General features: G+C 54.6%; 5 protein-coding genes across 6 annotated transcripts; 3 read left to right on the forward strand and 2 right to left on the reverse strand.

The window, feature by feature from the left end:
- The first annotated feature begins 8,947 nt into the window (after positions 1-8,947).
- On the forward strand, positions 8,948-15,935 carry UPK2 (uroplakin 2). Its single transcript, XM_075581485.1, has 5 exons — positions 8,948-9,076; positions 10,384-10,509; positions 10,978-11,110; positions 12,400-12,467; positions 15,230-15,935. The coding sequence occupies exons 1-5, from the start codon at positions 9,022-9,024 to the stop codon at positions 15,361-15,363; spliced, it is 516 nt and encodes a 171-aa protein (XP_075437600.1). The 5' UTR covers positions 8,948-9,021; the 3' UTR covers positions 15,364-15,935.
- A 4,794-nt stretch (positions 15,936-20,729) lies between these two features.
- CENATAC (centrosomal AT-AC splicing factor) lies at positions 20,730-36,918 on the forward strand. The gene is made up of 11 exons (XM_075581486.1): positions 20,730-20,895; positions 22,531-22,697; positions 22,839-22,937; positions 23,268-23,334; positions 25,529-25,591; positions 29,756-29,817; positions 30,662-30,770; positions 31,167-31,197; positions 31,460-31,549; positions 33,807-33,939; positions 35,974-36,918. Exons 1-11 carry the CDS (start codon positions 20,776-20,778, stop codon positions 36,038-36,040), a joined length of 1,008 nt encoding a protein of 335 aa, XP_075437601.1. The 5' UTR covers positions 20,730-20,775; the 3' UTR covers positions 36,041-36,918.
- Positions 36,919-37,755: 837 nt separating this feature from the next.
- On the reverse strand, positions 37,756-40,649 carry RPS25 (ribosomal protein S25). Its single transcript, XM_075581488.1, has 5 exons — positions 40,494-40,649; positions 39,606-39,701; positions 39,138-39,321; positions 38,451-38,549; positions 37,756-37,826 (listed from the first exon to the last, which is right to left on the reverse strand). Exons 1-4 carry the CDS (start codon positions 40,494-40,496, stop codon positions 38,455-38,457), a joined length of 378 nt encoding a protein of 125 aa, XP_075437603.1. The 5' UTR covers positions 40,497-40,649; the 3' UTR covers positions 37,756-37,826; positions 38,451-38,454.
- Positions 40,650-45,417: 4,768 nt separating this feature from the next.
- TRAPPC4 (trafficking protein particle complex subunit 4) lies at positions 45,418-54,384 on the forward strand. Its single transcript, XM_075581489.1, is given in 6 exon segments — positions 45,418-45,660; positions 50,276-50,400; positions 50,402-50,451; positions 52,080-52,183; positions 52,737-52,863; positions 53,498-54,384. Coding segments are annotated over 6 exon segments (660 nt in total). The 5' UTR covers positions 45,418-45,485; the 3' UTR covers positions 53,577-54,384.
- Positions 54,385-55,351: 967 nt separating this feature from the next.
- SLC37A4 (solute carrier family 37 member 4) lies at positions 55,352-67,041 on the reverse strand. Of its 2 annotated transcripts, XM_075581490.1 has the most exons (8): positions 66,793-67,041; positions 61,802-62,045; positions 61,391-61,549; positions 58,939-59,024; positions 58,534-58,647; positions 58,226-58,291; positions 56,280-56,418; positions 55,352-55,919 (listed from the first exon to the last, which is right to left on the reverse strand). In XM_075581490.1, exons 1-8 carry the CDS (start codon positions 66,952-66,954, stop codon positions 55,753-55,755), a joined length of 1,137 nt encoding a protein of 378 aa, XP_075437605.1. In that variant the 5' UTR covers positions 66,955-67,041; the 3' UTR covers positions 55,352-55,752. The 2 variants fall into 2 exon arrangements, with proteins under 2 accessions (XP_075437605.1, XP_075437606.1); XM_075581491.1 differs by lacking the exon at positions 58,226-58,291.
- Between the last annotated feature and the right edge of the window lie 2,829 nt (positions 67,042-69,870).

The raw sequence follows: 69,870 nt of genomic DNA on the forward strand, positions 1-69,870 counted from the left end.
TACTTACAGAACAGCATCCAGAGAATCACAGAAACATTACATTTATCTTACAGAGATTCCCTTCCAAAGAGATTTAAACACATTTCTCTCCAACCTCTCAGATTCCCCCTGCTGAACGCTCCTTATATCTGACACAATGTGACTCAGAATTATTTCTGCCGACATCACACACTTTTTTAGCGATACCACACATCGGGCGTTCCATAAATGGTATATAGATATCACATTAACCAGCACAGGGTTCTATTGTGATGCTGCTTCTGGAAAGAGTCCGTATGCTACTTGGGGGTAGCTCTGTTTGGACAAAATAGGGATTTTTAGATGACTTGCAATTTTTTTCATAAAAATATAGAAAATGGACATTGTAATTAAAAGTGCTCCATGATTTCTAAAACATTACAGTTTTCCCGCAGACAATTCCTATCATCAACATTTCTGTATTTTAAATTCTGCCTGACATACATTTTACTGTGAAATAATAACCACGAGACATCGCTCATTTTCTGCGGTAATCTGGGATCAACAAGTTGCTTTAATACCACATCATGGCTGGTCTCAGGACATTGTCTCAGATCCAGGCTTATTGGGGGAGTTCTTTCTAGAATACTTTTATAGAGCTGCTTCCTTGACAGCTGCTCAATTTCAGTCCTAGTTATATGTAACTTTCTAATAACCTTAACCATCCGAATAATATATGGTGGTAAATATCCCATATTTTGAGTCATTCTTTTGATATTTCCCCCCTCAAACCATTTGTTAAACAGCAGTGACAACCATTCCTTAAAAGAATTTCTCCATATACTTTTTTGTGAGAAAATCCCCTGAAAATTAAAACATAGGAATACTAAATTAAAAAATAACTCCGGATTCACCATATTAAGACCTCCCTTATTTCTAGGCCTGCAAGTGATGTGTCTGCTCACTAAATTGGGTCTGTTTCCCCACAGCATCTGAAAGAAAAAAAAATTATTTAAAGAAACCACAACTTTCTCAGGCGGGGGAAATATGAAACTTAAATAGATGAAAATAGACAGTAAAAAAGTTTTAACAATCCTGATTTTGCTCTCAAAATTTTTTTCCAATGTTTCCACCTGGTAACTTTGGCTTTGCATATGCTAAGTTTTTCTTCCCAGTTTTGTTCACCAGAATCCTGACTATTAAATTTGATCCCCAAAATGTGAATATTTTCAGGCTCGTACTTAAATCCAGATGGGAGCTCAAATTTATTTTCTTTTTTTCCTATCCACAGTGCAATGGACTTACTTTTATTTATCTGGGAATCTGAGATGTCAGAGTATTTTTTAAATTCAGAAAGTACACTTTCATAACATTTTCTTGATGTTATTTGAATAGATACATCATCTGCATACGCAATAAATTTTATACAAATATTTGGTATTTGCAGGATGTCTCTATTACCTTCTATCATACTTAAAAAAGGGTCTATAGCAAACACACATAGTAAGGGGCTGAGTGGACATCCTTGACGAGCTCCTGATCTAATACGAAAGCAGCATCCAATCCAGCCATTTACTATTGGTTTCCCCTCAGCTTTGTCTTATAGAGTTTTCAACCACGATATGAACTGAGTTGGCAAACCATAAGGCTGAGTCCATGGTGACTGCAGTCGTGCGGAGGCGCGCTGAGGCTGAGGGAAAGCGGGTGCTTTCCCTGGCCTTAGTTCCCGCGCCGTCCGGGGGCGTGTCGGGGGGGCGGGCCAGTGACATCACGGAGCTGGTTCGCCCTCATTGGGTGAACCGCTCACGTGACCGGTCCTGCGCTCCCATGAGCGCTCAACCGAAAAAAAAATTAACAGCTACGCCTCCGCACGCCTGCGGACGCGTGCGCGAGCCCCTGCTAAAGCCGCTCTCATTGCGGCTGCAGGGGCTCACTGACAAGCGTCAGAACAGCCTAAGTCTCTAAGACTTTAAAAAGATACAAATGATTGACTATCAAAGGCCTTCTCCTGATCTAAATTAACAATGTAACCTTCTAAGGCCCCACTTTTTGCCTGTTCAAATATCTCTCTGACACTAATAAGAGAGTTGGCAATTCTCCTTCCTTGGAATCCCACAGGACTGGCTCGTACTTATGAGCGTTTCTGCCACAGACCCCAACCTGGTACACAAAATCTTTGCTAGAATTTTATAATCCGTATTCAATAACGCTATTGGGTGCAAGTTTTTTATATCTCTACTGTCACCTTTTTTATACAGTAAAGTTAATATGGACAGACTGCGAGGATGATAATCCGGTCTCATTCAAAGCCTCATTGTACCGATCGCTCAGTACTGGGCTCAGAACCTCACAGAAAAACTGATAAAACTCAGAAGTTAAGCATCAGAACCAGGAGTTTTATTTTTCCCCAAGGATCTGATAGCTGTTTCTACCTCCGTTACAGAGATGGGGGAAACTATGGCCGCACAATCCTCTGGTTCTAATTTAGGTGTATTACATTGTTTTAATATTTTGTCAATGCTGCTTTTTGCTATCTTTTTCCCATTAAATAACTTCTCATAGAAAGACGTCACCAAGCCAAGTAATTTCGCCGGATCTGTGACAGATTCCTGCTTTTCATCCCATAACTTGTATAAATCTCTCTTCTGTTTCCTTTCTTTACACTGCTCAAAAATATCAGGTGTGAAACGTGCAAAATCCCCACATTCCCCCTCGTGGATCAGGGAGGAGAGGCGATTATACTGTAACTCCTTCATTTGTCCTTTTATCTGACGGATATATTCTGCCTTTATCTCTTCCCCGCTTTGTATTACAGAAAAAGCGCGATATAATTTCAGTCTGAGTGACAAATATTTTTTATACTTCAAACTATGATAATTACGTGCTTCCTTCTTGGAAAAAAGCTTAATTTCGTGCTTTGTTTCCTCCCACCATGCACCAGAGTTTTCATACAAGCTTTTTAATGTTAACCTGGCTTCCAGGAGATCTTTACACCTAGCTACGGTCTTATCACACTTTAGGATATTGGCATTAAATAAGCCCTGGTTCCAACTCCTCTCCCTCCTCCAGGGCCTGCAGAAATCTTGGCTCACAGCACCTCCCCTTCCTGTGTGTGAGTGGTAGGTTGGCACTGCCGCTGCCCGCGCTGTACCTGCGCTGTGTATACATGTCATGGTGTAGTAGTGTGTGTGAGGGGGAGGCTGGCACTGCTGCCGCTGCCCGCGCTGTACGTGTGCTGTGTATACATGTCATGGTGTAGTAGTGTGTGTGAGGGGGAGGCTGGCACTGCTGCTGCCCGCGCTGTACCTGTGCTGTGTGTACATGGTGTAGTAGTGTGTGTGAGGGGAGGCTGGCACTGCCGCTGCCCGCGCTGTACCTGTGCTGTGTATACATGTCATGGTGTAGTAGTGTGTGTGAGGGGGAGGCTGGCACTGCTGCCGCTGCCCGCGGTGTACCTGTGCTGTGTATACATGTCATGGTGTAGTAGTGTGTGTGAGGGGGAGGCTGGCACTGCCGCTGCCCACACTACCTGTTCTGTGTATACATGGTGTAGTAGTGTGTGTGAGGGGAGGCTGGCACTGCCGCTGCCCACACTGTACCTGTTCTGTGTATACATGGTGTAGTAGTGTGTGTGAGGGGGAGGCTGGCACTGCCGCTGCCCGCGCTGTACCTCCTACTGTCTCTGTACGTTCCTCCTACATACCAATTAGATTGTAAGCTCCTCGGAGCAGGGACTCCTCTTCCTAAATGTTACGTTTGTCTGAAGACCTTATTCCATGACCTGTTATTTATATTATTTGTTATTTATATGATTACCACATGTATTACTAATGTGAAGGCTATGTACATTAATGGCGCTATACAAATAAAGACATACAATACAATACCTGTGCTGTGTATACATGTCATGGTGTAGCAGTAGTGTGTGTGAGGGGGAGGTTGGCACTGCCGCTGCCTGCTCTGTGTATACATGTCATGGTGTAGTAGTAGTGTGTGTGAGGGGGAGGTTGGCACTGCCGCTGCCTGCTCTGTGTATACATGTCATGTTGTAGTAGCAGTAGTAGTAGTGTGTGTGAGGGGGAGGTTGGCACTGCCGCTGCCTGCTCTGTGTATACATGTCATGTTGTAGTAGTAGTAGTAGTAGTGTGTGTGTGAGGGGGAGGTTGGCACTGCCGCTGCCTGCTCTGTGTATACATTTCATGGTGTAGTAGTGGTGTGTGTGAGGGGGAGGTTGGCACTGCCGCTGCCTGCTCTGTGTATACATGTAATGGTGTAGTAGTGGTGTGTGTGAGGGGGAGGTTGGCACTGCCTGCTCTGTGTATACATGTCATGGTGTAGTAGTAATGTGTGTGAGGGGGAGGTTGGCACTGCCGCTGCCTGCTCTGTGTATACATTTCATGGTGTAGTAGTAATGTGTGTGAGGGGGAGGTTGGCACTGCCGCTGCCTGCGCTGTGTATACATGTCATGGTGTAGTAGTGGTGTGTGTGAGGGGGAGGTTGGCACTGCCGCTGCCTGCTCTGTGTATACATGTCATGTTGTAGTAGTAGTAGTGTGTGTGTGAGGGGGAGGTTGGCACTGCCGCTGCCTGCTCTGTGTATACATTTCATGGTGTAGTAGTAATGTGTGTGAGGGGGAGGTTGGCACTGCCGCTGCCTGCTCTGTGTATACATTTCATGGTGTAGTAGTAATGTGTGTGAGGGGGAGATTGGCACTGCCGCTGCCTGCTCTGTGTATACATTTCATGGTGTAGTAGTAATGTGTGTGAGGGGGAGGTTGGCACTGCCGCTGCGTGTGCGGTGTATACATGTCATGGTGTAGTAGTGGTGTGTGTGAGGGGGAGGTTGGCACTGCCGCTGCCTGCTCTGTGTATACATGTCATGGTGTAGTAGTGGTGTGTGTGAGGGGGAGATTGGCACTGCCGCTGCCTGCTCTGTGTATACATGTCATGGTGTAGTAGTAATGTGTGTGAGGGGGAGGTTGGCACTGCCGCTGCCCGCACTGTGTATACATGGTGTAGTAGTAGTGTGTGTGAGGGGGAGGTTGGCACTGCCGCTGCCTGCTCTGCGTATACATGTCATGGTGTAGTAGTGGTGTGTGTGAGGGGGAGGTTGGCACTGCCGCTGCCTGCTCTGTGTATACATGTCATGGTGTAGTAGTAATGTGTGTGAGGGGGAGGTTGGCACTGCCGCTGCCTGCTCTGTGTATACATGTCATGGTGTAGTAGTGGTGTGTGTGAGGGGGAGGTTGGCACTGCCGCTGCCTGCTCTGTGTATACATGTCATGGTGTAGTAGTGGTGTGTGTGAGGGGGAGGTTGGCACTGCCGCTGCCTGCCCTGTGTATACATGTCATGGTGTAGTAGTAGTGTGTGTGAGGGGGAGGTTGGCACTGCCGCTGCCTGCTCTGTGTATACATGTCATGTTGTAGTAGCAGTAGTAGTAGTGTGTGTGAGGGGGAGGTTAGCACTGCCGCTGCCTGCTCTGTGTATACATGTCATGTTGTAGTAGTAGTAGTAGTAGTGTGTGTGTGTGAGGGGGAGGTTGGCACTGCCGCTGCCTGCTCTGTGTATACATTTCATGGTGTAGTAGTGGTGTGTGTGAGGGGGAGGTTGGCACTGCCGCTGCCTGCTCTGTGTATACATGTAATGGTGTAGTAGTGGTGTGTGTGAGGGGGAGGTTGGCACTGCCTGCTCTGTGTATACATGTCATGGTGTAGTAGTGGTGTGTGAGGGGGAGGTTGGCACTGCCGCTGCCTGCTCTGTGTATACATGTCATGTTGTAGTAGCAGTAGTGTGTGTGTGAGGGGGAGGTTGGCACTGCCGCTGCCTGCTCTGTGTATACATTTCATGGTGTAGTAGTAATGTGTGTGAGGGGGAGATTGGCACTGCCGCTGCCTGCTCTGTGTATACATTTCATGGTGTAGTAGTAATGTGTGTGAGGGGGAGGTTGGCACTGCCGCTGCGTGTGCGGTGTATACATGTCATGGTGTAGTAGTAATGTGTGTGAGGGGGAGGTTGGCACTGCCGCTGCGTGTGCGGTGTATACATGTCATGGTGTAGTAGTGGTGTGTGTGAGGGGGAGGTTGGCACTGCCGCTGCCTGCTCTGTGTATACATGTCATGGTGTAGTAGTAATGTGTGTGAGGGGGAGGTTGGCACTGCCGCTGCCCGCACTGTGTATACATGGTGTAGTAGTAGTGTGTGTGAGGGGGAGGTTGGCACTGCCGCTGCCTGCTCTGCGTATACATGTCATGGTGTAGTAGTGGTGTGTGTGAGGGGGAGGTTGGCACTGCCGCTGCCTGCGCTGTGTATACATGTCATGGTGTAGTAGTAATGTGTGTGAGGGGGAGGTTGGCACTGCCGCTGCGTGTGCGGTGTATACATGTCATGGTGTAGTAGTAATGTGTGTGAGGGGGAGGTTGGCACTGCCACTGCCTGCTCTGTGTATACATGTCATGGTGTAGTAGTAATGTGTGTGAGGGGGAGGTTGGCACTGCCGCTGCCTGCTCTGTGTATACATGTCATGGTGTAGTAGTGTGTGTGTGAGGGGGAGGTTGGCACTGCCGCTGCCTGCTCTGCGTATACATGTCATGGTGTAGTAGTGTGTGTGTGAGGGGGAGGTTGGCACTGCCGCTGCCTGCTCTGTGTATACATGTCATGGTGTAGTAGTGGTGTGTGTGAGGGGGAGGTTGGCACTGCCGCTGCCCGCACTGTGTATACATGTCATGTTGTAGTAGTAGTGTGTGTGAGGGGGAGGTTGGCACTGCCGCTGCCCGCTCTGTGTATACATGTCATGGTGTAGTAGTAGTGTGTGTGAGGGGGAGGTTGGCACTGCCGCTGCCTGCTCTGTGTATACATGTCATGGTGTAGTAGTAGTAGTGTGTGAGGGGGAGGTTGGCACTGCCGCTGCCTGCTCTGTGTATACATGTCATGGTGTAGTAGTAGTAGTAGTGTGTGAGGGGGAGATTGGCACTGCCGCTGCCTGCGCTGTGTATACATGTCATGGTGTAGTAGTAATGTGTGTGAGGGGGAGGTTGGCACTGCCGCTGCCTGCTCTGTGTATACATGTCATGGTGTAGTAGTAGTAGTGTGTGAGGGGGAGATTGGCACTGCCGCTGCCTGCGCTGTTTATACATGTCATGGTGTAGTAGTAGTGTGTGTGAGGGGGAGGTTGGCACTGCCACTGCCCGCACTGTGTATACATGGTGTAGTAGTAGTGTGTGTGAGGGGGAGGTTGGCACTGCCGCTGCCTGCTCTGCGTATACATGTCATGGTGTAGTAGTAATGTGTGTGAGGGGGAGGTTGGCACTGCCGCTGCCTGCGCTGTGTATACATGTCATGGTGTAGTAGTAATGTGTGTGAGGGGGAGGTTGGCACTGCCGCTGCCTGCGCTGTGTATACATGTCATGGTGTAGTAGTAGTGTGTGTGAGGGGGAGGTTGGCACTGCCGCTGCCTGCGCTGTGTATACATGTCATGGTGTAGTAGTAGTGTGTGTGAGGGGGAGGTTGGCACTGCCGCTGCCTGCTCTGTGTATACATGTCATGGTGTAGTAGTAGTAGTGTGTGAGGGGGAGGTTGGCACTGCCGCTGCCTGCGCTGTGTATACATGTCATGGTGTAGTAGTAGTGTGTGTGAGGGGGAGGTTGGCACTGCCGCTGCCCGCACTGTGTATACATGGTGTAGTAGTAGTGTGTGTGAGGGGGAGGTTGGCACTGCCGCTGCCTGCTCTGCGTATACATGTCATGGTGTAGTAGTAATGTGTGTGAGGGGGAGGTTGGCACTGCCGCTGCCTGCTCTGTGTATACATGTCATGGTGTAGTAGTAGTAGTGTGTGAGGGGGAGGTTGGCACTGCCGCTGCCTGCGCTGTGTATACATGTCATGGTGTAGTAGTAGTGTGTGTGAGGGGGAGGTTGGCACTGCCGCTGCCCGCACTGTGTATACATGGTGTAGTAGTAGTGTGTGTGAGGGGGAGGTTGGCACTGCCGCTGCCCGCACTGTGTATACATGGTGTAGTAGTAGTGTGTGTGAGGGGGAGGTTGGCACTGCCGCTGCCTGCGCTGTGTATACATGTCATGGTGTAGTAGTAATGTGTGTGAGGGGGAGGTTGGCACTGCCGCTGCCTGCGCTGTGTATACATGTCATGGTGTAGTAGTAGTGTGTGTGAGGGGGAGGTTGGCACTGCCGCTGCCTGCGCTGTGTATACATGTCATGGTGTAGTAGTAGTGTGTGTGAGGGGGAGGTTGGCACTGCCGCTGCCTGCTCTGTGTATACATGTCATGGTGTAGTAGTAGTAGTGTGTGAGGGGGAGGTTGGCACTGCCGCTGCCTGCGCTGTGTATACATGTCATGGTGTAGTAGTAGTGTGTGTGAGGGGGAGGTTGGCACTGCCGCTGCCCGCACTGTGTATACATGGTGTAGTAGTAGTGTGTGTGAGGGGGAGGTTGGCACTGCCGCTGCCTGCTCTGCGTATACATGTCATGGTGTAGTAGTAATGTGTGTGAGGGGGAGGTTGGCACTGCCGCTGCCTGCTCTGCGTATACATGTCATGGTGTAGTAGTAATGTGTGTGAGGGGGAGGTTGGCACTGCCGCTGCCTGCTCTGTGTATACATGTCATGGTGTAGTAGTAGTAGTGTGTGAGGGGGAGGTTGGCACTGCCGCTGCCTGCGCTGTGTATACATGTCATGGTGTAGTAGTAGTGTGTGTGAGGGGGAGGTTGGCACTGCCGCTGCCCGCACTGTGTATACATGGTGTAGTAGTAGTGTGTGTGAGGGGGAGGTTGGCACTGCCGCTGCCCGCACTGTGTATACATGGTGTAGTAGTAGTGTGTGTGAGGGGGAGGTTGGCACTGCCGCTGCCAGCACTGTTTATATAAGTGCCTGTATACATGCAGGACCAGGTGGGGGGGGGGGGGGGAAGACGAATTTCCAGCATGTCCACATTCCTCCCCCCAAGCGCTCTGATTGGCCGGCCTGGGGCAGGTGAAACTCACCTGGGGGCAGGTAACTCTGAGTCTCTGGCATTGTGTGTGCAGACGGGTGAGAGGTGAAGTCACAGAGCGTTATCACCATGCAGGACCTGGGCATCGTCACCGCGCTCCTCCTTATCTCTGCCGCCGCTGCCCGTAAGTCTGGGGGACACAGGAGGGAGGGATACATAGTCAATATTACTGCCATGGCACCTGCACATTCTGGAGCGTTGTACAACGGACGCGCGAGGTCGAAAGCATCCATTATTTAACGGTGGGAACAAGAGCCGGACTGCTCAGTGCTCACAAGAGCTCGCAATCTGAAATGATGAGGCTAAACAGCGCATAGGTATATGGCGCCCGCATACGATGTAGAGCAGTACAACGGGATAGAGGTGAATGCAGTGTGATAATGACCTCCTTGCAGGCACACGAGCTGAGCAGTAAGTAATACAAGTTACCTCTCATTTCCACGCGTGTCCTGGGCACAGCGTTGGGATAACAAATACACGGTTACATTAAATGAATAGGGTTATACATTATATATAAAGACATTGCATGCACAGTCACAGGTAATATATGTTATGGGCGTATATGTAACAGTTAAGAGACTACCTATGTGACCTGCAGAACTTGCAATCTAAAAATCTATTGCTCATGTACAGTTGTATGGCTCCTGCATGTTCCGCGGTGTAGTACAAAGGTAGAGATAAGATAGATATAAAGAACAGTAACTGAATGTCACAGGGTCAAAGAGCTTACAATCTAAAACAACAATCTCCCGTTTTTTAAAGGGTTATTGCTAGTGACAAGGACGTGGTTAATGGGTTAAAGGGTCAGTCCTACATAGGGGTAAAGTGACCTAATGACAGGGACGTGTGAAATGGGTTAAAGGGTCAGTCCCACATAGGAGCAAAGTGACCTAATGACGAACATGTTTAATGGGTTAAAGGGTCAGTCCCACGTAGGAACAAAGTGACCAAATGACAGGGACGTGTTTAATGGGTTAAAGGGACAGTCCCACGTTGGAACAAAGTGACCAAATGACAGGGACGTGTTTAATGGGTTAAAGGGTCAGTCCCACGTAGGAGCAAAGTGACCTAATGACAGGGACGTGTTTAATGGGTTAATGAGTCAGTCCCACGTACAACACACCAAAAACCTATTCATGAAATTATTTCCCACTATAATAACGTCCCTATAACCCGCCCTCACGGCCCTCTCTGCTGTGCCCCAATATCTCCTTTGTATTGCACAGCAGGCCCCTCTTGCACTAAAGGGGTTAAACAGTACCACTACTGTATGGCTCAGTAACAATGCAGATTGGAGTATTAATAGGCATAGAGCAGCCCCCTCTACTGCTGAGTACTGAGTATTGCACGTTGTTGGGGAAGCTGCACGGATTCCAGCGATGCAGGGATCGAGGGTTGCATGAATAATTATTCTCCTGTCTTCTCTGACAGAGTTTCCCGTTTCCCTCTCCTCCGATCCGCTCTCGACGTCTGTGCTACTCTCCCTGCCGGGCTGTGAGTACACGGGGAAGGTCGCAGAACTCAACATCAAGAACAGCGCCAATGTTATAATACAAGGTATGAGTCACACCCACTACATGCAAAGCTTGAAACATACTGCTGTTAGTCACTGTGACACGCTGCTCTGCGTGTCACAGATACACGCTGCTCTGCGTGTCACAGATACACGCTGCTCTGCGTGTCACAGATACACGCTGCTCTGCGTGTCACAGATACACGCTGCTCTGCGTGTCACACATACACGCTGCTCTGCGTGTCACACATACACGCTGCTCTGCGTGTCACACATACACGCTGCTCTGCGTGTTACAGATACACGCTGCTCTGCGTGTCACAGATACACACTGCTCTGCGTGTTACAGATACACACTGCTCTGTGTGTTACAGATACACACTGCTCTGTGTGTTAGATACGCACTGCTCTGCATGTTAGATACGCACTGTTCTGCGTGTTACAGATATGCGCCGCTTTGCGTGTTAGACACACGCTGCACTGTCTTACTGCACGCTCCGTGTCCCCTGTAGCTCCCTCCTTCCAGGTCCCGCAGTGCCGCATGAAACGTGACGTGGTTGTGGTCGGGGACTCTCTGTCCGGTAATCTGCAGATGATGAATTTGGGCTACCAGGTCACCAACCTTATGCCCAACTCCAATTACACGTGAGTCTCACGCGTGTCTGCATGCCCACGCACGTGCCTTTGTGTCCGGCTCCAGGACGCTGCCTATTCCAGACCATAAAATATCCCTCGCTGCTAAATTATTCAGTGTCTCACTCCGATATGTGATGGGTGCTTTAAAAATGGCCGCCATTGTAGATATTCTGTGATCCCTGCTGGGTCAGATCATACAATAAAAGACCTGTTCAGAACACGCACACATAACATACATAGGATCATGTACAACTTGCTGCATATACTTTATGGTAGTTACATAGTAGATGAGGTTGAAAAAAGACGTAGGTCCATCAAGTTCAACCTATGCTAAATTTAGACAACAGATACTTTGTCCTATATCTATACTTACTCATTGATCCAGAGGAAGGCAAACAAAAAACCCCATTAAGGGGAAAAATGAATTCCTTCCTGACTCCAAGAATTGGCAATCGGATTAATCCCTGGATCAACATCCTTCCCATGTATACTTATTTGGTATATCCCTGAAAACCTTTCCCATCTAAAAGATGTCCAACCTTTTTTTGAACAAATCTATTGTATCTGCCATCACAGTCTCCATGGGTAATGAATTCCACATTTTAACTGCCCTTACTGTAAAGAACCTTTTCCTTTGTTGCTGGTGAAATCTCCTTTCCTCCAACCTTAAGGGATGCCCCGAGTCCTTTGTACTGCCCGTGGGATGAATAGTTCTTTTGAAAGCTCCTTGTATTGTCCCTGAATATATTTGTATATAGTTATCATATCCCCTCTTAGTCGCCTCTTTTCTAATGTAAATAATTCTAATTTAGCTAGCCTCTCCTTAGAAGTTAGATTGTCCATCCCCTTTATTAATTTGGTGGCTCTTCTCTGCACTCTCTCTAGTTCCATAATGTCTTTTCTTAGGATTGGTACCCAAAATTGCTTTGTAAAGGGGCATAATTATGTTTACTTCCCTTCCATCCATTGCCCGTTTGATGCAAGATAAGATCTTGTTTGCCTTTGCAGCTGCTGCCTGACATTGGGCACTATTGCTAAGCCTGCTGTCTACAAGCACTCCTAAATCCTTCTCCATCAAGGATTCCCCCAATATATCTCCATTTAATTTGTAAGTCGCCTTTTTATTCTTGCATCCCAAATGCATAACCTTACATTTATCTGTATTAAACCTCATCTGCCATTTACCTGCCCAAGTTTCCAGTCTCTCCAAGTCCTTCTGAAGAGAAATTACATATAATGGGACTAAGTATAACATATATGTAGGTGTGACCAAGCTAACATGTGACTGTGTCTTCCAGGGCCTATTATGTTGTTATAGACACATCTAATGTGACCAGCAAAAGCCTCAACTTCACCACAGAGAATGGTGAGTATACACACATGTGACATGTAAGCGTGTACATGTAACATGTATAACAATGTGCAACTGCATGGGTGTAAGAGAAACCAGTGTGCAACACAGTAACACGTGTGTAAAAACAAACATAAATGTAACGCAGTAAGATGTAAACAACACAGGAACATACAGGTGATCACATGTAACATACAGATACAAAGATTACAATTGATATACAGGTGCAAAGATAACATGTAAAGATACATGTAATATACAGATATGATAGAAAGGTGACATGTAACATGCATATATATTATATGGATAACATGTACCATACATATTTAACATGTAATATGACATGTTTCATAGCAGTAACATGAAATATCCCATTTACCATGCAGATATAACATGTAATATCCTATGTACCATACAGAGATAATATACAGATAACGTGTAATATACAGACATAATATAGATAACATGTACCATACATATAACATATATCACATGTACCATACAGATATAATGTATAGATAACATATACTGTTCAGATATAACATATAATATCACATGATCCAGAGATAATATACAGATGACATGTACCATACATATATCACATGTACCATACGTATATCACATGTAGCATACCTATAAAAAATGTAATATCACATGTGCCAGAGCTAATACACAGATGACATGTAGCATACATATATAACATGTACTATCACATGTGCCAGAGATAATACACAGATGACATGTAGCATACATATATAACATGTAATATCACATGTAGCATGCATACATACATACATATATATGTAATATCACATGTAGCATACATATATATGTAATATCACATGTACCACACATATAACATGTAGCATACATATATAACATGTAAAATGACATATTGTATACATATACAACGTGATATCACATGTACCAAACATATAACATGTCATATAACATGTAGCATACATATATAACATGTAAAATGGCATATTGTATACATATGACAAGTAGCATACATATAAAACATGTGATATCACATGTAGCATACATATATAACATGTAATATCACATGTACCAAACCTATAACATGTCATATAACATGTAGCATACATATATAACATGTAATATGACATGTCGTATACATATGACATGTAGCATACATACAAAACATGGGATATCACATATAGCATACATATATAACATGTAATATCACATTTACCACATATAACATGTAATATCACATGTACCACACATATAACATGTACTGTTGCTAGTAGCATACATATAACATGTAATATCACATGTACCAAACATATAACATGTAATATCGCAAGTAGCATACATATATAACATGTAATATCACATGTAGCATGCATACATACATACATATATATGTAATATCACATGTAGCATACATATATATGTAATATCACATGTACCACACATATAACATGTAGCATACATATATAACATGTAAAATGACATATTGTATACATATGACAAATAGCATACATATACAACATGTGATATCACATGTAGCATACATATATAACATGTAATATCACATGTACCAAACATATAACATGTCATATAACATGTAAAATGGCATGTTGTATACATATGACAAGTTGCATACATATAAAACATGTGATATCACATGTAGCATACATATATAACATGTAATATCACATGTACCAAACCTATAACATGTCATATAACATGTAGCATACATATATAACATGTAATATGACATGTCGTATACATATATGACATGTAGCATACATATAAAACATGGGATATCACATGTAGCATACATATATAACATGTAATATCACATTTACCACATATAACATGTAATATCGCATGTAGCATACATATATATATATAACATGTAATATGGCATGTAGCATACATAAATAACATGTAATATGGCATGTATCATACATATATAACATGTAATATGGCATGTAGCATACATGTATATAACATGTAATATGGCATGTAGCATACATAAATAACATGTAATATCGCATGTAGCATACATTTATAACATGTAATATCGCATGTTGCATACATATATATAATGTAATATCGCATGTTGCATACATATATGGCATGTAGCATACATAAATAACATGTAATATGGCATGTAGCATACATTTATAACATGTAATATCGCATGTAGCATATATATATATATATATATATATATATGTATAACATGTAATATGGCATGTAGCATACCTAAATAACATGTAATATCGCATGTAGCATACATATATATATATATATATATAACATGTAATATGGCATGTAGCATACATAAATAACATGTAATATGGCATGTAGCATACATTTATAACATGTAATATGGCATGTAGCATATATATATATATATATATATATATATATATATATATATATATATATATGTAACGTAATATGGCATGTAGCATACATAAATAACATGTAATATCGCATGTAGCATACATTTATAACATGTAATATAGCATGTAGCATACATATATATAACATGTAATATCGCATGTAGCATACATTTATAACATGTAATATAGCATGTAGCATACATATATATAACATGTAATATCGCATGTAGCATACATTTATAACATGTAATATAGCATGTAGCATACATATATATAACATGTAATATAGCATGTAGCATACATATATATAACATGTAATATCGCATGTAGCATACATATGTATATAACATGTACCACACACACACACACACGTGTCCCTCTCTGTCCCCGCAGTTCTCTCGGCGCCCCCGGAAGTGTTTGCGCGCAGCGGGGGGATGGTGGTAATCACGGTGCTTCTCTCCCTCGCCATGTTCATCCTCATCATTGGACTCATTTGCATCCTCGCCATGGGCGGCCGTAAGAAGTGAGCCCGGGACGGGCTCGGCCAGCACCAGTCGCCCGCCCTTTCCTGCTTCAGCACCCAGGGGGCGTCCTCATGCAAGCCCTGCCAGACTCCGGGGGACTTTTAATATGGCCGACCTTCGTTGCTACCTCACAATCCTATGCCCGTCACCGGGATTTCTTTTTATACATATACTGATTTACGAGTTGTATTTTTGCCGCACACGTCACAAACACGCCCCCTCTCTCTCCCCCCCCCCCCCCCCCCCGGGCCGTTCTACGGGGGTCTTGCTAATTATAAGCAGGTATATTCTGTGTATATAACGCGGACGTTACGGTTTCTCTGCATTTTCACCCCAAATAAAACTTTAAAGGGTTGGGGGCTTTTATGGGATGCTATGGGATTTAAGCTGACTAGTGCTGCAGATCGGGGCGAGCTTGTTATATGGGACAGACGTGGGCGGAGCGCAGAAACCGGACACCCCAATAATAAACCCCAAAGTTATATTGTTTATTAGACGAGGACTTTGTTTTTAGGCACGGGGTGGGGGTGTGGTGTGCGGATCTATTTATAATAAAGGTGTTTAGGATAAACATGGGTCGGCCTTGCTGTTAATGTATCAGTTACTCAGCGTTGGTGACAGTTTAAACAGTGACCCATAGACTGTCCGCTCTCCGGGTGAGTACCCTGCGGCCAGTGGGGTTACATTTCAGGGGCTGCATCTCCCAGTCAGGCTGATGCAAAGATGGCAAATCACACCAATAATACTGCCCCTCCAATGAGTGAGACTGCCCCTCCAATGAGTGAGACTGCCCTCCAATGAGTGAGACTGCCCCTCCAATGAGTGAGACTGCCCCTCCAATGAGTGAGACTGCCCCTCCAATGAGTGAGACTGCCCCTCCAATGAGTGAGACTGCCCCTCCAATGAGTGAGACTGCCCCTCCAATGAGTGAGACTGCCCTCCAATGAGTGAGACTGCCCTCCAATGAGTGAGACTGCCCTCCAATGAGTGAGACTGCCCTCCAATGAGTGAGACTGCCCTCCAATGAGTGAGACTGCCCTCCAATGAGTGAGACTGCTCTCCAATGAGTGAGACTGCCCTCCAATGAGGGAGACTGCCCTCCAATGAGCGAGACTGCCCTCCAATGAGCGAGACTGCCCTCCAATGAGCGAGACTGCGCTCCAATGAGCGAGACTGCCCTCCAATGAGCGAGACTGCCCCTCCAATGAGCGAGACTGCCCTCCAATGAGCGAGACTGCCCTCCAATGTGTGAGACTGCCCTCCAATGAGCGAGACTGCGCTCCAATGAGCGAGACTGCGCTCCAATGAGCGAGACTGCACTCCAATGAGCGAGACTGCCCTCCAATGAGCGAGACTGCCCTCCAATGAGACTGCTCTCCAATGAGCGAGACTGCCCTCCAATGAGACTGCCCTCCAATGAGCGAGACTGCCCTCCAATGAGTGAGACTGCCCCTCCAATGAGTGAGACTGCCCCTCCAATGAGTGAGACTGCCCCTCCAATGAGCGAGACTGCCCTCCAATGAGCGAGACTGCCCTCCAATGAGCGAGACTGCTCTCCAATGAGCGAGACTGCTCTCCCAATGAGTAAGACTGCCCTCCAATGAGTGAGACTGCCCTCCAATGAGACTGCACTGCCCTCCAATGAGCGAGACTGCTCTCCAATGAGTGAGACTGCCCCTCCAATGAGTGAGACTGCCCCTCCAATGAGTGAGACTGCCCCTCCAATGAGTGAGACTGCCCCTCTAATGAGTGAGACTGCCCTCCAATGAGTGAGGCTGCCCTCCAATGAGTGAGACTGCCCTCCAATGAGTGAGACTGCCCCTCCAATGAGTGAGACTGCCCCTCCAATGAGTGAGACTGCCCTCCAATGAGTGAGACTGCCCTCCAATGAGCGAGACTGCCCTCCAATGAGCGAGACTGCCCTCCAATGAGCGAGACTGCCCTCCAATGAGCGAGACTGCCCTCCAATGAGCGAGACTGCGCTCCAATGAGCGAGACAGCCCTCCAATGAGCGAGACTGCCCCTCCAATGAGCGAGACTGCCCCTCCAATGAGCGAGACTGCCCCTCCAATGAGCGAGACTGCCCTCCAATGAGCGAGACTGCGCTCCAATGAGCGAGACTGCGCTCCAATGAGCGAGACTGCCCTCCAATGAGCGAGACTGCCCTCCAATGAGCGAGACTGCCCTCCAATGAGACTGCTCTCCAATGAGCGAGACTGCCCTCCAATGAGACTGCCCTCCAATGAGCGAGACTGCCCTCCAATGAGTGAGACTGCCCTCCAATGAGACTGCTCTCCAATGAGCGAGACTGCCCTCCAATGAGACTGCCCTCCAATGAGCGAGACTGCCCTCCAATGAGTGAGACTGCCCTCCAATGAGTGAGACTGCCCCTCCAATGAGTGAGACTGCCCCTCCAATGAGTGAGACTGCCCCTCCAATGAGCGAGACTGCCCTCCAATGAGCGAGACTGCCCTCCAATGAGCGAGACTGCGCTCCAATGAGCGAGACTGCGCTCCAATGAGCGAGACTGCCCTCCAATGAGTGAGACTGCCCTCCAATGAGACTGCGCTCCAATGAGCGAGACTGCCCTCCAATGAGACTGCCCTCCAATGAGCGAGACTGCCCTCCAATGAGTGAGACTGCCCTCCAATGAGACTGCTCTCCAATGAGCGAGACTGCCCTCCAATGAGACTGCCCTCCAATGAGCGAGACTGCCCTCCAATGAGTGAGACTGCCCTCCAATGAGTGAGACTGCCCCTCCATTGAGTGAGACTGCCCCTCCAATGAGTGAGACTGCCCCTCCAATGAGTGAGACTGCCCCTCCAATGAGCGAGACTGCCCTCCAATGAGCGAGACTGCCCTCCAATGAGCGAGACTGCTCTCCCAATGAGTAAGACTGCCCTCCAATGAGTGAGACTGCCCTCCCAATGAGCGAGACTGCCCTCCAATGAGCGAGACTGCCCTCCAATGAGCGAGACTGCCCTCCAATGAGCGAGACTGCCCTCCAATGAGACTGCACTGCCCTCCAATGAGCGAGACTGCTCTCCAATGAGCGAGACTGCCCTCCAATGAGTGAGACTGCTCTCCCAATGAGTGAGACTGCCCTCCAATGAGTGAGACTGCTCTCCCAATGAGTGAGACTGCCCCTCCAATGAGTGAGACTGCCCCTCCAATGAGCGAGACTGCCATCCAGTGAGCGAGACTCCAATGAGACTGCCATCCAAAAGATTGACACCCTGGTAGTGAGTGAGACAGCGTTATACTGAGTGTGCTGGGCTCCCTGGCAGTGAGACAGCATTATACTGAGTGTGCTGGGCTCCCTGGCAGTGAGACAGCATTATACTGAGTGTGCTGGGCTCCCTGGCAGTGAGACAGCGTTATACTGAGTGTGCTGGGCTTCCTGGCAGTGAGTGAGGCAGCGTTATACTGAGTGTGCTGGGCTCCCTGGCAGTGAGTGAGACAGCGTTATACTGAGTGTGCTGGGTTCCCTGGCAGTGAGTGAGGCAGCGTTATACTGAGTGTGCTGGGCTCCCTGGCAGTGAGTGAGACAGCGTTATACTGAGTGTGCTGGGCTCCCTGGCAGTGAGACAGCATTATACTGAGTGTGCTGGGCTCCCTGGCAGTGAGACAGCGTTATACTGAGTGTGCTGGGCTCCCTGGTAGGGAGTGAGACAGCGTTATACTGAGTGTACTGGGCTCCCTGGCAGTGAGTGAGACAGCGTTATACTGAGTGTGCTGGGCTCCCTGGCAGTGAGTGAGGCAGCGTTATACTGAGTGTGCTGGGCTCCCTGGCAGTGAGTGAGACCGTGTTATACTGAGTGTGCTGAGCACCCTGGCAGTGAGTGAAACAGTGTTATACTGAGTGTGCGGGCTCCCTGGCAATGAGTGGGATAGCGTTATACTGAGTGTGCTGGTTTCCCTGTAGTGAGTGGGACAGCCTTATACTGAGTGTGCTGGTTTCCCTGTAGTGAGTGGGACAGCCTTATACTGAGTGTGCTGGTCTGCCTGGCAGTGAGTGAGACAGCCTTATACTGAGTGTGCTGGGCTCCCTGGCAGTGAGTGGGATAGCGTTATACTGAGTGTGCTGGTCTCCCTGTAGTGAGTGGGACAGCCTTATACTGAGTGTGCTGGTCTCCTTGGCAGTGAGTGAGACAGCCTTATACTGAGTGTGCTGTGCTCCCTGGCAGTGAGTGAGACAGCTTTATACTGAGTGTGCTGGGCTCCCTGGTAGTGCATGCGACAGCTTTATACTGAGTGTGCTGGGCTCCTTGGTAATGAGTGGGACAGCGTTATACTGCGTTTGCTGAGCTCCTTGGTAGTGAGTGAGACAGCGTTATACTGAGTGTGCTGGGCTCCCTGGCAGTGAGATAGCGTTATACTGAGTGTGCTGGCCTCCCTGTAGTGAGTGGGACAGCCTTATACTGAGTGTGCTGGGCTCTCTGGCAGTGAGTGGAATAGCGTTATACTGAGTGTGCTGGTCTCCCTGTAGTGAGTGAGACAGCCTTATACTGAGTATGCTGGTCTCCCTGGCAGTGAGTGAGACAGCCTTATACTGAGTGTGCTGTGCTCCCTGGCAGTGAGTGAGACAGCTTTATTCTGAGTGTGCTGGGCTCCCTGGTAGTGAGTGAGACAGCGTTATACGGAGTGTGCTGGGCTCCCTGGTAGTGATTGAGATAGCGTTATACTGAGTGTGCTGGCCTCCCTGTAGTGAGTGGGACAGCCTTATACTGAGTTTGCTGGTCTCCCTGGTAAAGAGTGGGACAGCGTTATACTGAGTTTGCTGGGCTCCATGGTAGTGAGTGAGACAGCGTTATACTGAGTGTGCTGGGCTCCCTGGTAGTGAGTGAGATAGCATTATACTGAGTGTGCTGGGCATCCTGGCACTGAGTGGGACAGCGTTATACTGAGTGTGCTGTGCTCCCTGGCAGTGAGTGAGACAGCGTTATTCTGAATGTGCTGTGCTCCCTGGCAGTGAGTGAGACAGCGTTATTCTGAATGTGCTGTGCTCCCTGGCAGTGAGTGAGACAGCGTTATTCTGAATGTGCTGTGCTCCCTGGCAGTGAGTGAGACAGCGTTATTCTGAATGTGCTGGGCTCCCTGGCAGTGAGTGAGGCAGCGTTATACTGAGTGTGCTGGCCTGCCTGGCAGTGAGTGGGACCGCGTTATACTGAGTGTGCTGCACTCCCTGGCAGTGAGTGAGACAGCGTCATACTGAGTGTGCTGGCATTGAGTGGCCGCTCAGTTAGTGTGAGTTCACACTCACTGCTGTTTCCTTCACACACGGATGTCTCGCACGTGGCAGGTCACGCCGTATGTGGGCGGAGCTACAGAAGCAGCGCTACGTCAGCACGCAGCCCCGGAAGTGCGTGATTTCCGTTAGTAAGATGGCGGCGCGCTGCTTCCCGTGATCTCCCAATGTCGGTGTATTACTGCGAGCTGTGCCGGCGGAGCGCGTTCACCGGCCGGAGGAAGCATGTGTACGAGAAGGGGCACCGGGACCGGCTAACGGAGGTGCTGGGGGGCTTCCTCAGCAAGGTGTGTGCCCTACAGGAGTGTATACAGGGAGATATATACATATACTGTACACACAATCACCCTCTCTCCCCCCTGTCGTGGCATCGCGCTGTGTGGGTGTGTGACGGTCCTGTCGTGGCGTCACGCTCGCTGTGTGGGCGCGTGACGGTCCTGTCGTGGCGTCACGCTCGCTGTGTGGGCGCGTGACGGTCCTGTCGTGGCTTTACGCTCGCTGTGTGGGCGCGTGACGGTCCTGTCGTGGCTTTACGCTCGCTGTGTGGGCGCGTGACGGTCCTGTCGTGGCGGTGCATGGTGGTCCTGTTGTGGAGTCACGCTCACTGTGGGTGTGTGACGTTCCTGTCGTAGTGTCGCTGTGTGTGCCCGTGACGGTCCTGTCGTGGCATCGTGCTGTGGGAGCGTGGCGGTCCTGTCGTGGCATTGCGCGCTGTATGGGTGCGTGGCGGTCCTGTCGTGGCGTCACGCTCGCTGTGGGTGCGTGGCTTCATGCTGTGTGGGTGCGTGGCGTCACGCTCGCTGTGTGCGTCCGTGACGGTCCTGTTGTGGCGTCGTGCGCTGTGTGGGTGCTTGACAGTCCTGTTGCTCTGTGTAAGCCCGTGACAGTCCTGTCGTGGCGTCGCTCGCCGTGTGGGTGCTTGACGGTCCTGTCGCTCCGTGTAAGCCGTGACAGTCCTGTCGTGGCGTCGCGCGCCGTGTGGGTGCTTGACGGTCCTGTCGCTCCGTGTAAGCCCGTGACAGTCCTGTCGTTGGCGTCGCGCGCCGTGTGGGTGCTTGACGGTCCTGTCGCTCCGTGTAAGCCCGTGACAGTCCTGTCGTGGCGTCGCGCGCTGTGTGGGTGCTTGACGGTCCTGTCGCTCCGTGTAAGCCCGTGACAGTCCTGTCGTGGCGTCGTGCGCTGTGTGGGTGCTTGACGGTCCTGTCGCTCCGTGTAAGCCCGTGGTGGTCCTGTCGTGGCGTCGCGCGCCGTGTGGGTGCTTGACGGTCCTGTCGCTCCGTGTAAGCCCGTGACAGTCCTGTCGTGGCGTCGCTCGCCGTGTGGGTGCTTGACGGTCCTGTCGCTCCGTGTAAGCCGTGACAGTCCTGTCGTGGCGTCGCGCGCCGTGTGGGTGCTTGACGGTCCTGTCGCTCCGTGTAAGCCCGTGACAGTCCTGTCGTTGGCGTCGCGCGCCGTGTGGGTGCTTGACGGTCCTGTCGCTCCGTGTAAGCCCGTGACAGTCCTGTCGTGGCGTCGCGCGCTGTGTGGGTGCTTGACGGTCCTGTCGCTCCGTGTAAGCCCGTGACAGTCCTGTCGTGGCGTCGTGCGCTGTTTGGGTGCTTGACGGTCCTGTCGCTCCGTGTAAGCCCGTGGTGGTCCTGTCGTGGCGTCGCGCGCCGTGTGGGTGCTTGACGGTCCTGTCGCTCCGTGTAAGCCGTGACAGTCCTGTCGTGGCGTCGTGCGCTGTGTGGGTGCTTTGTGGGTGCGTGACGGTTCTGTCGTGGCGCGCCCATGATGGTGCGCCTGAGACGGTGCGTGACGGTCCTGTCGTGGCGCACCCATGATGGTGCGCCTGAGACGGTGCGTGACGGTTCTGTCGTGGCGCACCCATGATGGTCCGGTCGTGGCGTCAATTGACCACTGCACCATCTGCCCCGGATCAGGTGGGATCGGCCCGGAAGATGATTAAAGCCGCGTCCATCCTGAAGTATGTCCCCTGGGAGCACGAGCTGAATTTCTGGTGTCACTGCTGTGAGGAGGAGGTCAAGAGACACACAAGTGACGGGCACCTAACCGTCCTGCACGGAGGGATGTTGGAGCATATGTTCAGGTACAGGGTGTGTGTGTGAATGTGTGTATATATATATATATATATCAGACCTGGCCAGGAATCGGTGTGTGTATAACACCTGTACACCTGCCCCCCGCGTGCGCTGTCACTCCTCAAGCCCCTCTTCCCTTTTTCTTTCAGTCCCGAGCACAGAAAAGCGGTGAACAAGTTCTGCTGGAAACATCAGGCTGGCGTGAAGCTGAAGGCCTCTCTTGTGCTCACCCCGGAGGAGTACGAGAGGTGAGAGAACGCGTTTCCGTAAAACAAAACGCAGCACATATCGAGCCTGCAAACAAATTGTAAGCGACGTGTGAAACTCTCTCTAAAATCTGCCCCAGGTTTAGAAAAGGAATGGGAAGGGTTTGGGAGCTCACATCGCATGTTCTTCCATAAACGTATGAAACTTTCATTAATGAGCCTCTTTGTTTGTGGATAAATCGCTTTTACCCCTCCCCCCAGATAGAATATCTGTAACCGTTTCACCGGGATGGTGGTTAACCGGGTGCTGTTTTGCGGGTTGCCGGGCGCTGCTTTGCGCGTTGTCATGATCTGCGGGTTCTTCTCTCTTAGGTTCAAGTCGTCCGTCACTAAAGCTCTGGAAAACTATGAGGAAACGGAAGATGTTCTGATTAAAGAGGTGAGAGTGGGGCTTGCAAGTCTGGAGGAAAGTGTGTGTAGGGAAGTGGGTGCGTGTGTGTAGGGAAGTGGGTGCGCGTGTGTGTAGGGAAGTGGGTGCGCGTGTGTGTAGGGAAGTGGGTGCGTGTGTGTAGGGAAGTGGGTGCGTGTGTGTGTAGGGAAGTGGGTGCGTGTGTGTGTAGGGAAGTGGGTGCGTGTGTGTGTAGGGAAGTGGGTGCGTGTGTGTGTAGGGAAGTGGGTGCGTGTGTGTGTAGGGAAGTGGGTGCGTGTGTGTGTAGGGAAGTGGGTGCGCGTGTGTGTAGGGAAGTGGGTGCGTGTGTGTGTAGGGAAGTGGGTGCGTGTGTGTGTAGGGAAGTGGGTGCGTGTGTGTAGAGAAGTGGGTGCGTGTGTGTGTAGGGAAGTGGGTGCGCGTGTGTGTAGGGAAGTGGGTGCGCGTGTGTGTAGGGAAGTGGGTGCGCGTGTGTGTAGGGAAGTGGGTGCGCGTGTGTGTAGGGAAGTGGGTGCGCGTGTGTGTAGGGAAGTGGGTGCGCGTGTGTGTAGGGAAGTGGGTGCGCGCGTGTGTAGGGAAGTGGGTGCGCGCGTGTGTAGGGAAGTGGGTGCGCGCGTGTGTAGGGAAGTGGGTGCGCGCGTGTGTAGGGAAGTGGGTGCGCGCGTGTGTAGGGAAGTGGGTGCGCGCGTGTGTAGGGAAGTGGGTGCGCGCGTGTGTAGGGAAGTGGGTGCGCGTGTGTGTAGGGAAGTGGGTGCGCGTGTGTGTAGGGAAGTGGGTGCGCGTGTGTGTAGGGAAGTGGGTGCGCGTGTGTGTAGGGAAGTGGGTGCGTGTGTGTGTAGGGAAGTGGGTGCGTGTGTGTGTAGGGAAGTGGGTGCGTGTGTGTAGGGAAGTGGATGCGTGTGTGTGTAGGGAAGTGGGTGCGTGTGTGTGTAGGGAAGTGGGTGCGTGTGTGTGTAGGGAAGTGGGTGCGTGTGTGTGTAGGGAAGTGGGTGGGTGCGTGTGTATGTGTAGGGAAGTGGGTGCGCGTGTGTGTAGGGAAGTGGGTGCGCGTGTGTGTAGGGAAGTGGGTGCGCGTGTGTGTAGGGAAGTGGGTGCGCGTGTGTGTAGGGAAGTGGGTGCGCGTGTGTGTAGGGAAGTGGGTGCGCGTGTGTGTAGGGAAGTGGGTGCGCGTGTGTGTAGGGAAGTGGGTGGGTGCGTGTGTATGTGTAGGGAAGTGGGTGCGCGTGTGTGTAGGGAAGTGGGTGGGTGCGTGTGTATGTGTAGGGAAGTGGGTGCGCGTGTGTGTAGGGAAGTGGGTGCGTGTGTGTGTAGGGAAGTGGGTGCGCGTGTGTGTAGGGAAGTGGGTGCGCGTGTGTGTAGGGAAGTGGGTGCGCGTGTGTGTAGGGAAGTGGGTGCGCGTGTGTGTAGGGAAGTGGGTGCGTGTGTGTGTAGGGAAGTGGGTGCGTGTGTGTGTAGGGAAGTGGGTGGGTGCGTGTGTATGTGTAGGGAAGTGGGTGCGCGTGTGTGTAGGGAAGTGGGTGCGCGTGTGTGTAGGGAAGTGGGTGCGCGTGTGTGTAGGGAAGTGGGTGCGCGTGTGTGTAGGGAAGTGGGTGCGCGTGTGTGTAGGGAAGTGGGTGCGCGTGTGTGTAGGGAAGTGGGTGCGTGTGTGTGTAGGGAAGTGGGTGGGTGCGTGTGTATGTGTAGGGAAGTGGGTGCGCGTGTGTGTAGGGAAGTGGGTGGGTGCGTGTGTATGTGTAGGGAAGTGGGTGCGCGTGTGTGTAGGGAAGTGGGTGCGCGTGTGTGTAGGGAAGTGGGTGCGCGTGTGTGTAGGGAAGTGGGTGCGCGTGTGTGTAGGGAAGTGGGTGCGCGTGTGTGTAGGGAAGTGGGTGCGCGTGTGTGTAGGGAAGTGGGTGCGTGTGTGTGTAGGGAAGTGGGTGCGTGTGTGTGTAGGGAAGTGGGTGCGCGTGTGTGTAGGGAAGTGGGTGCGTGTGTGTGTGTAGGGAAGTGGGTGCGTGTGTGTGTGTAGGGAAGTGGGTGCGTGTGTGTGTGTAGGGAAGTGGGTGCGTGTGTGTGTGTAGGGAAGTGGGTGCGTGTGTGTGTAGGGAAGTGGGTGCGTGTGTGTAGGGAAGTGGGTGCGTATGTGTAGGGAAGTGGGTGCGTGTGGTTGTGTGAGCGCGGAAGCTGGGTGAGGATGCTTTTGTCGCGCTGATTTCTCGATCTGCCTCAGATTGCTGCTCAGATCCGAGAGGTGGAACAGATCCGGCGAGAGCGCGTGCAAAGCGTCTCCGAGGTTTGTTTTCTGGGATCATCTGGACGGTATCCACAGCAAATGGAGAACTGTTATTCTCACGCGGAGCGTCATGTTGTCACAATATGTGTCACTGCACATCTCAATGTACCGTCAGGGGTATCACAGCGCCTCCACCTTTTATCGTGTGTCTGTCTGTCTGTGTCTGTCTCTCTGTGTCTGTCTCTCTGTCTGTCTCTCTGTGTCTGTCTCTCTGTGTCTGTCTCTCTGTGTCTGTCTCTCTGTGTCTGTCTCTCTGTGTCTGTCTCTCTGTGTCTGTCTCTCTGTGTCTGTCTCTCTGTGTCTGTCTCTCTGTGTCTGTCTCTCTCCACCCTTCTGTGTCTGTCTCTCTCCACCCTTCTGTGTCTGTCTCTCTCCACCCTTCTGTGTCTGTCTCTATGTGTCTGTCTCTCTGTGTCTGTCTCTCTCCACCCTTCTGTGTGTGTCTCTCTCCACCCTTCTGTGTGTGTCTCTCTCCACCCTTCTGTGTCTGTCTCTCTCCACCCTTCTGTGTCTGTCTCTCTCCACCCTTCTGTGTGTGTATCTCTCCACCCTTCTGTGTGTGTATCTCTCCACCCGTCTGTGTCTGTATCTCTCCACCCTTCTGTGTGTGTATCTCTCCACCCTTCTGTGTCTGTATCTCTCCACCCTTCTGTGTGTGTATCTCTCCACCCGTCTGTGTCTGTATCTCTCCACCCTTCTGTGTGTGTATCTCTCCACCCTTCTGTGTCTGTCTCTCTCCACCCTTCTGTGTCTGTATCTCTCCACCCTTCTGTGTGTGTCTCTCTCCACCCTTCTGTGTCTGTATCTCTCCACCCTTCTGTGTCTGTATCTCTCCACCCTTCTGTCCTTGGCCTGACACGGTTTTATTTTGGATCCTTTTTGCGTATTTCTCAAACAGCGTTAAATTCCTTTCTCGTACTATCCTCTTCCACCTCCACTGGGGGACAATACCATGAATCCACAACCCCTATCATGAAGTACTCCCCCCTCCCCCCCCTGAGCCTCCCATGTTTTAGTTTTATCGTTGACCTCTTGTTCTTCTCGCTCTCTGAAATATGCTTCCCTCCCGCACCTTGCACTCCTCCCATATGTAATCGCACCCACGCCACACCTGCGTGTCCCACCAGCATATCGCACTCACGCCACACATGCGTGTCCCACCAGCATATCGCACTCACGCCACACCTGCGTGTCGCACCAGCGTATTGCACCCACGCCACACCTGCGTGTCCCACCAGCATATCGCACTCACGCCACACATGCGTGTCCCACCAGCATATCGCACCCACGCCACACATGCGTGTCCCACCAGCATATCGCACCTACGCCACACATGCGTGTCCCACCAGCATATCGCACTCACGCCACACATGCGTGTCCCACCAGCATATCGCACTCACGCCACACATGCGTGTCCCACCAGCATATCGCACTCACGCCACACATGTGTGTCCCACCAGCATATCGCACTCACGCCACACCTGCGTGTCGCACCAGCGTATTGCACCCACGCCACACATGCGTGTCCCACCAGCATATCGCACTCACGCCACACATGCGTGTCCCACCAGCATATCGCACCCACGCCACACATGCGTGTCCCACCAGCATATCGCACCCACGCCACACATGTGTGTCCCACCAGCATATCGCACTCACGCCACACCTGCGTGTCCCACCAGCGTATCGCACTCACGCCACACATGCGTGTCCCACCAGCATATCGCACTCACGCCACACATGCGTGTCCCACCAGCATATCGCACCCACGCCACACATGCGTGTCCCACCAGCATATCGCACCCACGCCACACATGCGTGTCCCACCAGCATATCGCACTCACGCCACACATGCGTGTCCCACCAGCATATCGCACTCACGCCACACATGCGTGTCCCACCAGCATATCGCACCCACGCCACACATGCGTGTCCCACCAGCATATCGCACCCACGCCACACATGCGTGTCCCACCAGCATATCGCACCCACGCCACACATGCGTGTCCCACCAGCATATCGCACTCACGCCACACATGCGTGTCCCACCAGCATATCGCACTCACGCCACACATGCGTGTCCCACCAGCATATCGCACTCACGCCACACATGCGTGTCCCACCAGCATATCGCACTCACGCCACACATGCGTGTCCCACCAGCATATCGCACCCACGCCACACATGCGTGTCCCACCAGCATATCGCACTCACGCCACACCTGCGTGTCCCACCAGCATATCGCACTCACGCCACACATGCGTGTCCCACCAGCATATCGCACTCACGCCACACATGCGTGTCCCACCAGCATATCGCACTCACGCCACACATGCGTGTCCCACCAGCATATCGCACTCACGCCACACATGCGTGTCCCACCAGCATATCGCACTCACGCCACACATGCGTGTCCCACCAGCATATCGCACTCACGCCACACATGCGTGTCCCACCAGCATATCGCACTCACGCCACACATGCGTGTCCCACCAGCATATCGCACCCACGCCACACATGCGTGTCCCACCAGCATATCGCACTCACGCCACACCTGCGTGTCCCACCAGCATATCGCACTCACGCCACACATGCGTGTCCCACCAGCATATCGCACTCACGCCACACATGCGTGTCCCACCAGCATATCGCACTCACGCCACACATGCGTGTCCCACCAGCATATCGCACTCACGCCACACATGCGTGTCCCACCAGCATATCGCACTCACGCCACACATGCGTGTCCCACCAGCATATCGCACTCACGCCACACATGCGTGTCCCACCAGCATATCGCACTCACACCACACATGCGTGTCCCACCAGCATATCGAACCCACGCCACACATGCGTGTCCCACCAGCATATCGCCCTCACGCCACACATGCGTGTCCCACCAGCATATCGCACTCACGCCACACATGCGTGTCCCACCAGCATATCGCACTCACGCCACACATGCGTGTCCCACCAGCATATCGCACCCACGCCACACATGCGTGTCCCACCAGCATATCGCACTCACACCACACATGCGTGTCCCACCAGCATATCGCACCCACGCCACACATGCGTGTCCCACCAGCATATCGCACTCACGCCACACATGCGTGTCCCACCAGCATATCGCACTCACGCCACACATGCGTGTCCCACCAGCATATCGCACTCACGCCACACATGCGTGTCCCACCAGCATATCGCACTCACGCCACACATGCGTGTCCCACCAGCATATCGCACCCACGCCACACATGCGTGTCCCACCAGCATATCGCACTCACGCCACACCTGCGTGTCCCACCAGCATATCGCACTCACGCCACACATGCGTGTCCCACCAGCATATCGCACTCACGCCACACATGCGTGTCCCACCAGCATATCGCACTCACGCCACACATGCGTGTCCCACCAGCATATCGCACTCACGCCACACATGCGTGTCCCACCAGCATATCGCACTCACGCCACACATGCGTGTCCCACCAGCATATCGCACTCACGCCACACATGCGTGTCCCACCAGCATATCGCACTCACACCACACATGCGTGTCCCACCAGCATATCGAACCCACGCCACACATGCGTGTCCCACCAGCATATCGCCCTCACGCCACACATGCGTGTCCCACCAGCATATCGCACTCACGCCACACATGCGTGTCCCACCAGCATATCGCACCCACGCCACACATGCGTGTCCCACCAGCATATCGCACCCACGCCACACATGCGTGTCCCACCAGCATATCGCACTCACACCACACATGCGTGTCCCACCAGCATATCGCACTCACGCCACACATGCGTGTCCCACCAGCATATCGCACCCACGCCACATATGCGTGTCCCACCAGCATATCGCACTCACGCCACACATGCGTGTCCCACCAGCATATCGCACTAACGCCACACATGCGTGTCCCACCAGCATATCGCACTCACACCACACATGCGTGTCCCACCAGCGTATCGCACTCACGCCACACATGCGTGTCCCACCAGCATATCGCAATCTGAGCTGTGTACATGCTCTATCACAATATGAATTATTGGGTGCGTTTGGATATTACGGTGGCAGGTTTTCTGGGTGGGGGGATAATTGTAAGAGCTGGAAAAACCAGGACACTGTTAATTTTTCCTGAATCACACCCAGCCTGAGACAGATCCCACGGGAGAGGACACTGGTGGGCTGAGCAGCACGCACACAGCGGACAGGTAAGCAGAGACCCCCTCTCCCCCCCCTTCGTTATTAACATAATCTTGTACACACCGTTACTCCCCCTCATAAGCAGCAGTGCTGCAGTAGTGGTGAGCGGGGACCGAGTGGTGTCCCTGATTGCCAGCTCTGCCGGGCGGTGTCACTGATTGCCAGCTCTGCCGGGCGGTGTCACCGATTGCCAGCTCTGCCGGGCGGTGTCACCGATTGCCAGCTCTGCCGGGCGGTGTCACCGATTGCCAGCTCTGCCGGGCGGTGTCACCGATTGCCAGCTCTGCCGGGCGGTGTCACCGATTGCCAGCTCTGCCGGGCGGTGTCACCGATTGCCTGCTCTGCCGGGCGGTGTCACCGATTGCCAGCTCTGCCGGGCGGTGTCACCAATTGCCAGCTCTGCCGGGCGGTGTCCCTGCTAACAGTACCCTGTACACTCTGGGCCCTGCGCACAGCGCCCAGTACACTGCGGGACGGGGGCCCTGCGCACAGCGCGATCGTGTCCCTGCGTACAGCACCCTGTACACTGCGGGACGGGGGCCCTGCGCACAGCACCCTGTACACTGCGGGACGGGGGCCCTGCGCACAGCGCGATCGTGTCCCTGCGCACAGCGCGATCGTGTCCCTGCGTACAGCGCCCTGTACACTGCGGGACGGGGGCCCTGCGCACAGCACCCTGTACACTGCGGGACGGGGGCCCTGCGCACAGCGCGATCGTGTCCCTGCGTACAGCGCCCTGTACACTGCGGGACGGGGGCCCTGCGCACAGCGCGATCGTGTCCCTGCGTACAGCGCCCTGTACACTGCGGGTGCTAAGAAAGAAAACCCAGTAATGATTCTTGTTAATATTAGGGCAATATTTATGGATTCAGAGGAGCCCGGTCCCAGCGGGATCTGCACCCCAACACCGCACACCCAACCCGCGGGCACAGGGCCCAGGCTGACTTTTATCGGCCATCAGGTAATCCCCAACCCCTCCTCCCCACCCCCCCCCCCCCCCCCCAATCCCCCAATCCCAACTCTTTCCTCCCCCCCTCCCCTCTGTATTTTTTGTAATCTCCGGTCTCACTTTTATATGATAAAACAAAACCCTATTTCCCCTTTTCCTCCTGAGCTCCCTTGTAAAACCCCGCAGTTCTTCAGGGTAATACTGACGTCCGATACTTTTTTGCGGAGCCTCCTAAATATGGCCGCCGTTGCGAAGGGCAGCCTAGGGATCGGAGCGGGGTCCTTACCTTGTTCAGGGCTGATCCCCTGAACTACCGCCCGGAGACGCGTAGGGCTGACGGGGTTAATACCCTGGTTTTAGGGCCCTGGTTCGGTGGGGTGTGATCTGACGGCTTTCTCTGTCCCGCAGGAGGGGACCAGGAATGGGAACGTACATACAGGTGAGGGGGAAAGCGCTCAGCACCGCGACATGTTTTGTTTATCGAGAGAGACCCTGAATCCCAGATTTTCTTAACTTTTTTGGTTGCAGCTCCTGGAAGCAAACTACAACCCTGGGACAAAAAAATATGGCTGCCTTTGTATTTAAAAATAAAAAAATATTAAAAGTAGGGTCAGTTGTTGTTAATTTGCAGCCTGGGTGGTGGGGGTGTGTCTTTCCTACTCGCCTGAGAGGGGTCCCCCCACCCTGTTTTAATCTTACAGGTGCCCTCCCGCCCTGGATGAAGCCTGATGAAGACGAAGAACCGAAGAAGCAGGAGATTGGCCCGTCCCACGCGGACTTCCTCAAATACCGTGAGCCATCAGGGGAGAGGATGCTGGGAGGGGGGAGAGGATTCTGGGACGGGGGAGGGGGGGTGTCACGGGAGACCAGCACGTTAAACACTTTTTTATCTTTTGGGATCAGTCACTGGGCAAAACAAGGTAGTGGAATAAAATAGCTTTATTCGGGTGAAACCCGCGGACACACAATGAATATACAAAATACAGACGAAATACACACTTACTGGGGGTGAAAACTACCCTCAAATAGGTGCAGGGCGCCTGCTTCGGCTTACCCTGACCGGGACCTCCTCCCGGGCTTCATTGTCCTCTTTTCGGGTAGAATACCCGACCGTGACCGCTACGTTCTATTCGGGGAACTTGGTCCTCGCCTCTGACTTGGTCTCAGCTGGGCAGGCTTTCCCAGCGCCTAAAATGAAGCCGGTTGCTCTGCTATTTGCAACAGAGCAACTATGAAAAGCCGCCAGCGCGTCACCGACTCAAGTCACAAGATCGACTGGTTCTCTGATCGTCTCCTTGCATACCCTCCGCTGAGCTTTCCTTAATATGGAAGTCGGAGCGGCGACCAATCAGAGCGTGGGAATTTCTCCCACCAGCCAATAGAAATTGGGACTCGTCTGGCTGCCGACGTCATAGGAGGGGGCGTGCCAAGCCGGCCCGAAAAGCCGGGCGAGCAGGACATAGGAATCGCCCAATGGGAAACGCGCCTGCCAGCTGCATCTTCCCCCAGCCTGCCCATTGCCACCCGCTGGGCAGGCTCCACCATGTCTGGCAGTCTAAAAGGTGCCCCCGCGGGGTGCCCTTTGTTCTCCGGACCTGGTACTTCGCCCTTCCCCGCTCACCAGTTTTCTCACCTGGACATCCTATCTCTCCTTTGATCTACGATGTCTATGCAGACATCCCGGCGCCTATGTAGATGCCCGGGCTGACTGTATAGACATTAATACATACAGTATTAAACATTAACACACTGTTTTAATAAACTTGTGCTTCTTGGGGAACCTTATACCTGTGTGGGAAATGGGTCTGGGATACTTGGGCTCGAAAACCAGGATTCTGGGGGACACTGTGTAGCCCCGGTGTAATTCACCTCGCGGACCCGCAGATCCTGCCTGCACGTCGGGGAGAATTACGGGAGCACCGGTAACTTTGTCCCCTGAACTCCTGCAAACAAGACAAATGCATTTTGACCCAAATATCCCACCTAAGGCTGCGTCCATAGTATGGACGACCGCGCGTCCGCACGCTGAGCGATCAGACTGCCTAAAGGCAGTGATCGCGTCTATACGGCGTGCGGAAGGGGGCGCGTGTTGTGCAGGAGATAAGTTAAAACTGATTTCTTGGCGCGACGGGCTGGTCACATGAGCGGTGCGCCCAATGAGGGCGAACCAGCTCCGTGACGTCACTGGCACGCCCCTAGACGCCCACGGACGGCGCGCGTACTATGGCCAGGGAAACTACCCGCTTTCCCTCAGCCTCCGCGCGGGCAAAGTGTCTATGGATGCAGCCTAAGACTCCCACTCCCAGAGTCTCATGTTTATTGGGAAATGGTAACGGGTAAATCACCAAACAGGTCAGGTTCTTCATGTGCATTACATTGTCCCTGGCTTATGGTGCTACTTAGCTGCCAGGGACCCACGGTTTTCAGGGGTAACCAGTCGGGCTTCACCTTTTATTATAAAGACTGGCTACCCCACCGTCACAGGGGGCATGAGGGGAGAGGATTGGGGGTGCCGGGGGAGAGGATTCTGGGACGGGGGAGAGGATTCTGGGACGGGGGAGGTGCCGGGGGAGAGGATTCTGGGACGGGGGAGGTGCCGGGGTAGAGGATTCTGGGACGGGGGAGGTGCCGGGGGAGAGGAATCTGGGACGGGGGAGGTGCCGGGGAGAGAGGATTCTGGGACGAGGAGAGGGTTCTGCAAGGGGAGGTATTCATTTAAAAACTCAGTCCCAGCAAACGAGTTAAAATGAATGAACTTTGGGGTACTTGTCTCCTCCTAATGTTCGCGGCCTGTCTTATTTGTATCCTGTGAGAAGCCGGTTGTATTTTCTCTGGGAACACTGAATTCCTGCGTGTCCCCATCTTCTGTAAATGTGACTAACGACCACATCACAATTACTTTGCAAAGAACAGCGCAAAACAATGGACCTGGGGCTGACAGTCTGATCGCAAACACATTAGATAACGATTGAAAGCAGAGGCGGCGGCGAGCAAGGGGGTGAGGCGGCCAGCTCGCCGTGTCCCTGTCTAATGCCCAAATCTTTACAGAGGAGAAAATGAAGTTGAAGAAACTTCCCCCAAACCGTGTGGGGGCAAACTTCAACCACAGCGCCCCGACCGAGGAGGGCTGGCTCCCGTCATTCGGCAGAGTTTGGAACAGCGGCAGGAGGTGGCAGTCGCGGTGAGTGGGATATCTGGGGGCAGTCCCGGTGAGTAGTGGGGGGGATGGGGATATCCAGGGGCAGGAGGGGGCAGTCCTGGTGAGTAGTGGGGGGATGGGGATATCCAGGGGCAGTCCTGGTGAGTAGTGGGGGGATGGGGATATCCAGGGGCAGTCCTGGTGAGTAGTGGGGGGGATGGGGATATCCAGGGGCAGTCCTGGTGAGTAGTGGGGGGGATGGGGATATCCAGGGGCAGGAGGGGGCAGTCCTGGTGAGTAGTGGGGGGATGGGGATATCCAGGGGCAGGAGGGGGCAGTCCCGGTGAGTAGGGGGGGGGGGGATGGGGATATCCAGGGGCAGGAGGGGGCAGTCCCGGTGAGTAGTGGGGGGGATGGGGATATCCAGGGGCAGGAGGGGGCAGTCCTGGTGAGTAGTGGGGGGGATGGGGATATCCAGGGGCAGGAGGGGGCAGTCCTGTTGAGTAGTGGGGGGGATGGGGATATCCAGGGGCAGTCCTGGTGAGTAGTGGGGGATGGGGATATCCAGGGGCAGTCCTGGTGAGTAGTGGGGGGGGGGGGGTGGGGATATCCAGGGGCAGGAGGGGGCAGTCCTGGTGAGTAGTGGGGGGGATGGGGATATCCAGGGGCAGGAGGGGGCAGTCCTGGTGAGTAGTGGGGGGGATGGGGATATCCAGGGGCAGGAGGGGGCAGTCCTGGTGAGTAGTGGGGGGATGGGGATATCCAGGGGCAGTCCTGGTGAGTAGTGGGGGATGGGGATATCCAGGGGCAGTCCTGGTGAGTAGTGGGGGGGGGGGGGGGATATCCAGGGGCAGGAGGGGGCAGTCCTGGTTAGTGGGGGGGATGGGGATATCCAGGGGCAGGAGGGGGCAGTCCTGGTGAGTAGTGGGGGATGGGGATATCCAGGGGCAGTCCTGGTGAGTAGTGGGGGGGGGGGGGATATCCAGGGGTAGGAGGGGGCAGTCCTGGTGAGTAGTGGGGGGGATGGGGATATCCAGGGGCAGGAGGGGGCAGTCCTGGTGAGTAGTGGGGGATGGGGATATCCAGGGGCAGTCCTGGTGAGTAGTGGGGGGGGGGGGGGATATCCAGGGGCAGGAGGGGGCAGTCCTGGTTAGTGGGGGGGATGGGGATATCCAGGGGCAGGAGGGGGCAGTCCTGGTGAGTAGTGGGGGATGGGGATATCCAGGGGCAGTCCTGGTGAGTAGTGGGGGGGGGGGGGATATCCAGGGGCAGGAGGGGGCAGTCCTGGTGAGTAGTGGGGGGGATGGGGATATCCAGGGGCAGGAGGGGGCAGTCCTGGTGAGTAGTGGGGGGGATGGGGAAATCCAGGGGCAGGAGGGGGCAGTCCTGGTGAGTAGTGGGGGGGATGGGGATATCCAGGGGCAGGAGGGGGCAGTCCTGGTGAGTAGTGGGGGGGGTGGGGATATCCAGGGGCAGGAGGGGGCAGTCCTGGTGAGTAGTGGGGGGGATGGGGATATCCAGGGGCAGTCCTGGTGAGTAGTGGGGGGGATGGGGATATCCAGGGGCAGGAGGGGGCAGTCCTGGTGAGTAGTGGGGGATGGGGATATCCAGGGGCAGTCCTGGTGAGTAGTGGGGGGGGGGGGGGGGTGGGGATATCCAGGGGCAGGAGGGGGCAGTCCTGGTGAGTAGTGGGGGGGATGGGGATATCCAGGGGCAGGAGGGGGCAGTCCTGGTGAGTAGTGGGGGGGATGGGGATATCCAGGGGCAGGAGGGGGCAGTCCTGGTGAGTAGTGGGGGGTGGGGAGATGGGGATATCCAGGGGCAGGAGGGGGCAGTCCTGGTGAGTAGGGGGAGGATATATCCAGGGGTGGTATATATTATTGGTAAGTAATAAATATGCATTTTCCTGATACACCTTAGGCAATCAGGACCCAGTCTGTAATAATCCTCCCAGGTAACGTGCCATTCTGTGTATAGCGCACGTCCTGTTTTATAGTGAGATATATTGTTATGCTCTGGCATACCAGAAAGGAACGACACAGACCGGTTATGGATGGAACTTTTGTTTCCCTGCAGACACCAGTACAGAGAGGAGGAGGAGGAGGGAGGATCAGGGAAGAGGAGGAGAGGGGAGGAGGTGTGAGCTGTGCAAGATGCCGGTGGCGGGAGCGGGAGCCACGTTCTTCTCGTGTTACCTGTTTGTGTATGGTACTGTCAGAATGTACTTTTCTTTTTATTTCTTCCTATTCTGAGCTGGTTTTCGGGAGAAGGGCCCTGTGTGACCTGTGTATATAATGGGAGTGTTCTCCCCATTCACAAACAGAAATTAAATATACCTAATGACAAATGTTTGCAAATATTTCAGCTTTAAAGCAGAGGATCTCATTTCTGGGTGACAGGGCCACCATCTTTACACTAATAGTGATATATAACGAACGTTAAGGAGTCCCATCTCCAAACCAGTCTGTTAATGGTAGAAGTGTCAGAGTTCTTGACTCTGATAATACCCATGCTACCCAGAAGAGAAGGGGGGACCACCTTTTGAGGGTTACAGCAGACCTTATAGCGCTCTACCAGTTAGGGGGTGCCTTGTGCAAAAACGTCAAAGTAACTGGCATTACTAAGGTTGCGCTTATAGTGACCGCTACAGATGACGTCACCCGTCTCCGTAGTAATTTGAGACGTCCCTGGCTACAAGTGGAGTGACGGCAGGCAAGGGGGAAGGCAGAGAGGTGGAGACGGGAGCAAGGCTGAAACGGAGAGGTGTAATTTCTGTTTGTGCTGAATTTACTTTAAATTACAGGAGAACTTACTATTTTAAAGTTGTTAAAATAGTGTTTCATTTGACTGACACATGAAATCACACACAGGCCTGCCAACAGAAATCATGGGGCCTGGGACAAATGTAAGGAGCAGGACACCCCCCTCTCCCCCCCCCAAACCCATAGTGCACCTACCACGAAAAAATATTTTTTAGTGTGCAACTTTTACTTAACTGTTTTATTGTTATATGGAAAAAAATTTTTACAATGCAGTGTTTATTTTTATATTTTCAACAAAACACGGGTAGGTGACTGCCTGGATAGGTGAGCAAGTGGCTGATCTTGACATGAGTGGGTGCTGCTTCCTTGCCCGCCAGACGCTTCCCTCCCTGGCTTCCCTACGGCAGGATGTAGGTGTGGCTGGGGGCGCGCGAGACTGGCAGGCCAATTCCATGGCACCCTTTAAAAATAAAAAAACCTTCCCCGGCACGCCCGACCTGTGCTGGAAGGGATGTGGTCAAAAGGGGGCCATGGCCCACATTTGGACAAAGATCCAGAAGCTTCCCCCCCCCACCCCCCGCCTCCTATCCTAACCGCAGCCAGATGCTCAATAGCGGCGGCGTGGAAACACACCAAAGCCCCAGCGAGAAACACGGTGTTGAGAAGAATAGACGAGGTAAAACTGCCAGAGTTGTCCCAATCTTCAAAAGTGGGGACAGAAGCACTGTCAAACTACAGGCCAATCTCACTTCTCCCAATCCTATCCAAAGTCATGGAAAAATGTGTCCACTCCCAATTAAGCGATTACTATACCAAGACAAATTTCCCTAGCCAATTCCAATCTGGCTTTCGTCCCAAACACTCCACCGTAACTACCCTGCTATAAGTTTGCAATGAAATCCAGTGTGGAATGGAACAGGGACAACTCACTGGTGCAGTATTCCTAGATTTTGCAAAGGCTTTTGATATTGTTGATCATGCTATCCTGCTTAAACTCCAGAGCTCTGGTACAGGGAAGCACGCTCGCTGCTTCTCTGCACCACCCCCCGCCCAAATTCCAAGGCGACCTTTTTCCAACCAAGACAAACGCAAACCGTTGTATTTAGAACAGTTTATTTTCTTTTATTACATTTACATAGAAAATTCTGTGATGACCAGTCCCACATCCTGCAATGGAGAGAAATCAGCATTAGAACAGGCACAGCTCCAGCTAAAGTGTTTACAACACCCCCACAGGCCCCCCAAACCCAGAAGCCCCAATACTGTGCACTCCATGCTCCTCTAAATAAACCAAGCCTAGTTACCAAAAGTAAGCCAGTGCCGGAGAAGCCGGCGCTGCAGGTGTTTGTTTGGGCATTAAACAATTAAAGTTTCCCAGAAGACTGAAGGATGGCGCAGGACTCCACGGTCTCATATTCGCAGTTCCATGCTATAGGACCAGGACCAGTGTACAAATAGTACAAAAGCATCCAGAGACTCGGGAGCGGGGTTTATTTCACCTGACTACTTGTCAGAGGTCAGTGTGTTCAGGAGTTTGCACAGGCAAATCCCTCCCCTTCACTGGCAGCCCAAGGTTAGGGTGGGCACCATGGGTATAGAAGACTGTCTAACAGTCCAGGACCCCGAACATATGAAATGTGTCATTCATATACAGAGCAGACCGCTCCGCTCCTAGCATGGTTATATTAGTTTAAGGAAGATTCCGATTGGCTATGCTCTGAAGGTTAGTGACCCTGTAGCAGTGTGTTCCCAGCTCAGGGTGGGACTAAGACCCCGGACCCCCAGCCTCACCTGTCTAAGCCTCCTCAGTTCCGGGCGGGGCATCTCCTCCCTTGGTGTTCCTCGTGTAGATGACCTGAGCCCGGTGCTTGGACACCAGTTTAATCAGACCTGGAGGGACGGAGAGGGAGCGGTCAGCTGGCACCAAGCAAAGACCAGCTACAAGCCGGCAAGCTAAAGCTCTGGGGAATCCATGCACAAAATGAATAGGAAGCTTCAAGTCAAAAGACCACCGGGTGCCAATTAGCATGTTCTTACCCAGAATCCTTACCTGCAGATTGTCAATTAACACCACTGACAGCAAAGGGTTAACATCCCATTTATGCATCATTTGAACAGAGCCTCAGGCACATCACTGCACAGTATAAAACCAAAACTACAACCCCCAGCAGCCCCTGCTGCTACACAGCTTTGGGATCCTTGGTGAACCGTATAATAACAGCAGGGGTTACTGGGAGTTGTAGTTCTGCTCCTATTTTAGTGCACAGCAGGACACAAGGCTCTGCACTGAAAAAAAACATCTCCCAGCAGCCCCTGCACATAGCAGCAGGGAGTGCTGGGAGCTGCAGTTCTGCTTCCAACTGAGAAATGAATCACTGAATGCTGCCGCTCGTTCCTGTGTCACCGCTCGTTCCTGTGTCACCACATGCCTCCAGTGAGGCAGAGGGCACCCCAGCCCCGTCATGCGCCCAGACTCACCCTTGTTGAGCAGCTCCTGCAGGGCAGCCCTGGCCAAGGAACCCCTGATCTTCATCCTTTCGGACACCACGGCGGGGGTGATGAGCTTGTAATTGGGGACCTCTTTGCACAGCTTGTCATACGTGGCTTTGTCAAACAGCACAAGGTTGTTCAGCTTGTCCCTCACTTTCCCCTTGGACCACTTCTGCTCGGGACAGGAGACACGGCATGAGCATTCATCATACAGCTGGACAAGCACTGGAACAGGTGCTGCCGCTGAAGTGGACCCAAAACCACCACCCTGCTCTCCTCGGGCAAGCATCTATCTGCACCCAATAATTAGATTGCAAGCTCTGCAGGGCATGGCTGCAAAACTATTCACAGTGCCATGCCCAATATAAACACGTTATGTGTGGTAACAAAGTACAAGGCTGCAGAGAGCGTGGGAAGCTGAGGGTCCCCTGTCCGTCCCCCCACCGGGACACATACCTTCTTCTTGGCTTTGCCCCCAGACTTGTTGACCGGGTCCTTGTCCTTCTTGGCAGACTTGCCCGCATCCTTTTTCTTCTTGTCGTCTTTAGGCGGCTGGATGTGGGGTAAAGGGAACGGGAAAAGTTACTGAGCGGGAAGCAAGCGTTTACACGGGGAGAAGGGCTGGGACCCCCTGCCCAATGCCAGCCAAGACCCTCACTTTAATAACCCCCTATGCTGCCAAGCAGGCCTGCAATGTGTCACTTCTCCACCCAGGCTGTGAAGGAGTTAATTTCATATGCACTGTCACGTATATATCCAGATATACTCAGGGATAGTTTCCCTATACCTGCCCTGGGCTTAAACACCGTGTGATGCGTCCAGTAACCGAAGACGATGAGAATTAAAGGAAGAAGAAAGTAACTATATTTATATCTAGATATTTACACGACACGATGTAAATCAGACAAACTTCCCCACTGCCGGATAATACCGCAGGAGCGCGCTGTTAGTGTGCGAGAAAAGGAGCAATAACCACATCGGTGTGTAGATATAAATATATATATTTCTGCATGTGGAAATCTCTAGTGAGAAAATACACCTGTTTAAGTAAACCTCTAGAGACGTGTGTGTGTGTGTGTATATATATATATATATATAGAAGCAGCGCAGGGACTTCCATCCGCAGCAACTAGCGGCCCCAGCTCCCCCCGCAGGCCTCCCCTTACTGGGCCTCCCCTCTCGGGCCGCCCGGTCCCCTTTCTGGGCCTCCCCGGCTCTTTAGTTCCCCCTCCCTGGTCCCCTCTCAGGCCTCCCCTGTCCCCCTTGCGGGCCTCCCATCACCGGCTCCCCCCCCAGCCTTCACGGCTCCCCTCTCAGGCCTGTCCCCGGTCCCCGGCTCCGCACCATGCTGCTGCTCCTGCAAGATGTCGGACAGAAAGGAAGTGATCTTGCGCCCGCAGCTCAGGAAACCCCGTGCGGGGGGAGGGGCTTCCGCTTCACAGAACTACAACTTCCGGCCGGAGGACTACCCAAGAACTACAACTCCCGGCATGCCTAAGGGGCGGGGAGGACACTCATCACGTGCTCTGTGAAGCGAGGCGGGTCTGGTGACGCCACCTGAGTATATTAAGTGGTGAAGCAGGAAATAATGTCACATTTGTATCATCAGTCTCCCAGGAAACAGCAAATACCCATTAATTACATTACTTCCAGGAAACAGCAAACGCCCTACTATGTATTTATTTATTTATGTATGTATAAAAAGTGTCACAACAATGAATGACATCCTTAATAGTATATTTATTTGGTTCATTGGTGTGAAAACACAGACATCTCATGGACCGGCCTTACATCTGCCGCATGAATGTGATCCTACTGGCTCAGTGCCCAGCCATGTTCTGTTGAGTTTTTGCTGACAGTGGTTCTGTACCAAAATATCCTTAAGATTCAGACTTCTCCTGCAGGTCATCTTAGGAACAGGTTTTAGGACTTTGTTTGGATCTTGATCATTCATCAGTATGTGCCAGCGTTGGTGAAAGATATTATTAATTGCAGCCACTGGTCACTATATTAATATGGTGATATTAACACTATAAAGTTTATAGGTACGTTTAGTGACCAGTGGGTGCAATTAATAATATCTTTCACCAACGTTGGCACATACTGATGAATGATCAAGATCCAAACAAAGTCCTAAAACCTGTTCCTAAGATGACCTGCAGGTAGGGTTGCCAGATGTCCGGTATTGAACTGGACTGTCCTGTATTTGGACACTGTCCAGTAAAAAATGAGAGGTACTGTAATACTGGACATGTATGTGTCCAGTATTTTCCTCCCTGGACATAGTGACCTGACGCACCTTTCACCATTGAGTCCAGTATTTTTGGAGAAGCCACCTGGCAACCCTACCTGCAGGAGAAGTCGGAATCTTAAGGATATTTTGGTACAGAGCCACTTTCAGCAAAAACTCAATGGAACATGGCTGGGCACTAAGCCAGTAGGATCGCATGCATGCGGCAGGTGTAAGGCCTGCAAACATGGACCTACAACCAAGGAATTTTTTGACACCAATGAACAAAATAAATATACTATTAAGGATTTAATTAATGGTAACACGTGTTGGCAGAACATAACGGTGTCAGTGATGCACTCATGTTCATTGGTATTGAACATGTACCCTGGGGCACAAGAAAAGGTGACTGGGACAGGAGGTTACTCCAGAGAGAGTGTAAATGGATCTACACACTGAAGACACTCAGTCCCGCTGGCCTGAATGAAGGATTCATATATTCTCCATTTCTGGAGGTTACTGAATGTACATCTGTGGTCTCGTACTAATATATTTTTTGTTTTCAAGGAGGGGATCCAGGTATATAGTAATCAATTTTAAATTTAGATGTTCGTTTTGACCTAACAAGTGCAGACAGAACAGGTTAGTACACTCCTACATGCTATACTGTGAAGGGGTCGCTGAGATTGATTCAATACATGAAGACCTTGAAATTGAAAATATTGGTTAAGACTTAACTGTGCATGAAGCAATAAAGCAGAAAAGCAAAAAGTAAACAAGTTGTTTGGCTTAATTTGTGCTTACTGATATGGTTCTGCTGTATGTATTAAGCATTCCATTGATTTCCTAATACAGGCAGTCCTCGTTTTACAACGTTTCGCTTTACAACGAATGGCTTATCCAACGCTATGCAATGCATACCTATGTTCATTTTTACAACGCCAAAGCGGCTTATCCAACGCTCTTACGACGCTTTGCAAAGTTGTTTATGTGTATATAATATATATTATACTATATAATATATTATTATATTGTTATATTATATATATAATACAGTATATACACTATATAATGTATGTGTGTGCTGCATATCTTATTGCTTGCGTAAAATATTTGGTGTATTTTAGTGTTAAAAATGCCTTCAGGAAGGGAACCTTTCATTTAAACAGTGTTCCTATGGGAAAACGTGTTTCGCTTTAAGACATTTCGCTATCCAACGCCATTTTGAGTAACGCAGTGTCTGATAACCGAGGACTGCCTGTATATGGTTATATAGCTATATAACTATTAGGATGGTCACAAGTCAGTAACAAGAATACATGGTTCTTAATGAAGTGTTTTGGCATACCATGTAATCATTTATTTATGCCTATTTGTATTGACATGGATCTGCAGTCTGTACCGAGCATTATATGGATCTCACTACATAGAAAATGGATATACGTCAACTGTTTAATATGACTGCACTAGGGCAGGGGAGCGCAAACTTTTAGTGCTGCGCCCCCATCTCTCTCCCCCCCCCCCACGCCTACCTTCATCCACGTCAGATGACGCTGCGGGGTCATGTGATGTCACGTGACCCACGGCGTCATTTGACGTGTGTGACGCAACACAGCCGTCTGAATCCCGGTAAGTAAACAGTTGCAGGGCCCCACGCGATCCCCTGGCATTTCATTTAAATGCCAGGGGGAAGAGCGCGGGGCCTCTGCAACCACCCGCGCCCCCCCCCCCAGCAAAACCTCCCGCCCCCCTTGGGTGTCACGCCCCCCACTTTGCGCACCGCTGCACCAGAGTCCACTCAGACAAGTGGTGACTATAACTTTAAGTACAAGTTTTCTCTTCTGTCAACAAGAATTAGTTAGGTGTTTGCTACACCTAGGCACGCCTCCGTTTAGGTGCCAAATAGCGATAGGTTGGATACTGTAGTCACGACCCTTAGTTGAGGCATAAATAATACTTACAGACGAAATACTGAACTCCTCCTTCCCTTGAGAACGCGCGTACCTGCCGCGTGAAACGTACGTCGGGTCGTGACGTCACTGCGTTGGCGTCCTAGAGGAAGTAGGGCGGATCGGCTTCTGGATGCACTGGTTGTATAGTGATGCAATAACATGTATCTCTACTGGGCTAATTTGTAGCAATGAGGTTCATAGTTTATAGCTACAATTGCTAGTATATCCAATTACGGTGGAGTGTTTGGGCGAAAGCCAGATTGGAATTGGCTAGGGAAATTTGTCTTGGTATAGTAATCGCTTAATTGGGAGTGGACACATTTTTCCATGACAGGATAGTATTGGGAGAAGAGAGATTGGCCTGAAGTTTTGTCCCCACTTTTGAAGATTGGGATAACTCTGGCAGTTTTTCAGGTCTTGGGGATATGGCCTGCAGACAGGATAGAGTTGACTATGGAAGCACTTAGTTTGGCAATAGCTGGGGCACCAAGTCTTAGGAACTTAGATTGTAGTAAGTCAGGTCCACATTGGTTGCTTAGTTTTAATTTGAGGAGCGCTTGTGTAATCTCCTCTTCAGATCCAGGGACAAATGGAAAATTATGAGAAATGCCATGTCAGGCCCATGGGGGCAGTGTGATACTCAGTACTAATATACTCACAGTGCCAGTGCTTATATACCCAGAATTTATATACCCACTGCAACAGTATTTATATACAAACAGTACCAGGTGTTTAATCTGTTTTTTAAAATCCTTTTGATCTTATTGTAAGCCAATGGGCCGTTGTCCCGAAACCCCAAATATCCCCCATGGTCCCTTGGGCTGATATCTCGGGTGAGCTGACAAGACCCAGCTCCTGTTTATTTTAGTATATGAGAAAAATCCAACACAGATCCCAGGATCACCCCAAAGTGACCGAGTGGGAGATCTGGGAAGCACAAAGTCCGAGAGAGGTGACAGGTCAGAGCTAAGAGTGGTGACAGTTTATTCATTTGCTACAAATTTACACTGCAATGCAAAGTATATAAGAGGTCAGATTATAAAGCAGTGCAATGCTCTGCAAGGATCTGTATGGGTTTTCAAAATAAACACATCTAAGGTCTATGCAATGATCTGCATGTGAGATGCTCTGCAGGTCTGGATGTGGGTATGCAATTCTCTGCAGATCTGGATGTGAGATGCTCTGCAGGCCTGGGTGTGGGTATGCAATTCTCTGCAGATCTGGATGTGAGATGCTCTGCAGGTCTGGGTGTGGGTATGCAAAGCTCTGCAGGTCTGGATGTGAGATGCTCTGCAGGTCTGGGTGTGGGTATTCAATGCTCTGCAGATCTGGATGTAATACTCTGCAGCTCTGGGTGTGGGTATGCAATGCTCTGCAGATCTGGATGTGAAATGCTCTGCAGGTCTGGGTGTGGGTATGCAATGCTCTGCAGATCTGGATGTGAGATGCTCTGCAGGTGTGGGTATCCAATGCTCTGCAGATCTGGATGTGACATGCTCTGCAGATCTGGGTGTGGGTATGCAATGCTCTGTAGATTTGGATGTGAGATGCTCTGCAGGTCTGGGTGTGGGTATGCAATGCTCTGCAGATCTGGATGTAAAATTCTCTGCAGCTCTGGGTGTGCGTATGCAATGCTCTGCAGATCTGGATGTGAGATGCTCTGCAGATCTGGGTGTGGGAATGCAATGCTCTGTAGATCTGGATGTGAGATGCTCTGCAGGTCTGGTTGTGGGTATGCAATGCTCTGCAGATCTGGATGTAAGATACTCTGCAGCTCTGGGTGTGGGTATGCAATGCTCTGCAGATCTGGATGTGAGATGCTCTGCTGATGTGGGTATCCAATGCTCTGCAGATCTGGATGTGAGATGCTCTGCAGATCTGGATGTGAGATGCTCTGTAGGTCTGGGTATGCAATGCTCTGCAGATGTAGATGTGCAATGCCCTGCAGGTGTGGGTGTGAGATGCTCTGCACAGTGGGCTGCCTGCACTTTGCCATGAGGCTGGCAGGAGAGAACTACATCTCCCATGAGCCTCCGGACCCGGAAGTGACGCGCACCGCTTGCAGGCGCCTACGGACCCGGAAGTGAAGCGGCTCCCGGCCAGGCGCCTACGGACCCGGAAGTGAAGCGGCCCCCTGCCAGGCGGCTCCGCAGGATGGCGATTTTCAGCGTGTACGTTGTGAACAAGGCGGGCGGGCTGGTGTACCAGCTGGACAGTCACAGCCCGCGCCCCGAGGCCGAGAAAACCTTCAGCTTCCCGCTGGACCTGGTGCTCAAACTGCACGATGAGCGGGTGCTGGTGTCATTCGGGCAGCGGGACGGGATCCGGGGTGAGAGGGGGGGAGCACCGCCCGGGGGGAGGACCGGGGGTCCCAGGGTGAGGGGGGGTGGAAAAGGGTTGTGGAGCACCTCTGTCACCCGTGTGCCCTCCGTGCCCCCCCGTGTGCCCTCCGCGCCCCCCCGTCGCCCGTGTGCCCTCCTCGCCCCCCCGTCGCCCGTGTGCCCTTTGCGCCCCCATCACCTGTGTGCCCTCCGCGTCCCCCCGTTTGCCCTCCCGCCCCCCCTGTCACCCATTTGACCTCCCGCCCCCCCTGTCACCCGTTTGACCTCCCGCCCCCCCCGTCACCCGTTTGACCTCCCGCCCCCCCCCGTCACCCGTTTGACCTCCCGCCCCCCCCCCTTGGCACCCGTTTGACCTCCCGCCCCCCCCCCCGGCACCCGTTTGCCCCCCGGCACCCATTTGCCCCCCGTCACCCGTTTGCCCCCCCGTCACCCGTTTGCCCCCCCGTCACCCGTTTGCCCCCCCGTCACCCGTTTGCCCCCCCGTCACCCGTTTGCCCCCCCGTCACCCGTTTGCCCCCCCGTCACCCGTTTGCCCCCCCGTCACCCGTTTGCCCCCCCGTCACCCGTTTGCCCCCCCGTCACCCGTTTGCCCCCCCGTCACCCGTTTGCCCCCCCGTCACCCGTTTGCCCCCCCGTCACCCGTTTGCCCCCCCGTCACCCGTTTGCCCCCCCGTCACCCGTTTGCCCCCCCGTCACCCGTTTGCCCCCCCGTCACCCGTTTGCCCCCCCCGTCACCCGTTTGCCCCCCCCCGTCACCCGTTTGCCCCCCCCCGTCACCCGTTTGCCCCCCCGTCACCCGTTTGCCCCCCCGTCACCCGTTTGCCCCCCCGTCACCCGTTTGCCCCCCCGTCACCCGTTTGCCCCCCCGTCACCCGTTTGCCCCCCCCCGTCACCCGTTTGCCCCCCCCGTCACCCGTTTGCCCCCCCCGTCACCCGTTTGCCCCCCCCGTCACCCGTTTGCCCCCCCCGTCACCCGTTTGCCCCCCGTCACCCGTTTGCCCCCCGTCACCCGTTTGCTCTCCCGCCCCCCGTCACCCGTTTGCTCTCCCGCCCCCCGTCACCCGTTTGCCCTCCCGCCCCCCGTCACCCGTTTGCCCTCCCGCCCCCGTCACCCGTTTGCCCTCCCGCCCCCCCGTCACCCGTTTGCCCTCCCGCCCCCGTCACCCGTTTGCCCTCCCGCCCCCGTCACCCGTTTGCCCTCCCGCCCCCCCGTCACCCGTTTGCCCTCCCGCCCCCCGTTTGCCCTCCCGCCCCCCGTTTGCCCTCCTGCCCCCCCGTCACCCGTTTGCCCTCCCGCCCCCCCGTAACCCGTTTGCCCTCCCGCCCCCCCGTCACCCGTTTGCCCTCCCGCCCCCCCGTCACCCGTTTGCCCTCCCGCCCCCCCGTCACCCGTTTGCCCTCCCGCCCCCCCGTCACCCGTTTGCCCTCCCGCCGCCCCCGTCACCCGTTTGCCCTCCCGCCCCCCCGTCACCCGTTTGCCCTCCCGCCCCCCCGTCACCCGTTTGCCCTCCCGCCCCCCCGTCACCCGTTTGCCCTCCCGCCCCCCCGTCACCCGTTTGCCCTCCCGCCCCCCCGTCACCCGTTTGCCCTCCCGCCCCCCCGTCACCCGTTTGCCCTCCCGCCCCCCCGTCACCCGTTTGCCCTCCCGCCCCCCGTCACCCGTTTGCCCTCCCGCCCCCCGTCACCCGTTTGCCCTCCCGCCCCCCCGTCACCCGTTTGCCCTCCCGCCCCCCCGTCACCCGTTTGCCCTCCCGCCCCCCCGTCACCCGTTTGCCCTCCCGCCCCCCCGTCACCCGTTTGCCCTCCCGCCCCCCCGTCACCCGTTTGCCCTCCCGCCCCCCCGTCACCCGTTTGCTCTCCCGCCCCCCCGTCACCCGTTTGCCCTCCCGCCCCCCCGTCACCCGTTTGCCCTCCCGTCACCCGTTTGCCCTCCCGCCCCCGTCACCCGTTTGCCCTCCCGGCCCCCCGTCACCCGTTTGCCCTCCCGCCCCCCCGTCACCCGTTTGCCCTCCCGCCCCCCCGTCACCCGTTTGCCCTCCCGCCCCCCCGTCACCCGTTTGCCCTCCCGCCCCCCCGTCACCCGTTTGCCCTGCCGCCCCCCCCCCGTCACCCGTTTGTCCCCCCGTCACCCGTTTGCCCTCCCGCCCCCCCGTCACCCGTTTGCCCTGCCGCCCCCCCCCCCGTCACCCGTTTGTCCCCCCGTCACCCGTTTGCCCTCCCGCCCCCCTGTCACCCGTTTGCCCTCCCGCCCCCCTGTCACCCGTTTGCCCTCCCGCCCCCCTGTCACCAGTTTGCCCTCCCGCCCCCCCCGTCACCCGTTTGCCCTCCCGCCCCCCCGTCACCCGTTTGCCCTCCCGCCCCCCCGTCACCCGTTTGCCCTCCCGCCCCCCGTCACCCGTTTGCCCTCCCGCCCCCCCGTCACCCGTTTGCCCCCCCGTCACCCGTTTGCCCCCCCGTCACCCGTTTGCCCCCCCGCCACCCGTTTGCCCCCCCGCCCCCCTGTCACCCGTTTGCCCTCCCGCCCCCCCCGTCACCCGTTTGCCCTCCCGCCCCCGTCACCCGTTTGCCCTCCCGCCCCCCCGTCACCCGTTTGCCCTCCCGCCCCCCGTTTGCCCTCCTGCCCCCCCGTCACCCGTTTGCCCTCCCGCCCCCCCGTCACCCGTTTGCCCTCCCGCCCCCCCGTCACCCGTTTGCCCTCCCGCCCCCCGTCACCCGTTTGCCCTCCCGCCCCCCCGTCACCCGTTTGCCCTCCCGCCCCCCCGTCACCCGTTTGCCCTCCCGCCCCCCCGTCACCCGTTTGCCCTCCCGCCCCCCCGTCACCCGTTTGCCCTCCCGCCCCCCGTCACCCGTTTGCCCTCCCGCCCCCCCGTCACCCGTTTGCCCTCCCGCCCCCCCGTCACCCGTTTGCCCTCCCGCCCCCCCGTCACCCGTTTGCCCTCCCGCCCCCCGTCACCCGTTTGCCCTCCCGCCCCCCCGTCACCCGTTTGCCCTCCCGCCCCCCCGTCACCCGTTTGCCCCCCCGTCACCCGTTTGCCCCCCCGTCACCCGTTTGCCCTCCCGCCCCCCCGTCACCCGTTTGCCCTCCCGCCCCCCCGTCACCCGTTTGCCCTCCCGCCCCCCCGTCACCCGTTTGCCCCCCCGTCACCCGTTTGCCCCCCCGTCACCCGTTTGCCCCCCCGCTCCCCCGTCACCCGTTTGCCCTCCCGCCCCCCCGTCACCCGTTTGCCCTCCCGCCCCCCCGTCACCCGTTTGCCCTCCCGCCCCCCCGTCACCCGTTTGCCCTCCCGCCCCCCCGTCACCCGTTTGCCCTCCCGCCCCCCGTCACCCGTTTGCCCTCCCGCCCCCCCGTCACCTGTTTGCCCTCCCGCCCCCCCGTCACCCGTTTGCCCTCCCGCCCCCCCGTCACCCGTTTGCCCTCCCGCCCCCCGCCACCCGTTTGCCCTCCCGCCCCCCCGTCACCCGTTTGCCCCCCCGTCACCCGTTTGCCCCCCCGTCACCCGTTTGCCCCCCCCGTCACCCGTTTGCCCCCCCGTCACCCGTTTGCCCCCCCGCCCCCCGTCACCCGTTTGCCCTCCCGCCCCCCCGTCACCCGTTTGCCCTCCCGCCCCCGTCACCCGTTTGCCCTCCCGCCCCCCCGTCACCCGTTTGCCCTCCCGCCCCCCGTTTGCCCTCCCGCCCCCCGTTTGCCCTCCTGCCCCCCCGTCACCCGTTTGCCCTCCCGCCCCCCCGTCACCCGTTTGCCCCCCCGTCACCCGTTTGCCCCCCCCGTCACCCGTTTGCCCTCCCGCCCCCGTCACCCGTTTGCCCTCCCGCCCCCCCGTCACCCGTTTGCCCTCCCGCCCCCCGTTTGCCCTCCCGCCCCCCGTTTGCCCTCCCGCCCCCCGTTTGCCCTCCTGCCCCCCGTCACCCGTTTGCCCTCCCGCCCCCCCGTCACCCGTTTGCCCTCCCGCCCCCCCGTCACCCGTTTGCCCTCCCGCCCCCCCCGTCACCCGTTTGCCCTCCCGCCCCCCCGTCACCCGTTTGCCCTCCCGCCCCCCCGTCACCCGTTTGCCCTCCCGCCGCCCCCGTCACCCGTTTGCCCTCCCGCCCCCCCGTCACCCGTTTGCCCTCCCGCCCCCCCGTCACCCGTTTGCCCTCCCGCCCCCCCGTCACCCGTTTGCCCTCCCGCCCCCCCGTCACCCGTTTGCCCTCCCGCCCCCCCGTCACCCGTTTGCCCTCCCGCCCCCCCGTCACCCGTTTGCCCTCCCGCCCCCCCGTCACCCGTTTGCCCTCCCGCCCCCCCGTCACCCGTTTGCCCTCCCGCCCCCCCGTCACCCGTTTGCCCTCCCGCCCCCACCTTGTCACCCGTCTGCCCTCCCGCCCCCACCTTGTCACCCGTCTGCCCTCCGCGCGCCCCCACCCTGTCACCCGTCTGCCCTCCGCGCGCCCCCACCCTGTCACCCGTCTGCCCTCCGCGCGCCCCCACCCTGTCACCCGTCTGCCCTCCGCGCGCCCCCACCGTGTCACCCGTCTGCCCTCCGCGCGCCCCCACCGTGTTACCCGTCTGCCCTCCGCGCGCCCCCACCCGTTCCCTCCCGCTCACGTGCCTCCCTCTCCCCCCAGTTGGACACGCTGTGCTCTCTATTAATGGGATCGATGTGAGCGGCAGGTACACGGCGGATGGGAAGGAGGTCCTGGAGTTCCTGGGTAACCCCTCCAACTACCCCCTGTCCATCCGATTCGGCCGCCCCCCGCCTCTCCTCCAATGAGAAGCTGATGCTGGCCTCCATGTTCCACTCGTGAGTTCGGCCCAAAGAGCCGCCCGCGGGGCGTGTGATTGTACAGGGTTAACTCCGCCTTTAAATCGCTTCTTATAGAGGGAAAATATTGGGGGGTGGGGGGGTTGGTGTGTCTCCTGCGCTTTGCCCAGGGAGGGGGCGGGGTGTCTCGTCTGCACTCAGGATTGAGGGGGGGGGGGTCTCGTCTGCGGTCTGTCTGGGTGGGGGTCGGGAGGGCGGTGTCTCGTCTGCGCTATATCCGGGGAGGGGGGGGAGGTGGTGGGGGGGTCTCGCTTGCGCTATGTCCGGGGGTGGAGGGGGGGGGGGGTCTCGCCTGTGCTCTGCTCGAGGCTGTCGGACGTAAATTCTTAGTATACCTGTTTCTGATTGAAATAGCACCCACTGCACGTACCCACCATCAAGGCCAGGCCCTGCCACCCACTGCACGTACCCACCATCAAGGCCAGGCCCTGCCACCCACTGCACGTACCCACCATCAAGGCCAGGCCCTGCCACCCACTGCACGTACCAACCATCAAGGCCAGGCCCTGTCACCCACTGCACGTACCCACCACCAAGGCCAGGCCCTGCCACCTACTGCACGTACCCACCATCAAGGCCAGGCCCTGCCACCCACTGCACGTACCCACCATCAAGGCCAGGCCCTGCCACCCACTGCACTTACCCACCATCAAGGCCAGGTCCTGCCACCCACTGCACGTACCCACCATCATGGCCAGGCCCTGCCACCCACTGCACTTACCCACCATCAAGGCCAGGCCCTGCCACCCACAGAGGCATGTACCCACCATCAAGGCCAGGCCCTGCCACCCACTGCACGTACCCACCATCAAGGCCAGGCCCTGCCATCCACAGAGGCATGTACCCACCATCAAGGCCAGGCCCTGCCACCCACAGAGGCATGTATCCACCATCAAGGCCAGGCCCTGCCACCCACTGCACGTACCCACCATCAAGGCCAGGCCCTGCCATCCACAGAGGCATGTACCCACCATCAAGGCCAGGCCCTGCCACCCACAGAGGCACGTACCCACCATCAAGGCAGGCCCTGCCACCCACTGCACTTACCCACCATCAAGGCCAGGCCCTGCCACCCACTGCACGTACCCACCATCAAGGCCAGGCCCTGCCACCCACTGCACTTACTCACCATCAAGGCCAGGCCCTGCCACGCACTGCATGTACCCACCATCAAGGCCAGGCCCTGCCACCCACTGCACGTACCCACCATCAAGGCCAGGCCCTGCCACCCACTGCACGTACCCACCATCAAGGCCAGGCCCTGCCACCCACTGCACGTACCCACCATCAAGGCCAGGCCCTGCCACCCACTGCACGTACCCACCATCAAGGCCAGGCCCTGCCACCCACTGCACGTACCCACCATCAAGGCCAGGCCCTGCCACCCACTGCACGTACCCACCATCAAGGCCAGGCCCTGCCACCCACTGCACGTACCCACCATCAAGGTCAGGCCCTGCCACCCACTGCACGTACCCACCATCAAGGCCAGGCCCTGCCACCCACTGCACGTACCCACCATCAAGGTCAGGCCCCGCCACTGCCTCGCTCTCCTCCCTCGCTCTCCCCTCTCCCTCCACGCCTCACCCCTCCTGTCTCCCCCACAGGCTGTTTGCCATTGGGTCTCAGCTCTCCCCTGAGCCCGGAAGTTCTGGTATCGAGATGCTGGAGACAGACACGTTCAAACTGCACTGCTACCAGACTCTGACCGGTGAGAGACGCTCCCTATACGCCTTGCGCGCGCTCCTTATACGCCTTGCACGCGGGTGCTCCCTATACGCCTTGCGCGCGCTCCCTATACGCCTTGCCCGCGCTCCCTATACGCCTTGCGCGCGCTCCCTATACGCCTTGCGCGCGCTCCCTATACGCCTTGCGCGCGCTCCCTATACGCCTTGCGCGCGCTCCCTATACGCCTTGCGCGCGGGTGCTCCCTATACGCCTTGCGCGCGCTCCCTATACGCCTTGCGCGCCCTCCCTTGCACACGCGCGGTGTGCTCCCTATGGGCCTCGCGCTCCCTATGGGCCTCGCGCTCCCTATGGGCCTCGCGCTCCCTATGGGCCTCGCGCTCCCTATGGGCCTCGCGCTCCCTATGGGCCTCGCGCACCCTATAGGCCTCGCGCTCCCTATAGGCCTCGCGCTCGCGCTCCCTATACACCTCTTTATACACCTTGCACGCACACACACACACGCGCTCCTTGTACACCCTGTGTTTGGGGGGGGGGGGGGAGGGTTGTGTGGATCTCACACGGTTCTCTTGCCGCAGGTATAAAGTTCATGATGCTGACAGACCCGCGTCAGGCCGGGATAGACGCGCTCCTGCGGAAGGTTTATGAGCTGTATTCCGACTTCGCTCTGAAGAACCCGTTCTACTCACTGGAGATGCCCATTAGGTGAGGAGGAGGAGGTCCTGCAGCCATCTGTCCCTCCCCCTGCCGGGGGACAGTGACACACACACACAAGGGGGACAGTGACACGCACACAAGGGGGACAGTGACACACACACACACGGGACCTATACCACAGTCTGCTCCTCCCCCTGCCGGGTGACTGTCACCACAGTTGGGGATGTGCAGCATGTTCCGGAGCCGCCTTCGCCCGCGCTCCCGGAGCCGCCTTCGCCCGCGCTCCCGGAGCCGCCTTCGCCCGCGCTCCCGGAGCCGCCTTCGCCCGCGCTCCCGGAGCCGCCTTCGCCCGCGCTCCCGGAGCCGCCTTCGCCCGCGCTCCCGGAGCCGCCTTCGCCCGCGCTCCCGGAGCCGCCTTCGCCCGCGCTCCCAGGGCCGCCTTCGCCCGCGCTCCCGTAAGCCGCCTTCGCTCCCGGAGCCGCCTTCGCTCCCGGAGCCGCCTTCGCCCGCGCTCCCGTAAGCCGCCTTCGCTCCCGGAGCCGCCTTCGCCCCCGCGCTCCCAGAGCCGCCTTCGCCCCCGCGCTCCCAGAGCCGCCTTCGCTCCCGCGCTCCCGGAGCCGCCTTCGCCCGCGCTCTGAAGACGTCGCAGTAAAGCTGAATTCTCCGGATCCGTCTCTTTCAGGTGCGAACTCTTCGAACAGAACTTGAAACTGGCGCTGGAAGTGGCGGAGAAAGCCGGGACATTCGGACCCAGCTCCTAATTGTGCCGGTCACGTGTAACCAGCATCCCCCACCCCGGGCAGTTATACGCAAGGGGGGGGCTCTCCCAGGCTTTGAGAGCGGCCGTCTGGTGGGGACCATTACGGGACTTAAAAATGGCCCCCGCCACGTTCCTGCCCTGGGCTTTGTTACTCGCGTCCCAGCTGATAATGTATATATTGTAATATTAATAAGTTGCGCCCGCGCTCTGTGTGCGTGGGAATAGTACCGGTGCGAGCAGAGCGGGGGCACCTCGGGTGAGTATATCTCCTGTAACCCTTTCAGCTCTGCGTGTGTGTACTGATAGGGTTAATGTGGGATGTTTCACCATGCTAGTTACGGTATAATGCGGCAAATCTCATGCTTAAAGATGAATTCAATCTTCTTGGTGTCATTCATTTTCAGTGAAGTTGCACCAAATCCTTCTGTCCTCACTGTGTGTGGGCAACGTTTAAGATGGCCGCCTCCACCATGATATCCTTGTATTGGCTAATCCCACACATTCTAGCACTGGTTGCAGGGCGTGTGGGACGGGAAAGAAACTCAATGCGAGTTTAAGGTCAAACTCTTTCCGGCAGACAGACAATTTGAAATATGTTTTTACCTAAATAGAACAATAGAATAGAGTTGTGATGATCATTCCATGACAAGTCTAAGCTAACTGGACTAACACAAACTCTTATCACCGTCACATGTATTTTTATCTTATGTGACACCAGAAGAACAGAATTAGGATGGGCTGAGATGATGGTTAGCTCTTAACTGGATGTTGCAAAAACAAATCCCATTAAAAGTTAATTTTACAAAATATATTCTGTAATCTTCCCACCTTAATCACTTATTCTATATTATTTCCATTTACTGTAAAAAAAAAGATGAAAAGCTGTATAATGCAGCAGGCATAAGCTTACAGGGGTCCATGTCAATATGGATTTGAAGCAAAAGATGACACGGTGTGCTCATTTACATGTTATTTCCCAGAATCCCCCGGGCGGCCTCTCCCTTCTTTCCCCCCCTCCCCCGGGCGGCCTCTCCCTTCTCCCCCCCCCCCCCCCCCCGGTCGCCTCCCCCTGGCGTGGGCGGAACAGGCGCAAAACCAACTTCCTTTTATTTAATAGGTGTGAAAAAAATTACAAAGAAATGCGTTGGCTGAGAGTGTCGTCACGGCAGACATAACCAGGAGTGAGCAGAGCGATGGCCGGGCAGAGTGGTGCTGTGTATATGATGCTGGGCTTACCCGGGAGGCACAGACAGGGTTAATGTATTTTATTTAGGGGTTGTTGTGCCTCACCCCAGAAACGAGTGCAGAGAAATAATGACCCGTCAGTCCATATGTGAGGGTGGGATTCTAACCGGACATCGGGTCGTACGTGAGCTGGAAACTAAACTTCCCTCAGAGAAAACAAAACCCCCAAATCAGAATGACCCTAGCGGAGTATTACTGCGGATCACTAATAAGATGGCCGCCTGATGGGGTCTGTTCTTAAAGCAGACGACCTCAGGCCCACGTGGGGATTTTAGCAGCCGGAATTACACCGTGATTCAACGCCGGCCGTAAAGCAGCGGAGGGGCGTGAGCCGTCGTTTCATTAACCCCCTCTGCTGCTGGAAGCATGTGCTGCACTAGAGGCTTCTGGGTAACTTGCATTCTTCCAGCAGCAGACGGGTTAAGTCGCAGGACCACAACTTCTCTTCCTGGAAACGCGTTCGGTCTTCACGTGATATAAACAGGAGGAATAGGAGCCCCGTTATTCCAACAAAAACAGCCGTCTAATTAATTGTATATAAATAATGTTTAATGACAGGCATTGTAAGGAAGACCCCACGTTCTACCGAACCCCTAATCATTACAGGTGCAGCCCCCCCTTCTCCTCTCCTCCTGGGGACGGTTAGAAGATCATTACTGTGGGTTGGTGACAGAATTGTGATGTGACAATGTTACAGCTTCATTTCTATACCCTCTGAAAAAGTAATGTGGTTAGGTGTAGATACTCCGTCCCCTCATACAAAGCAGCATGTTGTCAGTTTCCTCTGCGAGTGAAATGTTGTATGGTTTTAACCCTATCACTACCAGGGGGGCAAGCCATGGGACTGCAGCCCCGGTAACTCAGTACCCCGCTCCCCCCGGTTTGGGGTCTCCCCGTGTTAGTGGGGGGGAGGAGGGCTCGTCTCTCCAGTCTCAGTCGGATTTCTTGGCCAGGCGTCCCATCTTGGTCTGGATGTTCCTCAGGAAGAAGAAGATGACCGTGACGCCAGCGCAGCTCAGCTCTGCCACCCAGAACGCCGTGTCCCAGCCCAAGTGTTTAGCGATGGTGCTGAAGGGGAGGCCTGCAAGGAAGCCCCCCACTGCGGGAAGGGAGAGAAAGTCAGGGCGCAGCTCCTAAACCCCGCGCTCTATTCTGGCCCTGCGGCTACATGCCACGAGGCCAGAGAACGGATTTCCCCCTCCTGCCCCCCCACCCCAGTGACATGCCACGGGAGCCAGAGAAAGGATTGCCCCCCCTCCCCTCAGTGACATACCACGGGGACCAGAGAACAGATTTCCCCCTCCCCTCAGTGACATACCACGGGACCAGAGAAAGGATTTCCCCCTCTCAGTGCCGTGACATGCCAGGGAACACAAGGCATGTCAGTCAGGTGATCCAACACGCATGCGCACAGTTTGGACGGGTGCTTGGTGCCCAGGATCGCATGGGCCACACTTACCATTGGCAGACAGGGCGACGATGGCATGGGACGTCCCGCAGAAGTTGGATGGTGCGCTCTCGTTGGCGATGACCCCGAACAGGGCGATGGGTCCGTACGAGGCGAACCCGAAGGCCGCTGCCAGAATCAGGATCCAGATCTGCAGTAATGGAGGTCGCGGGGTGAGCCGGACACTTAGCTACAGAGTCCCTCAACTCCATTCCTCGAGGGCCAGCAACAGGTCAGGGTTTCAGGATGTCTCTGCTTCAGCACAGGTGGCTCAATCACTGGCTCAGTTGAAGACTACCACCTGTGCTGAAGCAGGGATATCACTAGTGCCTGACCTGTTGGTGGCCCTTGAGGAGTCCTGGTCTGACGGCTACAGGCCCCGGGGAGGGGGGGAAGGGAGGAGGTTAGTCGGGCAAGTACAAGGGCCAAAAGGGCAGGGAGGGGGGTAGGAGAGTAGCATGAAGGTACTATCCTTATGTAACGCTGGAGGGTAACGGGTCCAGCCATGCAGGGTTTCCCGGATTATTTCTAAGAAGGGTGGGTTGTAAAGTTAACCCCTTCCTGCTCGATGCCAGACGTATTTAAAAGGAGCAGAGACATTAACGCGGATCAATTTTATTCACCAACTTCTCACTGGCAAAAACAGAAATATCCAGATTTACACACATTCTTTCTAAAGCGCACGTAATAATATTATTTCCCTGCAGTTACCGGGGAGACTGGCCCCGGCCTAACGGGGGCAAATGTTATCTCCACTATTCAGCCCCAGAAAGTTAGGCCGCGCCCATACTGCGCCTCGCTGAAGCCGGCCACAGAGCGCGCTCGCGAGGAAGCGCCCCGGAGCGGCAGATCTCTCGCAAGACTACATGTTTCGGGTTTGTCGCGCGACGCCGGCTCACGTGGGCGGTTCAGCCAATGGGGGTGCACCGCTCACGTGACATCACGGCCACTCCTCTGCGTCGCTGTTGAGCACAGGCCACAGATCGCTCGCGCCGTCACTCACGCCCACTATGTCCGGGGGCCTAACAAATGGCAAGGGGCTGCAAACTGCAAGAAACTTTCAGGGGGAGGGAAGGAGGCAGAGGGCAGGAGGGAGGGCAGAGGGAAGGAGGCAGGGCAGGAGGCAGGAGGGAGGGCAGAGGGAAGGAGGCAGGGAAGGAGGAAGGGCAGGAGGCAGGGCAGAGGGAAGGAGGAAGGGCAGGACGAGGGCAGGGCAGAGGGCAGGGGGCAGGGCAGAGCAGAGGGAAGGAGGCAGGGCAGAGAAGGGCAGGAGGAAGGGCAGAGGGAAGGAGGCAGGGCAGAGAAGGGCAGGAGGAAGGGCAGAGGGAAGGAGGCAGGGCAGAGAAGGGCAGGAGGCAGGGCAGAGGGAAGGAGGCAGGGCAGAGAAGGGCAGGAGGAAGGGCAGAGGGAAGGAGGAAGGGCAGGGCAGAGGGAAGGAGGCAGGGCAGAGGGAAGGAGGCAGGGCAGAGAAGGGCAGGAGGCAGGGCAGAGGGAAGGAGGCAGGGCAGAGAAGGGCAGGAGGAAGGGCAGAGGGAAGGAGGAAGGGCAGGGCAGAGGGAAGGAGGCAGGGCAGAGGGAAGGAGGCAGGGCAGAGAAGGGCAGGAGGCAGGGCAGAGGGAAGGAGGCAGGGCAGAGAAGGGCAGGAGGAAGGGCAGAGGGAAGGAGGAAGGGCAGGGCAGAGGGAAGGAGGCAGGGCAGAGGGAAGGAGGCAGGGCAGAGAAGGGCAGGAGGCAGGGCAGAGGGAAGGAGGCAGGGCAGAGAAGGGCAGAGGGAAGGAGGCAGGGCAGAGAAGGGCAGGAGGCAGGGCAGAGGGAAGGAGGAAGGGCAGGGCAGAGGGAAGGGCAGGGCAGAGGGAAGGAGGCAGGGCAGAGGGAAGGAGGAAGGGCAGGGCAGAGGGAAGGAGGCAGGGCAGAGGGAAGGAGGCAGGAACGAGGGCAGAGGTGAGAGAGATCAGAAACCTCTTGTTCGGTGAAACCGGACATCTCCGCGAGAGGATGCAGAGCGAGGGCCCAGACCCCGTCAACCTTAGGAGCGGAAGGAAGGAGAGAGGGGAAAAGAAGACGGGACCGTTTAAAGATGGAGAGCACAGAATAGAAGAGGGAGAATAAGCAGCGAGTCAGAAATAGATGTGCGGCCACGGTTGTGAGCTGGAGATCTGTTTGGTCCATCAGTGGCCTGACGTGTCCACTGCTAGTGGCGCTGCCACGTCTGGCGTTTGTTAATGGGCGCAGGACTCATGGCAGTGTGCGAGTGTGCTTGGGGTTACCTTGGGTGACCCTGGGGTGACAGTGACACGGAAGAGGTACAAGGAAACGGCCATCCCAGCCATCATGGTGAGGAGGAGCGTGTGGCGAGGGTTACCGTGACTCTTCAAACCCACCTGAGGGGGGGGGGGGGAGAGAGAGAAGGGTGAGGAGAGGCAGAGAGAAGGGGGAGAGTGAGAGAGAAGGAGGGAGGGAGAGAGGAGAGAAGGGGGGGGGGTGAGAATGGGGAGAGAGACAGCGAGAATAGGGATGTATTATTACATCGCTGCATGTCACCCACAGATGGAAGTAGATTATACAAAATATATATATATATTTCCCAGTTACGAGCACGAAAATAATTAAGAATAAAAAACGGAAGTGGTAAGAATATAAATACTAATAATGTCAGAGCGCCAGCGTGTTACCCGCGCCACGGCCCGGTCGGAGAGCAGTCCTGCGGCGATGCTGCCCACCAAGCCGCCCAGCTCCAGCGCACTCATGTACGCGCTGCCTGCAGGAGAGAGGGAGAGTACGCATTCACTTACATGTTATCCCCGCCCGTGTCTCCCTCATCCCATCCTCTCCAGCCCGTGTCTCCCCACTGCTGGATGCAGACTCCCCAGTGATCTCCCAGGTCCTGCGGTTACAGCCTCTCTTCTCCACGTCGCTCCCACACATTCCCTCATCCCATCCTCTCCAGCCCGTGTCTCCCCACTGCTGGATGAAGTCTCCCCAGTGATCTCCCAGGTCCTGCGGTTACAGTCTCTCTTCTCCACGTCGCTCCCACACATCCCCTCATCCCATCCTCTCCAGTTGTGTCTCCCCACTGCTGGATGCAGACTCCCCAGTGATCTCCCAGGTCCTGCGGTTACAGCCTCTTCTCCACGTCGCTCTCACACATTCCCTCATCCCATCCTCCCCAGCCCGTGTCTCCTCACTGCTGGATGCAGACTCCCCAGTGATCTCCCAGGTCCTGCGGTTACAGCCTCTCTTCTCCACGTCGCTCCCACACATCCCCTCATCCCATCCTCTCCAGTCGTGTCTCCCCACTGCTGGATGAAATCTCCCCAGTGATCTCCCGGGTCCTGCGGTTACATCCTTTCTTCTCCACGTCGCTCCCACACATTCCCTAATTCCATCCTCCCATTTTACTTTGAGTCGTCTTGGTCTTTTAATCTCTTGGAATCCAGTTGTGCTCCATCTCTATCCAACGATGATAATTCCTTCTTGTGATAAGTCTGGCTCACTGCCATTTTTAAATCTTCCCCGTGTGATGATGTCACAGACTTTTGTTTAATTTCGATCCCATTCATTCTTTCTGGTCTCTCTGGGTAATACCCAGCATGCATCTCTCCATACAACGTTGTGTCGTCTGAAGCTTCTGAATTATCTTCATATTTAGGGTCCAAGTTTCACATCAATACGTCAGCACGGGCAGGATAAACGGGTCACACCCATACGTGAGCACGGGCAGGATACACGGGTCACATCCATACGTGAGCACAGGTAGGATACACGGGTCACATACATACGTGAACACGGGCAGGATACACGGGTCACATCCATACGTGAGCACGGGCAGGATACACGGGTCACATCCATACGTGAGCACGGGCAGGATACACGGGGCACACCCCTATACGTGAGCACGGGCAGGATACACGGGTCACACACACGTCCCCTTTGAGTCCTTGAAAGATTCTTCTTTCTTCCAAATGCCTCCAGCCCATCTTCATTCTCTTTATTTCAGAAGGTTGCCACCCATTATTACTTTCTGGACAATGTAGAGTTAGTCTTCACCTTCTTCTTGTTGTTCTATTCCAATCTTTGCAGTATCCGATCATCACGTTCGTCTTACCGGGATCCGTATGAAGGACACTTTCTTACTTGCTAAGGCGATTTTGTTGCTTCAGGTCTTCTGGACTTGTGGCAAAAATAACAATGTCGCCTGAAAATCGCAGGTGTCTGAAGCAGCCAGTGTTCATTTTCTTAAACAGTTCAAGTGTTGCTGTGAAAAGCTTTGGTGACACGGTATCTCCCTGCCTCACTCCCTTACTGATCCTGGTGACACGGTGTCTCCCTGCCGCACTCCCTTACTGATCCTGCTGACACGGTGTCTCCCTGCCGCACTCCCTTACTGATCCTGCTGACATGGTGTCTCCCTGCCTCACTCCCTTACTGATCCTGGTGACATGGTGTCTCCCTGCCTCACTCCCTTGCGGATCCTGGTGACACATGTCTCCCTGCCGCACTCCCTTGCGGATCCTGGTGACACGGTGTCTCCCTGCCGCACTCCCTTACTGATCCTGGTGACACGGTGTCTCCCTGCCACACTCCCTTGCTGATCCTGGTGACACGGTGTCTCCCTGCCTCACTCCCTTGCGGATCCTGGTGACACGGTGTCTCCCTGCCGCACTCCCTTACTGATCCTGGTGACACGGTATCTCCCTGCCGCACTCCCTTACTGATCCTGGTGACACGGTGTCTCCCTGCTGCACTCCCTTGCAGATCCTTATCTTGCTTGTATCTTCATGTAATCTGATGGTTGATGCGGCATTCTCTGGTAAATGATCCTTATACTGTAATAGGAGTGTACGCGTATTTAACACGTTATCTTCTTAATACATTTAGGAACGCTGAGGTGTAGACGGAATCAAATGCTTTTTCGTAATCTATGAATCCTAAACTGAGTGTTAAAAACGCACCCACACGCACCCACTCACACGCACCCACACGCACCCACTCACACGCACCCACACGCACCCACCATTCCCTCTTGGTGGGAGGTTCTGTGATATAGGTACTGGCTGTGAGCTTTGCATGAAATATGCCCCAGGTAAAACGACGCTTCTCTCGGACTGACCCCTGACCCCTCACCTATCAGTACCGACTGCCCCTTGTCCTGGATCAGGAAGAGCTGCCCCCAGTCTGTGCAGCAGGTCTTCACCCCGAACACCACCAGGTATCCGGCACACAGCAGCCACAGGTACGGGGAGAGCAGGAACTCCTTCAAGGAGGTGGCATCCGTGGACGAGTCTGGGAAGAAGCAGGAGCGGAGGAGTGGGGTTACCACCTGTTATTAGCGCGGTGGCACCCAGCGAGAGGAGCAGGGGGCGGGAGGGAGGCGCAGGACGCCAACAACCAAAATATAGCCCTATATACCAAATATATCCACCTCAGAGGGGCCAGGCATGTGGAGGGGCTCTGGGAAGGAGACCCCCATATTACTGTCCCTTTGGCCCCACGTGGGACTGACCGTATAATGTTTGGGGGCAGCTGACCTCTCACCTTTCTTCCCCTTCCTGGGCCCGGCTTCGATGTTCCGCAGGCCCACGTCGGACGGCTCGTTCTTAATGAGCACGAGGCACAGGAAGGAGAGGCCCACGCACAGCAGGCCGGACAGGGACATGGTGCTGCGCCAGCTGTAACTAGCGGCCACTAGGGTGGCGATGATGGGGCCGAGGCTGCCTGCAAGGTTCATGCTGGTGGAGAGCACAGCCCACCATGTGCCGAACTGGGAGGGCTCGAACCACTGCAAAGTACGGAGGGAGAGGGGGGGAAGCAAGAGGGTTTTTAGTTTAATAGTGCTCGCACTGCTCCCCCACACCCAGCGCTCTTACACTGCTCCCCCCCACACCCAGCGCTCTTACACTGCTCCCCCCCACGCCCAGCGCTCTTACACTGCACCCCCCCACACCCAGCGCTCTTACACTGCTCCCCCCACACCCAGCGCTCTTACACTGCTCCCCACACCCAGCGCTCTTACACTGCTCCCCCCACACCCAGCGCTCTTACACTGCTCCCCCCCACGCCCAGCGCTCTTACACTGCTCCCCCCCATGCCCAGCGCTCTTACACTGCACCCCCCCACACCCAGCGCTCTTAACTGCTCCCCCCCACGCCCAGCGCTCTTACACTGCTCCCACCCCACACCCAGCTCTTTTATACTGCTCCCCCCCCCACACCCAGCACGCTTACACTGCTCTCCCCCCACACCCAGCGCTCTTACACTGCTCCCCCCCACACCCAGCGCTCTTACACTGCTCCCTGCCCCACACCCAGCACTCTTACACTGCTCCCCCCCCACACCCAGCGCTCTTACACTGCTCCCCCCCCACACCCAGCGCTCTTACACTGCTCCCCCCCCACACCCAGCGCTCTTACACTGCTCCCACCCCACCCAGCGCTTTTACACTGCTCCCCCCCCCACACCCAGCACGCTTACACTGCTCTCCCCCCCACACCCAGCTCCCTTACACTGCTCTCCCCCCACACCCAGCACTCACACACTGCTACCCCCCCACACCCAGCGCTCTTAAACTCCCCCCCCCCCACACCCAGCGCTCTTAAACTGCTCCCCCCCCACACCCAGCACGCTTACACTGCTCCCCCCCACACCCAGCGCTCTTAAACTGCTCCCCCTCCCACACCCAGCGCTCTTAAACTGCTCCCCCCCCCACCCACACCCAGCGCTCTTACACTGCTCCCCCCCACCACACCCAGCGCTCTTACACTGCTCCCCCCCCACACCCAGCGCTCTTACACTGCTCCCCCACCACACCCAGCACGCTTACACTGCTCCCCCCCACACCCAGCGCTCTTACATTGCTCCCCCCCCCCACACCCAGCGCTCTTACACTGCTCCCCCCCCCACCCAGCTCCCTTACACTGCTCTCCCCCCCCACAGCGCTCTTACACTGCTCCCCCCCCACACCCAGCGCTCTTACACTGCTCCCCCCCACACCCAGCGCTCTTACACTGCTCCCACCCCACCCAGCGCTTTTACACTGCTCCCCCCCCCACACCCAGCACGCGTACACTGCTCTCCCCCCACACCCAGCTCCCTTACACTGCTCCCCCCCACTCAGCTCTCTTACACTGCTCTCCCCCCCCACAGCGCTCTTACACTGCTCCCCCCCCACACCCAGCGCTCTTACACTGCTCCCCCCCCACACCCACCGCTCTTACACTGCTCCCCCCCCCACACCCAGCGCTCTTACACTGCTCCCCCCCACACCCAGCGCTCTTACACTGCTCCCCCCCCACACCCAGCGCTCTTACACTGCTCCCCCCCCACACCCAGCGCTCTTACATTGCTCCCCCTCACCCAGCGCTCTTACACTGCTCCCCCCCACACCCAGCGCTCTTACACTGCTCCCCCCCACACTCAGCGCTCTTACACTGCTCCCCCCGCCACACCCAGCGCTCTTACACTGCTCCCCCCCACACCCAGCGCTCTTACACTGCTCCCCCCCACACCCAGCACTCTTACACTGCTCCCCCCACACCCAGCGCTCTTACACTGCTCCCCCCCACACCCAGCGCTCTTGCACTGCTCCCCCCACACCCAGCGCTCTTACACTGCACCTCCCCTCCACCCACACCCAGCGCTCTTACACTGCTCCCCCCCACACCCAGCGCTCTTACACTGCTCCCACCCCACCCAGCGCTTTTACACTGCTCCCCCCCCCCACACCCAGCACGCGTACACTGCTCTCCCCCCACACCCAGCTCCCTTACACTGCTCTCCCCCCACACCCAGCACTCACACGCTTACACTGCTCCCCCCCACACCCAGCGCTCTTAAACTGCTCCCCCTCCCACACCCAGCGCTCTTAAACTGCTCCCCCCCCACCCACACCCAGCGCTCTTATACTGCTCCCCCCCACCACACCCAGCGCTCTTACACTGCTCCCCCCCACACCCAGCGCTCTTACACTGCTCCCCCCCCCCACACCCAGCACGCTTACACTGCTTCGCCCCACACCCAGCGCTCTTACATTGCTCCCCCCCCACACCCAGCGCTCTTACACTGCTCCCCCCCCCACACCCAGCGCTCTTACACTGCTCCCCCCCCACCCAGCTCTCTTACACTGCTCTCCCCCCCCACAGCGCTCTTACACTGCTCCCCCCCCACACCCAGCGCTCTTACACTGCTCCCCCCCCACACCCACCGCTCTTACACTGCTCCCCCCCCCACACCCAGCGCTCTTACACTGCTCCCCCCCACACCCAGCGCTCTTACACTGCTCCCCCCCCACACCCAGCGCTCTTACACTGCTCCCCCCCACACCCAGCGCTCTTACATTGCTCCCCCTCACCCAGCGCTCTTACACTGCTCCCCCCCACACCCAGCGCTCTTACACTGCTCTCCCCCCCCACAGCGCTCTTACACTGCTCCCCCCCCACACCCAGCGCTCTTACACTGCTCCCCCCCCACACCCACCGCTCTTACACTGCTCCCCCCCCACACCCAGCGCTCTTACACTGCTCCCCCCCACACCCAGCGCTCTTACACTGCTCCCCCCCCACACCCAGCGCTCTTACACTGCTCCCCCCCACACCCAGCGCTCTTACATTGCTCCCCCTCACCCAGCGCTCTTACACTGCTCCCCCCCACACCCAGCGCTCTTACACTGCTCCCCCCCACACTCAGCGCTCTTACACTGCTCCCCCCGCCACACCCAGCGCTCTTACACTGCTCCCCCCCACACCCAGCGCTCTTACACTGCTCCCCCCCACACCCAGCACTCTTACACTGCTCCCCCCACACCCAGCGCTCTTACACTGCTCCCCCCCACACCCAGCGCTCTTGCACTGCTCCCCCCACACCCAGCGCTCTTACACTGCACCTCCCCTCCACCCACACCCAGCGCTCTTACACTGCTCCCCCCCCACACACAGCGCTCTTACACTGCTCCCACCCCACCCAGCGCTTTTACACTGCTCCCCCCCCCCCACACCCAGCACGCGTACACTGCTCTCCCCCCACACCCAGCTCCCTTACACTGCTCTCCCCCCACACCCAGCACTCACACGCTTACACTGCTCCCCCCCACACCCAGCGCTCTTAAACTGCTCCCCCTCCCACACCCAGCGCTCTTAAACTGCTCCCCCCCCACCCACACCCAGCGCTCTTATACTGCTCCCCCCCACCACACCCAGCGCTCTTACACTGCTCCCCCCCACACCCAGCGCTCTTACACTGCTCCCCCCCCCCACACCCAGCACGCTTACACTGCTTCGCCCCACACCCAGCGCTCTTACATTGCTCCCCCCCCACACCCAGCGCTCTTACACTGCTCCCCCCCCCACACCCAGCGCTCTTACACTGCTCCCCCCCCACCCAGCTCTCTTACACTGCTCTCCCCCCCCACAGCGCTCTTACACTGCTCCCCCCCCACACCCAGCGCTCTTACACTGCTCCCCCCCCACACCCACCGCTCTTACACTGCTCCCCCCCCCACACCCAGCGCTCTTACACTGCTCCCCCCCACACCCAGCGCTCTTACACTGCTCCCCCCCCCACACCCAGCGCTCTTACACTGCTCCCCCCCACACCCAGCGCTCTTACATTGCTCCCCCTCACCCAGCGCTCTTACACTGCTCCCCCCCACACCCAGCGCTCTTACACTGCTCCCCCCCACACTCAGCGCTCTTACACTGCTCCCCCCGCCACATCCAGCGCTCTTACACTGCTCCCCCCCACACCCAGCGCTCTTACACTGCTCCCCCCCACACCCAGCACTCTTACACTGCTCCCCCCACACCCAGCGCTCTTACACTGCTCCCCCCCACACCCAGCGCTCTTGCACTGCTCCCCCCACACCCAGCGCTCTTACACTGCACCTCCCCTCCACCCACACCCAGCGCTCTTACACTGCACCCCCCCCCACCCACACCCAGCGCTCTTGCACTGCTCCCCCCACAGCCAGCGCTCTTACACTGCTCCCCCCCCACACCCAGCACTCTTACACTGCTCCCCCCACACCCAGCGCTCTTACACTGCTCCCCCCACACTCAGCGCTCTTACATTGCTCCCCCCCACACCCAGCGCTCTTGCACTGCTCCCCCCACACCCAGCGCTCTTACACTGCACCCCCCCCCACCCACACCCAGCGCTCTTTCACTGCTCCCCCCCCACCCACACCCAGCGCTCTTGCTCTGCTCCCCCCACACCCAGCGCTCTTACACTGCTCCCCCCCCCACACCCAGCGCTCTTACACTGCTCCCCCCCCCCACACCCAGCGCTCTTACACTGCTCCCCCCCCCCACACCCAGCGCTCTTACACTGCTCCCCCCCCCACACCCAGTGCTCTTACACTGCTCCTCCCCACCCACACCCAGCGCTCTTTCACTGCTCCCCCCCCACCCACACCCAGCGCTCTTGCTCTGCTCCCCCCACACCCAGCGCTCTTACACTGCTCCCCCCCCCACACCCAGCGCTCTTACACTGCTCCCCCCCCCCACACCCAGTGCTCTTACACTGCTCCCCCTTACCTTGCGCAGTACCTTCCCGCAGGGTGGCCAGCCCAGCCCCTGTGCCAGTCCGTTCAGGAACCAGAGCACGGCGAAGACGGGGACGCTGGAGCTCCAGGAGAAGGCCACATTCACCAAACCCACCATGCAGAGTCCCGTGGCAAAGAGCCACCGAGCGCTCATCTGATCCGACAGCACCCCGCTGATAAACTTACTTATGGCGTACGCTGCGGACTGACTGCTGGTGATCAGACCTGAGGGACACGTGTGTGTAAATATACATGTATGTGTTTGTGTGCTGTGCTATCACTGTTATACAGATATACACGTGTGTGTAAATATACATGTATGTGTTTGTGTGCTGTGCTATCACTGTTATACAGATATACACGTGTGTGTAAATATACATGTATGTGTTTGTGTGCTGTGCTATCACTGTTATACAGATATACACGTGTGTGTAAATATACATGTATGTGTTTGTGTGCTGTGCTATCACTGTTATACAGATATACACGTGTGTGTAAATATACATGTATGTGTTTGTGTGCTGTGCTATCACTGTTATACAGATATACACGTGTGTGTAAATATACATGTATGTGTTTGTGTGCTGTGCTATCACTGTTATACAGATATACACGTGTGTGTAAATATACATGTATGTGTTTGTGTGCTGTGCTATCACTGTTATACAGATATACACGTGTGTGTAAATATACATGTATGTGTTTGTGTGCTGTGCTATCACTGTTATACAGATATACACGTGTGTGTAAATATACATGTATGTGTTTGTGTGCTGTGCTATCACTGTTATACAGATATACACGCGTGTGTAAATATACATGTATGTGTTTGTGTGCTGTGCTATCACTGTTATACAGATATACACGCGTGTGTAAATATACATGTATGTGTTTGTGTGCTGCGCTATCACTGTTATACAGATATACACGTGTGTGTAAATATACATGTATGTGTTTGTGTGCTGTGCTATCACTGTTATACAGATATACACGTGTGTGTAAATATACATGTATGTGTTTGTGTGCTGTGCTATCACTGTTATACAGATATACACGTGTGTGTAAATATACATGTATGTGTTTGTGTGCTGTGCTATCACTGTTATACAGATATACACGTGTGTGTAAATATACATGTATGTGTTTGTGTGCTGTGCTATCACTGTTATACAGATATACACGTGTGTGTAAATATACATGTATGTGTTTGTGTGCTGTGCTATCACTGTTATACAGATATACACGTGTGTGTAAATATACATGTATGTGTTTGTGTGCTGTGCTATCACTGTTATACAGATATACACGTGTGTGTAAATATACATGTATGTGTTTGTGTGCTGTGCTATCACTGTTATACAGATATACACGTGTGTGTAAATATACATGTATGTGTTTGTGTGCTGTGCTATCACTGTTATACAGATATACACGTGTGTGTAAATATACATGTATGTGTTTGTGTGCTGTGCTATCACTGTTATACAGATATACACGTGTGTGTAAATATACATGTATGTGTTTGTGTGCTGTGCTATCACTGTTATACAGATATACACGTGTGTGTAAATATACATGTATGTGTTTGTGTGCTGTGCTATCACTGTTATACAGATATACACGTGTGTGTAAATATACATGTATGTGTTTGTGTGCTGTGCTATCACTGTTATACAGATATACACGTGTGTGTAAATATACATGTATGTGTTTGTGTGCTGTGCTATCACTGTTATACAGATATACACGCGTGTGTAAATATACATGTATGTGTTTGTGTGCTGTGCTATCACTGTTATACAGATATACACGCGTGTGTAAATATACATGTATGTGTTTGTGTGCTGCGCTATCACTGTTATACAGATATACACGTGTGTGTAAATATACATGTATGTGTTTGTGTGCTGTGCTATCACTGTTATACAGATATACACGTGTGTGTAAATATACATGTATGTGTTTGTGTGCTGTGCTATCACTGTTATACAGATATACACGTGTGTGTAAATATACATGTATGTGTTTGTGTGCTGTGCTATCACTGTTATACAGATATACACGTGTGTGTAAATATACATGTATGTGTTTGTGTGCTGTGCTATCACTGTTATACAGATATACACGTGTGTGTAAATATACATGTATGTGTTTGTGTGCTGTGCTATCACTGTTATACAGATATACACGTGTGTGTAAATATACATGTATGTGTTTGTGTGCTGTGCTATCACTGTTATACAGATATACACGTGTGTGTAAATATACATGTATGTGTTTGTGTGCTGTGCTATCACTGTTATACAGATATACACGTGTGTGTAAATATACATGTATGTGTTTGTGTGCTGTGCTATCACTGTTATACAGATATACACGTGTGTGTAAATATACATGTATGTGTTTGTGTGCTGTGCTATCACTGTTATACAGATATACACGTGTGTGTAAATATACATGTATGTGTTTGTGTGCTGTGCTATCACTGTTATACAGATATACACGCGTGTGTAAATATACATGTATGTGTTTGTGTGCTGTGCTATCACTGTTATACAGATATACACGCGTGTGTAAATATACATGTATGTGTTTGTGTGCTGCGCTATCACTGTTATACAGATATACACGTGTGTGTAAATATACATGTATGTGTTTGTGTGCTGTGCTATCACTGTTATACAGATATACACGTGTGTGTAAATATACATGTATGTGTTTGTGTGCTGTGCTATCACTGTTATACAGATATACACGTGTGTGTAAATATACATGTATGTGTTTGTGTGCTGTGCTATCACTGTTATACAGATATACACGTGTGTGTAAATATACATGTATGTGTTTGTGTGCTGTGCTATCACTGTTATACAGATATACACGCGTGTGTAAATATACATGTATGTGTTTGTGTGCTGTGCTATCACTGTTATACAGATATACACGCGTGTGTAAATATACATGTATGTGTTTGTGTGCTGTGCTATCACTGTTATACAGATATACACGTGTGTGTAAATATACATGTATGTGTTTGTGTGCTGTGCTATCACTGTTATACAGATATACA

The sequence above is a fragment of the Ascaphus truei genome, unplaced genomic scaffold (assembly GCF_040206685.1).
Source record: "Ascaphus truei isolate aAscTru1 unplaced genomic scaffold, aAscTru1.hap1 HAP1_SCAFFOLD_1365, whole genome shotgun sequence".
Classification (NCBI taxonomy): Eukaryota; Metazoa; Chordata; class Amphibia; order Anura; family Ascaphidae; genus Ascaphus; species Ascaphus truei.

Coding starts and splice junctions, on each gene's coding strand:
- CENATAC (XM_075581486.1), top strand. CDS start 20,776: ATGTCGGTGTATTACTGCGAGCTGTGCCGGCGGAGCGCGTTCACCGGC. Junction 22,938..23,267: donor ACCCCGGAGGAGTACGAGAG/GTGAGAGAACGC, acceptor CTTCTCTCTTAG/GTTCAAGTCGTCCGTCACTA. Junction 25,592..29,755: donor GCGTGCAAAGCGTCTCCGAG/GTTTGTTTTCTG, acceptor AATCACACCCAG/CCTGAGACAGATCCCACGGG.
- UPK2 (XM_075581485.1), top strand. CDS start 9,022: ATGCAGGACCTGGGCATCGTCACCGCGCTCCTCCTTATCTCTGCCGCC. Junction 9,077..10,383: donor TATCTCTGCCGCCGCTGCCC/GTAAGTCTGGGG, acceptor CTTCTCTGACAG/AGTTTCCCGTTTCCCTCTCC. Junction 10,510..10,977: donor CGCCAATGTTATAATACAAG/GTATGAGTCACA, acceptor TGTCCCCTGTAG/CTCCCTCCTTCCAGGTCCCG.
- RPS25 (XM_075581488.1), bottom strand. Junction 39,322..39,605: donor GGGGCAAAGCCAAGAAGAAG/GTATGTGTCCCG, acceptor TGTCCCGAGCAG/AAGTGGTCCAAGGGGAAAGT. Junction 38,550..39,137: donor GCAGGAGCTGCTCAACAAGG/GTGAGTCTGGGC, acceptor CCGTCCCTCCAG/GTCTGATTAAACTGGTGTCC.
- SLC37A4 (XM_075581490.1), bottom strand. CDS start 66,954: ATGAGCGCTCGGTGGCTCTTTGCCACGGGACTCTGCATGGTGGGTTTG. Junction 58,648..58,938: donor CCGACCGGGCCGTGGCGCGG/GTAACACGCTGG, acceptor CCCCCCCCTCAG/GTGGGTTTGAAGAGTCACGG. Junction 56,419..58,225: donor CCGGTTTCACCGAACAAGAG/GTTTCTGATCTC, acceptor CCATTACTGCAG/ATCTGGATCCTGATTCTGGC.